The 72,089-nt window shown below is 46.8% G+C and overlaps 1 protein-coding gene across 2 annotated transcripts; it reads right to left on the bottom strand.

Moving 5' to 3' along the window:
- Positions 1 to 29,371: 29,371 nt before the first annotated feature.
- On the bottom strand, positions 29,372 to 40,997 carry LOC147124829 (programmed cell death 1 ligand 1-like). 2 transcript variants are annotated; one of them, XR_015079104.1, is made up of 7 exons: positions 40,499 to 40,995; positions 36,854 to 36,922; positions 34,686 to 35,045; positions 33,651 to 33,929; positions 32,668 to 32,811; positions 31,493 to 31,613; positions 29,372 to 31,037 (listed from the first exon to the last, which is right to left on the bottom strand). XR_015079104.1 is itself a non-coding variant. In XM_085993694.1 (6 exons), the coding sequence occupies exons 2-6, from the start codon at positions 36,906 to 36,908 to the stop codon at positions 31,000 to 31,002; spliced, it is 876 nt and encodes a 291-aa protein (XP_085849820.1). In that variant the 5' UTR covers positions 36,909 to 36,922; positions 40,499 to 40,997; the 3' UTR covers positions 29,372 to 30,999. The 2 variants fall into 2 exon arrangements, 1 of the variants encoding a protein (XP_085849820.1); XM_085993694.1 differs by lacking the exon at positions 31,493 to 31,613 and having other exon boundaries at positions 40,499 to 40,997.
- Positions 40,998 to 72,089: the final 31,092 nt, after the last annotated feature.

Genomic DNA, 72,089 nt, shown 5'->3' with positions numbered 1-72,089 from the left:
GGCTGAGTCCTGAGGATAGCCAGGTTGTGCAGCATGCAGCACACTACAACGAAATGGGAGACTCGCTCAGACGAGTACTGTAGGGCTCCCCCTGAATGATCCAGACAGCGGAACCGTTGCTTGAGCATGCCGATTGTGTGCTCAATGATGTTCCTGGTTGCTTGATGGCTGTCATTGTATCGCTCTTCAGCAGGGGTGCTGGGCGCACGGAGTGGGATCATCAGCCAGGTGCACAAAGGATAGCCTTTGTCCCCGAGAAGCCATCCTCGTGGGTGAGCCTGGGCTTCGAAAATGTCTGCCACAGAAGTCTGGCGCAGGATGAAGGCATCGTGGCTGCTGCCTGGAAAGTGGGCATTGACAGCTAGTATGAGCTGCCTGTGGTCACACACCAACTGCACGTTGAGCGAATGGTAGCCCTTCCAGTTGCGGTAATCCTCGGCATTCTGTAGAGGTGCCCGCAAAGCCACATGCGTGCAGTCAATGGTGCCCTGGACCATGGGGAAGCCCGCTAATACTGCAAATCCCATTGCATGCTCTTGCTGCTTGTCCAGGGTCATGGGGAAGGAGATGAACTGACTTCTCCTTCTGAAAAGGGCATTGGTCACCTGGCGGATGCAGCAATGTACCGTGAACTGGGAGATGTTGGCAATGTCCCCAGTAGCGGATTGGAAGGAGCCGGTGGCATAGAAGTTGAGAGCCACCATCGCCTTCACTGCCACCGACAGAGATGTCCTGCTCCTCAGCTGTGGCTGCAGATCTCTGCGAAGCAGGTGGCAGATCTCAGTGATCACCTCCCTTCTGAATCGCAGCCTCCGAACACACTGCTCCTCAGACATGTTCAGATATGAGAACTGCTGGCGGTATACCCTGGGTGGGTAAGACCTCCTGTGCTGATGCCTGTTGGCCCTTCTCCATCTGGCCATGACTGGCACTCTCTCATGGAATCTCTGAGCCCTTTGAATGCAATGCAGTAAGCCAACGTTTCCACCCATGGCAGCCCCCATTATATGTGGCGACTCAAGGCTATGGCACTGAAAGTTAAATCCAAGTGCAAAGCTCTGGCCTGAAGCCAGAAGTACCTGTGCGAGCGCTGAGTCAAACCAGAAAGCTCTCTCCCTTTGTCTCTCTCCAAATATCCGTCTCTCACACAGAAGGAGTGGAACAAAATGGCTGGCACTTATAATGCAGGAGGAGTCCCCTTTAATTAGCGCCCCCCGCACCCCGCAGTGACTGGGAACCGTTCCCCTTTACCAGTCGCTGGGGGCGCCAGGCGCACAGAAGAGCGGCGCCACTGAAGTTCCGGTTCAGGGCGCACCAAGGGCGTTGCACCATGAAATGACGTCAGGATCTGCGCGCGCAGCTGAGCGGGCGCTGCGGTTTTGTGCCGCCGCTAAATCTTGAGTGAAGTTCGCGAGAGGCGCAGATCGCATCGCGCCCGGGCGCTAGCCGCTTAGCGCCCCACTTCTCCTCCTCCTATGGCGCTAGCGGCTGGCGCTAACAACTGAATTTCTAGGCCTTGGACTCTGACCTGCTCTTGTTGCCACAGTATTTATGTGGCTGGTCCAGTTAAGTTTCTGGTTGATGGTGACCCCCAGGATGTTGATGGTGTGGGAGTCAGTGATGGCAATGCCGTTGAATGTCAAGGGGAGGTGTTTAGACTCTCGCTTGTTGGAGATAGTCATTGCCTGGCACATGTGTGGCGCGAATGCTGCCTGCCATATTTATAGAGATTAAGCTATAAAGCTTTAATGATGCATTTTACTTCCTAGTTGTTTACTGCAACTGCCGTGAATCCTGGGAACTACCATTATTGAATGTGCAGTTCCACCAGCCCAGAGATTGAACAGAGGTGCAAATGGACAGAAGATGGCATTGATTGAGGTTTCATTTTAAACTGCAGGATTTATATGAATCTGGAATTTAAAAGATATATCAATGGCTCATTATTAATTGGTATAGAACTGATCATGTAAAATTTGTTGTTATTAAGCCCTGGTAGGGTTTTGTAAAATATGGACATTGACCCCTTTCCCCCTCCTGTCTGCCACATGCCTTTGCTTGCCTCATGCCTCTGACAAGTTATAGAATTATTTCAGCAACATTAAAGAACCTAGGATAACCCAACCTCTTAGCAGCAAGGGGAGGCAGTGGCATAGTGGTTATGTCACTAAACTAGTAAGCAAGAGGCTCACTCAAATGCTCTGAGAATATGGGTTCAAATCCCACCACGGCAGCTGGTGGAATTTAAATTCAATTCAATTTAATTCTGGAATTAAATGTTAGTCTTAGTAATGGCGACCATGATACCATTGTCGATTGTTGCAAAAACCCATCTGGTTCACTAATGTCATTTAGAGAAGGAAATCTGCTGGTCTGGCCTACATGTGACTCCAAACCCACAGCAATGTGGTTGACTCTTAAAGCCTAGCAAGCCACTCAGTTGTAAACAACCGCTACGGTAAAACAATAAGAATAAAACCGGACGGACCACTCGGCACCGGAAATGACAACGGCAAACCCAGCCCTGTCGACCCTGCAAAGTCCTCCTTACCGACATCTGGGGGCTTGTGCCAAAATTGGGAGAGCTGTCCCACAGCCTGACATAGTCATAATTACCGAATCATACCTTACAAACCAATGTCCCAGACACCACCACCATCACCATCCCTGGGTATGTCCTGTCCCACCAGCAGGGCAGACCCACCAGAGGTGGTGGCACTGTGGTATACAGTCGGGAGGGAGTAGCCCTGGGAGTCCTCAACATTGACTCAGGACCCCATGAGGTCTCGTGACATCAAGTCAAACATGGGCAAGGAAACCTCCTGCTAATTACCACCTACCGTCCTCCCTCAGCTGATGAATCAGTACTCCTTCATGTTGAACACCAATTGGAAGAAGCACTGAGAGTAGCAAGGGCACAAAATGTCCTCTGGGTGGGGGACTTCAATGTCCATCACCAAGAGTGGCTCGGTAGCACCACAACTGGCCGAGTCCTAAAGGACATAGCTGCCAGACTGGGTCTGCGACAGGTGGTGAGGGAACCAACAAGAAGGAAAAACCTACTTGATCTCGTCCTCACCAATCAACCTGTTGCAGATGCATCTGTCCATGACAGCATTGGTGGAAGTGACCACCGCACAGTCCTTGTGGAGAAGAAGTCCCGTCTTCATGTTGAGGATACCCTCCACCATGTTGTGTGGCACTACCACCGTGCTAAATGGGACAGATTTCGAACAGATCTGGCAACTCAAAACTGGGCATCCATGAGGCGCTGTGGGCCATCAGCAGCAGCAGAATTGTATTCAACCACAATCTGTAACCTCATGGCCTGGCATATTCCTCACTCTACCATTACCATCAAGCCAGGAGATCAACCCTGGTTTAACGAAGAGTGCAGGAGAGCATGCCGGGAACAGCACCAGGCATACCGAAAATGAGGTGTCAACCTGGTGAGGCTACAACACAGGACTACTTGCATGCCAAACAATGGAAGCAACATGCGATAGACAGAGCTAAGCGATCTCACAACCATCGGATCAAATCAAAGCTCTGCAGTCCTGCCACATCCAGTCGTGAGTGGTGGTGGACAAGTTAACAGGAGGAGGAGGCTCCAAAAATATCCCCATCCTCAATGATGGTGGAGCCCAGCACGCGAGTGCAAAAGACAAGGCTGAAGCATTTGCAACTATCTTCAGCCAGAAGTGCCGAGTGGATGATCCATCTCGGCCTCCTCCTGAGGTCCCCAGTATCACAGATGCCAGTCTTCAGCCCATTCAATTCACTCCACGTGATGTCAAGAAATGGCTGAAGACACTGGATACTGCAAAGGCTATGGGCCCTGACAACATTCCAGCAATAGTACTGAAGACTTGTGCTCCAGAACTAACTGCACCCCTAGCCAAGCTGTTCCAGTACAGCTGCAACACTGGCATCTACCCGGCAATGTGGAAAATTGCCCAAGTATGTCCTGTCTACAAAAAGCAGGACAAATCCGACCCAGCCAATTACCGTCCCATCAGTCTACTCTCAATCATCAGCAAAGTGATGGAAGGTGTCGTCGACAGTGCTATCAAGCGGCACTTACTCAGCAATAACCTGCTAACTGACGCCCAGTTTGGGTTCCACCAGGGCCACACAGCTCCTGACCTCATTACAGCCTTGGTCCAAACATGGACAAAAGAGCTGAACTCAAGAGGTGAGGTGAGAGTGACTGCCCTTGACATCAAGGCAGCATTTGATCGAGTGTGGCATCAAGGAGCCCTAGCAAAACTGAAGTCAATGGGAATCAAGGGGGAAACTCTCCATTGGTTGGAATCATACCTAGCACAAAGGAAGCTGGCTGTGGTTGTTGGAGGTCATTCATCTCAATCACATGACATCACTGCAGGCGCTCCTCAGGGCAGGGCCCTAGGCCCAACCATCTTTAGCTGTTTCATCAATGACCTTCCCTCCATCATAAGGTCAGAAGTGGGGATGTTCGCTGATGATTGCACACTGTTCAGCACCATTCGAGACTCATCAGATACTGACGCAGTCCGAGTCCATATGCAACAAGACCTGGACAACATTCAGACTTGGGCTGACAAGTGGCAAGTAACATTCGCACCACACAAGTGCCAGGCAATGACTATCTTGTAAGATTCACGAAATTTTCATTAAGTAATCACGTAGAAAAATAGGGTTAATAATACAGCTTTATTGACCAAAAGAAGCTTATACAGAGAAACCTTTGATAAAAGGGCACACAAAATGGCCGCCAGACCTCGTGACCAGCTTCTGAGACCATTTGAATTTCTGTTACTGCAAGCCAGACAGGCTTGTGGATTGAGGACATTAAAAGCCCGCGGAAACCAGTTTCGGGAAGCCGAAACTCATGGAACTGAGTATACATATTGATTAGATTATAAGTACAGGACAGATTTGGGTGGCAGGATGAGACCCATCAAGAAATGGGCGGACAATTGAACGAACACTTTATCCCATTACCCTGTACAAAGAAAAGCCGTTTAACAGCCATCCAGGGCAATCTCCAGACCGATCAATATACAAACCGAGTTACGGTAACAAAGCAAAGACATTATCGGCCCAGGAAGGCCAGTAAAGCTATCACTGACTCCCGTTATGAAGACAAAACACCCCTGCAGAGAGTTCTGCCCGCCAAAATTATTACAAAGACAGGACTATGATTTGGCGGGAGATAAGAATGTTCCAAAAAGTATAACTGTGAACTGAGTAAAGTCCATCGAGACCTTCGCTTCGGTGCTTCAACTTCTTTGGAAAAACGCTTCAAGACCATCAGAGACCTTCACACAGCACTTCGGTTCGAAACGTGTTCGGTGTTCGGGCAGGCAAGGCCCGGCCACGACGAGGAGACGATGAGAAGATTTCGGCTTGGAAGCCAGCTCGGCCAGGCAAGGCCCGGCCATGACGGGAAGACGACGAGGGTGGCCCGGGTACTTTTGTTGGGAGATCATCGACGACCGAGGCCGGAGAAGAAGACACTCAGGGCCCAGGTACTCCAGTGTCTCAACATCACATCGGCGAGCGCTCATCGCAGGAGAACCAAGAGGAAAACAAGCTGCGCCAGAACCTTCCAAACCCACGTGACGACGGAAAGCTGTGTCGAAAGGCTGCAAACCCTTTTTTTTCGCAATTCTTAAAGTGGTGAGCATGATCCCAAGTTCCTCAAATCGAAACTTTGTTAGGCCTAGGGGAGGGGGTTAAGGGTAATTGTAATGTGTTACCCCTTTTACGATGTGCCGTGTGTTCCCCATTTCTATAGAGTTAAGTTTATAGATGTGTGCATGCTTGTAGTTGCTTTAATCTGTGCATATGACATGTATTTTATAATGCTGCAAACTGTTCAATAAAGGCATCCATTTCGTGCTATTCGACCTGGTCTATTGAGTTTTTCTGCACTATAGCTCCCTGCACCTAAGTCCAAGGTCGAGAACCACAGGGGCGAGTGGGTCGAACCACTCACGGGTAATTATTGCAAGAAGCCTGGCAGGAGACCAGAGCAAGCAAGAGAAACCCCCTACAGAGATGGTGACCGCGGCAGGACCTTGGCAGCAGGAATGTAGTATTTTAGATCAAGGTCTGAATAAACGAAATGTGATGGATGAGAGAATAGCGGATTATGTTTTTGGGAAGGTAAACCTTACAAAACAGTGGATATCTGACCTATTAAGAGATAGGCGCCCGCTAGACACAGCCATAAAATGGACAGAAAGCAAAGAGCACAAAAGATCTGTAGAAAAAGCGGTCTGGCTGATGTGCTACAAGAAGCAAGTCCATCTTTTCGACCAGGTCATTGTAGCACAGACGGCCCAGATCAAAGGGTTACTAGCAGAAGTAGAGGAAAAGGTTGCGGGAGGAAAGAGACTGATTGCATCGCTCAACGCGCTGAATCAGGAACGCCACACCGTAACCGATCGCCATGAGGCCAAGATAAATTACTTCGAGTGTCAGGTCACTGAGGCCAAGTCCTGTGAAGGAAGAATAAGAGACAAGTGTGTCCGCCTAGCTCAGCAGGTAAAGGCAGAGGAGGAGAGTATTCTGGGAGCTAGAGCAGTGTACAAGATGGCCATCGAGGATAGGTCTGCGAACACCGACCATAGCGCTTGCCACAGGGAGCTAGAGGACCTGAGAATGGCCCTAGCAAAGGCAAACGGCTTAGTGTGTCTCATAAACCCACCAGCGAGCCATCTACAGTTAGCCAGGGAATCCAAAAGACCGATTCCACGAGAGGCAATTGGGGTACCAACCCCCGAGCCCTCGGCACCTCCCAGCTATACTGAGTCTTGGACTCTGGGGAAGGAAACGGTAGAGTTAGACGAAGAGATTCCTGAGGTAGAGCAACCCCAGGTAGTAGAGTCGAAGCCGGCACCGATGTGTCCCGCTCGACACCGAAGGCTCGGTCCGGAGCAAGCGGATGGCGAGGACGGACCCATCGTGAATCAGATCATAATGCCGCATAGCACACAACAGCTAAGGGGAATGATAAGCCACATCCCAAAACTCTCCGAGTCAGGAGATCCCTCCGTCCATTTTAGGGATGTGGAGCAGACCGCAGCAGTTAATGACTGCAATGGGGTAGAGCAGTCCAGAATGCTGCTGTTCTCCCTGGACAGCTCGATCCTCTAGTGTCTCTCTGACGAGAGCAAGAGAGGGCACAAGGTGTATGAGGAGTTACGGGACGAGGTCCTGGAGATTATGGGGGAGGGTGACGGAAGTCCGTTCCTCCGATTGGAAAGGACGGTACAGCTAGAGGGAGAGCCCCCACGGGTTTTCGCCGGAAGGTTGTGGCCAGTGTATAGGCGCAGCTGCCCGGGCGGGCTGGCCCTGAACGGGCTGGACGATGCTCAAAGGGCTCATTGGCTCCGGTGCCTGGTCACCAATTGCTTGCCACAGGTGAGGGAGCAGGCCAAAGCATGGTTTGACCCCAATAACCCCCGCTCCACGGAGGAGATAGTACTTGATCAGCTCACGATAGGTTACAGGAACAGCAAGAGTAGAGATGTGCCTTCCCCGAAGGGAAAGGTGCATGAGGTGAGGCCTGCAGCTCCTGTTAAAAAAGAGTGGCATCAGGAGGGGAATCGCCCTTCCCCAGCCAAGAATAGTTGTTACGGGTGTGGGAAGGAAGGTCACTGGTGCCGGGACTGTAAAAATCCCTGGAAGGATTTAAAGGGAAAAGCTCCCTCAGCCCCAGCCCAAACGCCCATCCGGGAGAAAGGAGCCGATGTGTCGATCCATCCCGATGCGATCGAGTCAGTTTTAGAGGCAATGCGGTCTCTAATGACCTCGCAGGGGAAGGTGGCAGACGCCAACGGCCCTGTTGCTCCCCCAGCCCCAACCGCAGCACCCCAATGACTAAAGCCCGCGCAGCCCGTCTACCTGTGTCCGCTCCGTAATGATGCGTGGAGAAGACCCCTTGTGGAGATGGAGGTAGGGAAGGAAAAGGGTAGTTACCTTTTGGATACGGGGGCATCATGTACCGTGATCCACACAGCTAAGCCTTTTGCCTCACCTCTGTCTACCCAGGCTCCATTCTCAGTAGCGGGTTTCACAGGCAAAGAACAGGCTGGCGCGTTCTCCATCCCGCTCTCCATTCATTTGGGAGCACTCCACACCACATGGACGTGTATCCTGTTGAAGTGGAACGAGGGGGGTGGTAAAGGCATCCTCGGGTCTGATTTCTTGGTGGAACACGGGATCCTCGTGGACCTTAGAAATCACTGTCTCTGGGCAGCCGAGAATGGGTTAGGCAAGGTGGTCGTGATCCCAGGGAAGGGAGAAAAGGGGACCCTGTGCACCATGAAGCCGTCAGGAGGTTACGACCTCGAGCTTATGGTCGCGGACGTCCCAACAGACTTGCAGGCGTGTGTGTCGGACAACCTGACCGCATTTGCCACCCACAAGCACGACTGTGGGAGGGTCACCGGGTTTCAGTTCAGCGTAGGTGGGGACCCCATGATCCGACCCCAAAAGCAGTATAACTTCCCCAAGGAGGCAGAACCCGACATGGAGATAGCAATATCTTCATTAGTGCAGCAGGGCGTGTTGAGGCCAATAGCCACTCACGTGAACTCCCCATTATGGCCGGTAAGGAAGCCGGGCAATTCATGGAGGGCCACGGTGGACTACAGAGTCCTCAACAGTAACATCCCAGCCTGCGCGCCCACGGTAGCAGCAGTTGCCGATCTAATAGGGAGTATTCCAGCATCCGCGACCACGTTCACGGTGCTGGATCTCTCGAACGGTTTTTGGTCCATTCCGTTGCGGCGGGAGGATCAGTACAAGTTGGCCTTTACTTTTAAAGGGCAACAGTACACTTGGAACTGCTTGCCACAGGGTTTCCACAACAGCCCCAGCATTTTCCATCAGTGCATGGCAGGAAGTTTAAAGGAATTTAGTCAGCCCAATCAGGTAGTGCAGTATGTGGACGACTTGCTCCTGTTCACGGATTCAAGGGAGGAGCACGGCCCACTATTAGCCGAATTATTGGAGCTACTGGAAAGGAAGGGTTTTAAAGTAAACCCAAAGAAAGCACGGATCGGCCAGCAGGAAGTGAAATTCCTGGGTCTGACCATCCACGCTGGGGAAAGAGCCATAGATAAGGCTAGGCGGGAATCGGTGCAAGATTTGCCGATTCCTAACACAGTAACGGGTGTGAGGTCCTTTTTGGGACTGACCGGGTACTGCAGAGACTTCATCGAGGACTATGCAGCCACAGCAGCCCCGCTACTCCGACTCTTACACAAGGGAGTCGAGTGGTCTTGGGACGAGGGCTGTCAGGCAACGTTCGAGAAGTTGAAAAGGGACCTGCAGATCGCGCCAGCCCTAGGGGCCATAGATGGGGGGGAAGAGTTTTTCCTGGAAGTAGCTGCCAGTGGAGACAGCCTGAGTGCCGTGCTGCTCCAGGAGCGACACGGCAAGCTGAGGCCGGTGGTCTACTCTTCCAGGGTGCTTACGGATGTGGAGAGGAGTTTTTCCAATTGTGAACGGCATCTCCTGGCCACGCATTGGGCTGTGAACAGATCAGCGAGCTTCACAGGAACCTCTCCCATCACTCTCCTCACCCATCACACCCCCACAAAGATGCTTCTGGATGGAAGGATTAAGGATGGGACCGTAAGCAGCGCTCGGATTGCGCGCTGGACCCTCCTCCTCTCCCAGATGGATCTCAAAGTTAAAGGTCTTTGCGAGCCGAAGCTCGCGGCCAACTTGGTATATCCCGGAACAGCCCATCGGTGTTCCGTCGAAGGGGTATGGGAGGTCAACATAGGTTTACGGGCCGGGATACACCCCACAGGCCGCGAGATCTATGTAGACAGTTCCAGCACGGTATCTGCTGGCGAACGACTCACAGGGTGTGGAGTTTATGACCCCGCGGCAGACATTGCCCTGGCGATTAGGCTCCCCAGCACTATGAGCGCACAGCAGGCTGAACTGTCCGCGGTGGCGTACGTGGTTACACACCCCGAGATCTTCCCAACCCCATACACGATTTGCTCGGACAGCATGTTCACATGCAATTCGTGTACGGAGTACCTCGCCATCTGGTCCCGCCGTGGGTATACCTCCGCGGACGGACGACCTTTAACAGTTAAGCCCTTGCTGGAAAAGATCCTGGCAGCAGTGGGGGAGGAAGGGGAGGTGTTCATCCACAAGGTGAAGGCTCATTCCACCACAGAACCCCGCAGTCAGGGTAACGAGTAGGCGGATGCGCTAGCCAGGGAGGGTGCCCGCAACGGCATTTTCTGGGACCCCTATGGACCCGGACCCGTGGCAGCGATCCGAGGCAGGGAGGGGACTCCAGGGAACACAGGGGTGACACCGCCCCTAGACCTAAAGACCATCCAGACCCTGGATCCCGCCCTGAAAACAGTCCTCAATGCCATCGCTGAGGGCAAGCAGGTAGAGGGTCCGTACAGTACGGCAGCCCTCTCAGTCAAGGAAGGCATGTTGTTCCGAGAGGAACAGTGGGTTGTGCCGCAGCAGCACCGGAGGGAATTCCTTCAACTGGCCCATGAGGGTCCAGGGGCAGGACACCCCGGGCCTGAGGTTACCTGGCAACGGGTAGAGCAGGCGGGATGGTGGCCGGGACTTCGAGACGATGTCCGCGAGTCCTGTGCAAGCTGTCTTTTGTGCGCTGCAAACAACCCAGACCCCCAGAAAAGGAAGGTGCCCATGGGGCACATCAGGAGGGTAGAGGGACCATGGCAGTCGATACAGGTTGACTACATAGGGCCCCTGCCCACCGCCCAGGGAGGCTATAAGTACTGCCTTGTCCTGGTGGATGTGTTTACCAAGTGGGTAGAAGCCTTTCCGTGTAGAACAGCTACGGCGCTGGGTACTGCCAAGATCTTGGTCCGGGAAGTGTTCTCATGGTGGGGGCTCCCCAGATTTGTTGAGTCCGACCGAGGGAGTCATTTCACCGGCCAAGTGATGCAGAACGCCCTCATGCTCTTGGGCATTGAAGGGAAGTGGCACGTAGCGCACAATCCCCAGTCATCCGGGATTGTTGAACGCATGAACCGGACCCTCAAGGAAAAGCTGAGGAAAGAGGCAATGGGCTCGCCCCAGAAGTGGGCGGAGATCCTGCCTCTAGCCCTCATGGGGATCCGGGCCAGCCAGTCCAAAAGTACGGGGCACTCCCCGCACGAGTTAATGACTGGGAGGATCATGCGAACACCCACCCATGTACTAGCCCCGGTGCTCACTGAGGGCCAGCTCCAGGAGGTGAATCGGGACAAGTTCGTCCAAACCCTTTTGGAGCGCCTGAAACAGGTTTATGAGCAAGCGGCTGGGAACATGGGGAGACAGCATCAGGGCAATCGACTGTTGCTGGAACCCCGTAAGAAGCAAGAGTGGGAAGTCGGAGACCAGGTCATGGTTAGGAACTATGCCCGAGTAGGGAGTCTAGAACCACTGTACATGGGGCCCTACAGCATTGTAGACAAGGCCAGCACCATGGTGTATGCAGTGAAGGTGCCCCGACGTACTAAATGGTTTCACATTAACCAGTGTAAACTGTTTAAGCCGGGTGCACAAGGGCCAACAACAGGGGCCAGGTCTGAGGACAGAAATCCTCAGCCTGAGACAGGGTCACAGACCACACAGGCTGGAAATGTAGCCTGCGTGAGGGGAGGAGTCATCCCATCAGAGTGGGAGGTCTCCCCGTTGGTTTGGGATTCGGACGAGGAAGAGCCCGAACAGCTCGACCCCGCCCCTGAACCGATCACGGAGGAGAAGGAGTCGGAGGACGAAGGTCTCGCCCCCGACTCGAGCTTAGGGAAGGTAGGGATTGGGGGTGGAGACTCACCACCTGTGGGGACAGGTGGAGTGGAGTCAGATGCCACAGGTCCCAGCCCCAGGGGGGCGGAGCCTGAGGGAAGGGAGCCGGAGCCGGCAGCTGTGGTGGGACCACAGGCTGTGACGGTGGAGGTCCCGATCCCCGGTCCGTTAGCCCTGGGAGCCTCGCCCAAGGTGCCCCCTCGTAGGTCGGCTCGGACGCCTCAGCCCAGAAAGTTTTGGCCAGATTCTCCTCACTTCCCCCAACATCGATCCAGGGTAGCCCAGGAAAGACACGATTCCCGTTCAGCAGCGACAGGCTGCGGGGGATCAAAGCCGAAGGTCAGTGCAGCCCCGCCACAGGGAGCGGCACGCTGCAGCCCTCACAGGAATTAGGTAGGCCGCCCGAAGGAGGGCGGCGCTGTACATAAGTTTAGGTAATGATAAATTAAGTTAAGTAATTTTAATGTTAGTTTAAGGCATGTAACGTTTAAGATGATGGGGATGTTTTAAAAGGTAGTTTTTCGAAGTCTGCCCAGTACGTGTGTTTGTTTGGAAGCGGGGTCAGGGGACCCGAGCGTCCGTTTAATTAGGCCAGCGCCTATTGGGAGCCTGGCTACATCATCTTATCGGTTACAGAAACCAGGAATACAATGGAGAGGATTCTCGTGGTGCTCGCGGCGATCGGGTGCGGGCTGGCCTACCGAGGCCGCACCAAGGGTGTCGTCGTGTTCGGATGCTCCGGGGACACAGCCCCCATCGCGACGGATGGGACGGGGAAGCGAGAGGTTGAGGAAACCGCCACCTACTTCCACCAAGGGAGATGGCCAGGATGGCTGGGGTCGAATTCTACAGAATACTCCAGCAAATCCGGGTTTGCCTACCAAGAGACTTCGTTACTGTGCCCTCGGGTGAGGATCATTGCACCCAGAGTCAGCGTTACCGTGGGAAAGAGGATCTGTTTGGTGTGTAATGGGAACGTACCGCTAAGTAGATGGTGGTGGCTTCGAAAGCTGGGAAAGAATATGAAGAACTCTACAATCGAGTGGGAGTGACTGGGTAACAATACCCATCGGACAATTACGGGGACTCACGGACAATTACGTGTGTGTTGGGACAAGAGGTGGGAACCAGATGAAGGGATATATGTCTGCATGTGGGGTTCGAAGTACGTTTGCCCCAAAGGCATATCCATCTTTTTCCAGAGGCAGTGGCAGGATGAAGGGAAAGGGATGAGGTGGGACGTCAGCACTCGGACGTGCAGAGTCCCATTCTCCCCGATTCCGGTAAATGCCACTGAACTCATCACCCACCCACGCAAACCCCTGCCCACGATTCCGGTAGCACTAGCCCAGAAGGAAGGGTGCCCCACCACCACAAAGGGACCCGGGAACGGTTTAGTATTGGTACCCACCGGTCAGATGCTGTACCAAGGGGTACACTATGCGGTGGCCTCAGTGATTTTAAACCTCACTGAGGTACGATTGCCGGAGTGGTGTCCCAAGGAAACGGAGCAATTGTACCAGGTCCTGCTAACCAGGATGTTCAGGCAATTTTATGAGTTTGACTTTGCCGACATTGACAAAGCCAAATTGTACACCACACCACAGGAAGTTTTGGATCGGGTCGGGAGGCAAAGAAGGGGTACTGTAAATGACATCTTCACTGCTTTTAGTACCGGGACATCTGTTGTCAACGCTCTAGACAACATGGAGCTGCAGACACAGGTTAATGGTCTAAAGGCCCAGTTAAGGAACATACTGACATACGAAAATAAGGTAGTGGGTTCTGAGCTACATGAGGACCAGGCCATGACACTACACTTAAAAGAAATAATCGCTGAGCTGGAGAAACACGCTAGAACGGTAAATGCACTCATTAGGGAGGATCGGAATGCGTCCGATCAGGCTGCACAGAACGAGGCTTGTGTGCTATACGGGGCGTGGTTACTGGGCGAGGGCCGCAGTAATCTGGAGGATTTAAAGCAAGGTTTGGTCCCGTCCTGGATCAGCAATAAGCACTTGCAAGCGCTCCACCCTTTTGAGAACGCATTAAGTCCGTGCCAGCTCAGACTAGCTGCAGAGGCGTACCCAGTCCCAGTGGACTGCGGACGCTCGAATCACACTATCATGGGAATAGTGGTGAGGATGCCAGTGTTGGGTCCCGCAGCAAAACCCGCCCCGGTATACAGGGTGGAGAACATTGGAGTCATCCAGGGGGGTGCGCACATTCGTTACGCAGTGGTCCCACCTTATGTCATCAGATGGGAGCGTACGATGACAGGCACCGACCTCTCGGGGTGTCGAAGCCGAGGAGCACACATCATCCTGTGTCCCCAGCACTTGAATGCCTTTTTAAAGCCACAGTGCGGGTTCAGAGCCGCTAACGCGAAGCCGGTAAATTGCACCATGGAGGCAATGGCAAAAGACCATGTGACCCCGCAGGTGGCATATATCGGAGGTGGAACATATTGTGTTACCACTGCAGCGCCTCACTACCACCATGGACAGCACGGGTGGTGTCCGGTCAGTGACAGCAGTTTCTGTTTCAAACCCAGGGCTGAAGTTCAAGTGGCACAACAGCAGATTGTCCCCATTCCTGTACCTTCCACCATTCACCTCACTGTAAAAGAGAATTTCACGGATTTTCAGCGATTCGTTGTGCATTTTGGTTATGTCGTTCCCCCTCTCCCGGAACACCTCACCAAATTTTAAAAGCCGTAATAGTCTCACAGAAACATTTTTACACACTAGAGCAGAAGACATTGGAGATAGGGAAAGACATATTGGACATAGTCACCCCACCATGGTGGGACCTGTTCACTAATATAGAGATCCCGCCCTGGATTAGAATAGCATCCCACATCCTAGTAGTGTGTCAGGTTTTGATTGTAATATTTTTACTGTTCGTGCATTGCAAGAGAGGCAAATGCCTCCAGAGGCACGAGAACACAGGAGAATGGAGAGAACGCTATGTACGAGTGGGTGAAGAGACCCCCGCTTAGGCTGCTATGTATTAAAGGATAAAGCATCCCTCCACTCTTGATTTTGGTTGCTATATGATTTAAGTGTATGAATACTGTTGTGTTATAACCGTTGATCGTTTTTCTATTTTTTTTTTCGATTAGCAAAATGTGTATGCAGATGGTGTAGGGGTATCGGCCCCGTCGCATCTGAAAGATGAATGTGTTATAGTTTAAGGTAGTACTGCCTATGGTTGTCCAACTGTACACAATGTAATTTTTCTGAAATGGGAACTGCATGTGTCGTGGGGGTCATAGATAGTTAATTGCCAGGAATGTTTGGATGTGGGGAATCCGGGAAAATTTGCTCACCAAGGGTTATTGATACTTTAAGCAAGCTATCAGTATCACAGGAGGGACTGTAAGATTCGCGAAATTTTCATTAATTAATCACGTAGAAAAATAGGGTTTATAATACAGCTTTATTGACCAAAAGAAGCTTATACAGAGAAACCTTTGATAAAAGGGCACACAAAATTGCCGCCAGACCTCGTGACCAGCTTCTGGGACCATTTGAATTTCTGTTAGTGCAAGCCAGACAGGCTTGTGGATTGAGGACATTAAAAGCCCGCGGGAACCAGTTTCGGGAAGCCGAAACTCATGGAACTGAGTATACATATTGATTAGATTATAAGTACAGGACAGATTTGGGTGGCAGGATGAGACCCATCAAGAAATGGGCGGACAATTGAACGAACACTTTATCCCATTACCCTGTACAAAGAAAAGCCGTTTAACAGCCATCCAGGGCAATCTCCAGACCAATCAATATACAAACCGAGTTACGGTAACAAAGCAAAGACATTATCGGCCCAGGAAGGCCAGTTAAGCTATCACCGACTCCCATTATGAAGACAAAACACCCCTGCAGAGAGTTCTGCCCGCCAAAATTATTACAAAGACAGGACTATGATTTGGCGGGAGATAAGAATGTTCCAAAAAGTATAACTGTGAACTGAGTAAAGTCCATCGAGACCTTCGCTTCGGTGCTTCAACTTCTTCGGAAAAACGCTTCAAGACCATCAGAGACCTTCACACAGCACTTCGGTTCAAAACGTGTTCGGTGTTCGGGCAGGCAAGGCCCGGCCACGACGAGGAGACGACGAGAAGATTTCGGCTTGGAAGCCAGCTCGGCCAGGCAAGGCCCGGCCACGACGGGAAGATGACGAGGGTGGCCCGGGTACTTTTGTCGGGAGATCATCGACGACCCAGGCCGGAGAAGAAGACACTCAGGGCCCGGCACTCCAGTGTCTCAACATCACATCGGCGAGCGCTCATCGCAGGAGAACCAAGAGGAAAACAAGCTGCGCCAGAACCTTCCAAACCCACGTGACGACGGAAAGCTGTGTCGAAAGGCTGCAAACCCTTTTTTTCCGCAATTCTTAAAGTGGTGAGCATGATCCCAAGTTCCTCAAATCGAAACTTTGTTAGGCCTAGGGGAGGGGGTTAAGGGTAATTGTAATGTGTTACCCCTTTTACGATGTGCCGTGTGTTCCCCATTTCTATAGAGTTAAGTTTATAGATGTGTGCATGCTTGTAGTTGCTTTAATCTGTGCATATGACATGTATTTTATAATGCTGCAAACTGTTCAATAAAGGCATCCATTTCGTGCTATTCGACCTGGTCTATTGAGTTTTTCTGCACTATAGCTCCCTGCACCTAAGTCCAAGGTCGAGAACCGTAGGGGCGAGTGGGTCGAACCACTCACGGGCAATTATTGCAAGAAGCCTGGCAGGAGACCAGAGCAAGCAAGAGAAACCCCCTACAATCTCCAGCAAGCGAGACTCTAACCATCTCCCCTTGACATTCAATGGCATTACCATCGCTGAATCCCCCACTATCAACACCCTGGGGGTTACCATTGATCAGAAACTGAACTGGACCAGCCATATAAATACTGTGGCTACAAGAGCAGGCCAGAGGCTGGGAATTCTGTGACGAGTGTCTCACCTCCTGACTCCCCAAAGCCTTTCCACCATTTACAAGGCACAAGTCAGGAGTGTGATGGAATACTCTCCACTTGCCTGGATGAGTGCAGCTCCAACAACACTGAAGAAGCTCAACACCATTCAGGATAAAACAGCCCGCTCGATTGGCACTCCATCCACCACCTTCAACACTCACTCCCTCCACCACCAGCGCAATGTGGCTGCAGTGTGTACCATCTACAAGCTGCACTGCAGCAACTCGCCAAAGCTCCTTCAATAGCACCTTCCAAACCCGTGACCTCTACCACTTAGAAGGACAAGGGCAGCAGACGCATGGGAACATCACCACCTACAAGCTCCCCCCCAAGCCACACACCATCCTGACTTGGACCTGTATCGCCGTTCCTTCACTGTCGCTGGGCCAAAATCCTGGAACTCCCTTCCTAACAGCATTGTGGGTGTACCTACACCATATGGACTGCAGCGGTTCAAGAAGGCGGCTCACCACCATCTTCTCAAGGGCATTTAGGGATGGGCACTAAATGCAGGCCTAGCCAGCGACGCCCACATCCCATCAATGAATTTTTTTTTTAAATTCAAAAAATTCTGTCACTAAGGAGAGTGAGAAAGGTAGTGCTGCTGATCTGAGGAGAGGTAGAGATAGGCAGGAGCTTGGTGATAGCTGCATGAAGTGGACTGGCGAGGAAAGCAAAGGTTTCACTTGTCTACAAATGAGATCTAGGTACTTCATCAGTACTTACTAATCTCAAACCCTGCTTATAGTCATCAGATGAAGGAAATCTTTATTCCATCAGCTCAGGCTGGTTTTGAAATCAGGCTCTGGATGTGAAAGGACAGAATCTAATCCATTTCAATACATAGGCCCTGAAATAACCAGAGGTTTTTAAAAAAAATTAAAAAACAACTAAATATCTTAACCTAGTGCTTGAAGCACTGGAAGGCTTTGCCACATGTACCTTTTTACCTTTGTTAGGGATCTCAATGTTAGAGGGTGGTTTTATTTATGATTAGATGTTCTAGCTACTCAAATCAGTAAGATTCTTGAACATTGAGGTCAAGTGTCCTAGATTTACTAAGCATACAGTGCATGCAATAATACTGAAATATACACTTAAAAGATCGTACTTGCAACCACACCTGCTGATGGCTTGGATGTGAACTCAAACACATTAGTTCTCATCTCTGTATCTTTGGCCTTAATGATTCCAAATGCTCTTACAAACTGCCACTTTTTATACATTTCTCTCAACCCTGCTACGTGATAAGCCATACGTTTCTGCATTACATGATTGTGCAAAAGTTAAACTGCAACTCCGTATAAGGAGAATTTAATTTAATTTGTCCCTTATCAATTACTTTAGTTAATAAGCTGGTTTCCTTACTGCACAAGCTCTTTTTCTGTTGGGCTAATGAGATTGGTATAATTTCCTTCTTATCAATAGTTTCTCTCTCTTGTTACATATAATTGCTATTCTACCAAGTGAAGCCTTTTCATTTATAAGTCTGTCTTTGATTCTGTATCATTCGGTACTAGTCAATCTTCTGATTCTACAGAAACCTCAATTAAAAAGGATGATGTACACCCAGACATTTTCCTTTTGCAGGACTATTTGTTTTCCCTGAAACTTATTAACAGTGATTATAGAATCTTGAAACTTAGGAACCAGGATGCAATGGCACGCATTGATCATTGCTGTAGAGTTAGCCTCATTTCAACAGTTCACTGGGTCACTACTTTAAATTGACATATACTTCCCTGCTTAACATGCAAAGGATAAAGGTTAATATTACTACAATAGAATGGGAAATTAATAGTGGTATAATATTAGTAGACTTCAGGACAGTCTGATTAACCCTTTCCTTACATCAAGGCCAAGGTCTTCTTTCAGGCCTCCAGGAAGCCTGTCGGGTGTGTGAGAAATACTTCAGATCCATAAACCAATGGCGAGATCTGGAAGGATGTGTACAACAGTTGAATGCAACTGGCATAAATACAAAAAAAAAACTGTTGGAGGTCAGGAAATGCTTTAATAATGTGCAACCAATTACTGAAGCGATGATGGCATTGAACTGTTAATCCAGGAGAGCAATCTGTAAGAAATTGTGAATTGGAAGAAATAACTTGAGACACAAAAGCCTCTTCAGACTGGTATTAGAATAACTGGATAGACGCTTAGAATTTGCTTATGTTCTTGTTACCCTGCGGATGTTCTAACATTCTGCACCGTGACGGTGACCTTGTTTCCCGACTTGCTGTCTGTTGTTTGTGTGCTAGAAAGGTTGTGGACTGTATCTTTGATAATCTACCCTCGGCCCACCCCTAAAAAGAGAGTAAAAGAGATATCTAAAGAGCTTTTAACACAGACGGTGAAGGGAAGGGACGAGCGTTCGCGCACGCCAGCCGTCTGTCCGATCAAGACCGATACCAGCTGCTTGTCATGGCTGTATGTCTACTATGTCTATCTTGATTGCGTGTTGTACTTAATTTAAACTGCCGCTCCTTAATAAAATGCCATACAACTCCTAAGAACCTTTTGGTAATCTGTGTGTGACCTGTGATCCGAACCTTACAAATCAGAAGATAAGAAACTGCAGTTGAAGGAACTATCTGGAGCAAACAAGAACTATCTGATGCTCAGTTCTTCAGTCTTACGCAGATGTGGAAATCCCCAGTATCCACTCTAGTTCAAAATAAACTTCCAATGTATAAAGAATACTGCTCTTTAAACAGCTGTCACTGTAGAGAAAATGACTGTTGGTCTGCTCATAAACCAATAAATTCAATGTAAGCAGTTAGAGATGCAAAACAGCATAGGAAAGAGGCATCATTTAAAATGATAATTATTCTTTATATATATACATTTCAAATTTAAATATTAAATTGCAAAACAATTTCAGAGCCCTTTTCCTGCACATGGTGCAGAGGGACCTGGGGGTACAGATACACAAATCACTAAAAGTAGCCATAAAAAAGCAAGCAAAGCATTGGTGTTCATTTCTATGTGGAAACCCCCCAATATCCACTTTGGTTAAAAAAAACTTACCCTGTATAAATTGCAAAATCAAAATGTTATGATCCCTTAGTAGAAAAGTACTATTGTTGATGTTATACATTGTGCAATACCGTAATACGAATATATACTAACTTTACTATTGAGGCTATGAAGATGATGTGATACATGGCTACTTTTCTTCTCTTCACAGAAGAAGCTGGACCATTTGAAGTCCAAGAACCCACCAGAACCAACCAAGCCCAAATGCAATATTGTAAAAGACACTGGCACAGAAACAGAGGTATTTTCACACATGGTGCTAGGTTAGAATCACATGAACACTCAAACAATATGGCCTCTCCGCAGCTTAAAGGCAAGTTGAAGAGGCCAGATGCAGTCATGGACCTTGCAGAACTAAAAGAATGAAATAACTTGCATTTATATAGCGCCTTTCATGACCTCAGGACATCCCAAAATGCTTTACAGCCAATTAAGTACTTTTTGAAGTGTAGTCACATAGGAAATGAGGCAGCCAATTTGTGCATAACAAGTTCCTACAAACAGTAATGAGATAATGACCAAGTAATCTGTTTTAGTGATGTTGGTTGAGAGATAAATATTGGCCAGGACACCAGGTATAACTTCCCTGCTCTTCTTCGAATAGTGCCGTGGGATCTTTTACTTCCACCTGAAAGGGCAGACAGCTCATCTGAAAGACAGCACCTCCAACAGTGCAGCACTCCCTCAGTACTGAACTGGAGTGTCAGCCTAGATTAGGTACTCATGTCTCTGGAGTGGGACTTGAACTTTCTGACTCCAAGGCCAGGATGGTACCACTGAGCCACGGCTGTTGGTCTGCTTATAAACCAATACATTCAATGTAAGCAATTAGAGATGCAAAACAGAATATTGTGTTCTACAATATAAAAGAGGCATAATTTAAAATTATAATTATTCTTTCTATATATAAATTTCAAATCTAAATAGTTAATTGCAAAAAACAAATCAGAACCCATTTCCTGCACACAGAATGTGGAATATATATGGTTTCATAATGTTCACATCTAAATTCTGTTGTATTTCTTAGGCATTAGATTCTGCTATCTCTTTTTTGTTATTTCATGGCGACTTAGTTTTATGGATAAAAATCTAAAATAACAGACTTATAAAGAGCTGCATTATTAAATATATATATATATTCACATGGAATGACACAGTTCACAGAATAGAGGCCATTTCAGTGAAACTTTCTTGTGAGACTAGACACAGTTATATAACCTGGTTTTGAACCAATGCCTCATAAATATAGAATTGCCTTTAATGTAGATAAGTGTGAGGTGGTACATTTCGGTAGGAAAAATAAGGAGGCCACATACTCCTTGGAAAATAAGTGTCTATTATATTATAAAAAGCAAATAGAGGCACTGGAGAAGGTGTAAAAAAGATTTACTAGGATGATACCAGAATTGAGAGGTTATACCTATCAGGAAACATTGAACAGGCTGGGGCTCCTTTCTCTAGAAAAGAGAAGACTGAGGGGTGACCTGATAGAGGTCTTTAAGATTATGAAAGGGTTTGATAGGGTAGACGTAGAGATGTTTCTACTTGCGGGGGAGACCAGAACTAGGGGCCATAAATATATGAGAGTCAATATAAATCCAATAGAGAATTCAGGAGGAACTTCTTTATCCATTGAGTGGTTTGAATGTGGAACTCGTTACCACAAGGAATAGTTGAGGCGACTTGCATAGATGCATTTAAGGGGAAGCTAGATAAGCACATGAAGGAGAAAGGTGTAGAAGGATATGTTGATGGACTTGGATGAAGAAGGGTTGGAGGAGGCTCGTGTGGAACATAAACACCGGCACAGACCTTATGGGCTGAATGGATTGTTTCAGTGCTAAAATACTATGTAAATACACAATAGGTATGAATGCTGAAGTAGAATATCTACCTATCTCTAGAAAAGCTTTGAAAGTGTCACACTTTGTTACAAATGCAAAAGAAAATTTAAAGAAAGAGGAAAAAAAAGCCAATCATTTTCTGATGCTGCCTGTAATAATAATAAATAACTTCCGGATGAAGTTATGTGCACATCACTTCCTGTGAACTGTGAACTATGAACTCTGTGCATACATCACTTCCTGTGCATACGTCACTTCCTGTGTTTGGACTAGTATAAATACTGAACTGCTCAGTATGGTAAAAGGGCTTCTCTTAGAGGCATGGTGAAGACCGCTCTTGTATATAGTATAATTATAAGTTGCTTAAAGCTTACTTTAAAGTTCCTTGATGTGTGAGACTCCTTTTTTACATCAATTTAAGCAACTTAGTATTTACACTCACAAATACTAGACCTTCGGACAAACTCGGAGTTAAGGATCCTGCGAACCACCCATCATGGAAAACATCCTTAAACCTACTCGTCTGGACTTGGACCCAAATGCACCAGCAGCTGGCAGGGTATGGAAGCATTGGTACCGTACTTTTGAGAATTTTCTTGATGAATGTAAAGCGAATGCTTCTACTAAACTGAGGATACTTATCAACTATGTGACCCCAACAGTGTTTGAATATGTTGATGAATGGGATAATTATGATGAGGTGATCTGGGCACTTAAAAAGCTATATGCCAAGACCGCAAATGAGGTCTATGCTAGACATCTACTGGCCACAGCCCGACAAGGGCCAGGGGAATCGATTAACAAATTCCTTCAAGAACTTCGCAGGTTCAGCATAGATTGTAACTTTCAGGCAGCCTCGGCTGAGCTGTACCGTGAAGAAATGATTCGTGATGCTTTCATCTGCGGGATTGCCTCTCCATTTATACGCCAGCGTCTACTAGAAAGTAAAACACTTGAGCTACAAAAGGCTTTTGACCTGGCTTGTTCTCTGGATTTGGCAAAGAAAAATGCAGACCTCTATCAGCTGCCCAGATCTTGATCTGCTGCTGTAACTGCAACCAGACGATTAAAGTGGCCTCAGGTGAACCTTATCATGGAGGAATCTAATCCTGATGATACTTCTGATGAAGAAGAGGAGGATGACCCCACTTTAGCAGCCTCTTGGCAATCTAGGAAGGAATGCTTCTTTTGTGGAGATTCTTTTCACCCTAGGAAATTCTGCCCTGCTCGCAATGCGATCTGCAGTCATTGCGATAAAAAGGGACACTTTGCAAAAGTTTGCCAATCAAGAGCCTCTACGAGGGCCTATCCAGCTAAGGCCTACCGAACTGCCCCAATTAGGGCCTATCAAGATGCTCTGGCTAGGACCTATCAAGCTTCCTCTCGAGCTCTCTCCCGAAGAAGCACACCTAGAGTTTCAGCCACTCTCTGTGCAACCACACCAATTACAGCTGCTTGCCCACAGAACCTGTTTCTTGCAGCTACAAAAGTTTCAATTAATGGGCATACCTTAGATGCCTTAATTGACACAGGAAGTACTGATAGTTTCATTAGAGAACACATTGTTGCGAAATTGAAACTACACATCTTCCCATCGGACCAGGCAATTGCGATGGCTCAGTCATCACTTAATACCAGAATCTCCGGCTTTTGTATTATTGATATGACACTTAATGGTCGCATGTATCCCTCCACCCAACTTTCGGTGCTCAAGGACTTATGTAGTGATCTCATCTTAGGGCTGGATTTTCAAAAACAGCATAAGAAACTCACCATTGAGTTCGGCGGATCCAAACCTGGACTTACTATTTCTAATATACTGTCTAAATTACCATTTTGTGCATTATCAGCAGCTTCACTTGATGAACCCTCATTATTTGCCAGTATTCCTCCTCGATGCAAACCAATAATAACGAAATCGCGGCGCTTTAGTCAGGAAGACCAATCTTTTATTGAGGCTGAAATCTCTCGACTTTTAGCAGAGGATATCATCGAACCATGTTCGTCGCCCTGGCGGGCTCAAGTCGTCATCGTCAAGAACCCTCTAAAACCTCACAAACAACGACTATGCATTGATTATTCGCAAACCATCAATCAATATACTGACTTGGACGCCTACCCATTGCCACGCATTGATGATATGGTTAATAAACCGGCCGAATACAAAGTGTTCTCAACTTATGATTTAAAAAGTGCCTATCATCGGGTACCCTTGAAGGTCTCAGATAAGCAGTACATGGCCTTTGAGGCTAATGGACGGCTGTACCAATTTCGTCGCCTCCCATTCGGGGTTACTAATGGAGTGGCTGTCTTCCAACGGGCAATGGATGGCCTGGTTAAGCAGGAAAACTTAAGGGACACTTTTCCCTATCTTAATAACATTACTATTGCAGGTCACGATCAACACGAACACGACGCCAACCTCCAAAAATTTCGGGATGCCCTCCATCACCGTAACTTAACTTTGAATGAATCTAAATCTGTTGAGTCGCAACCGACCATCAACATCCTTGGCTACTGCGTAGGCAATGGTATCATTAAGCCAGACCCAGAAAGACTTCGCCCGCTCCAAGAGCTCCCGTCACCTAAGAATCCGGCTTCTTTACGTCGGGCTCTCGGTCTGTTTGCATACTACGCTAAATGGATTCCTCATTTTTCAGACAAAATCCAACCCCTGCTGCATGCTAGATCAATTCCATTGGAAACAGCGGCTGTTGCAGCCTTTAATCTTCTCAAAAAACAGTTGGAGAAAGCGGCTGTTCACTCCATCGATGAGAATCTCCCTTTCATAGTCAAATGTGATGCCTCGGAGGTGGCGATCTCAGCTACTCTAAATCAGGAAGGTCGTCCCGTAGCATTTATGTCCAGGACCTTATAAGGTGCCGAGCTACATTATCCTCTGGTTGAGAAGGAAGCCACAGCCATCATAGAGGCGGTACGGAAGTGGAACCATTTCCTAGCTCGCCAGCACTTTACGTTAATCACGGACCAGCGATCAGTTGCCTTCATGCTCGATAATCGAAAACGAACCAAAATTAAGAATAATAAAATACAGCTTTGGAGGATGGAACTGGCCTCTTTTGGTTACACCATTCACTATCGACCTGGCAAGGGGAATGTGGCCCCGGATACCCTCACACGAGCATTCTGCTCCACTATGTCGTCCTCTACTCTCATAGATGTCCATAATGGATTGTGTCATCCTGGCGTTACGCGCATGCTGCATTTCATACGATCACGGAATCTCCCTTTTTCTACTGGAGATGTAAAGAAAATGTGCCCAGAATGCCGGCTTTGTGCAGAATTAAAACCTCAGTTCTTCCACCCCTCAGATGGTATACTCATACACGCAACCCAACCGATGCAACGACTTAGCATCGATTTTAAGGGCCCAGTGCCCTCTTCAACTCGGAACACATATTTGCTCACCATGATTGATGAATATTCACGTTTTCCGTTTGCCTTCCCCTGCTCCAATATGCTGGCGTCCACAGTAATCTGCTGCCTTGAGCAGGTATTTTCTCTCTGTGGCATGGCGGCTTACATTCACTCGGATCGGGGTCCATCCTTTATGTCAAGGGAACTCAAGGACTACCTCTCAAAACGGGGAATTGCTACAAGCAAAACAACGCCATATCATCCCATCGGAAATGGGCAGGTAGAGAGGTATAACGGTATCATCTGGAATTCCGTACATCTTGCTTTAAGATCTCGGGGCCTACCAAACCAGCAATGGGAAGCAGTGCTTCCGGATGCATTGCACTCTATACAGTCCCTTCTTTCTACAGACACAAATACTACACCTCATGAGCGGTTCTTTGGATTCCAGCGTCGCTCATCTTATGGGACATCCCTCCCATCATGGCTAACTACTCCTGGACCTGTACTACTCCGAAGATACGTTCGGACATCTAAAGATGACCCTCTCGTAGATGAGGTCGAACTAACCGATGCCAACCCCACCTATGCATACATACGATATCCCGACGGCCGAGAATCTACCGTATCATTACGGGATCTGGCTCCCTGCCCACCAGGACCTAGTGGGACATCGAGTGATGGTATTTTACCAGGAGCCTCTTGGAACCTACCGGGTACCCCTCTCCAGGATCCTGATCTGACACCAACTAGCTTGGTGCCGGTAGAACCCCGTACTCAAAGTTGCGACCCTCTCAGTACCGCGCACCAAAGTACTGATCCGCCACAGACCAGCTCTGCACCTCCCTCTGAACAGAGACAGACCAACTCTGCACCTATTGGGGCTCGTACATGAAGCCATGATCTCCCCGACCCTTCACAGGGTAATCCAGGCCACACAGGCTCTGACCAATGGCCAACAGCATGTAAGTGGACCAGAGACCCTCTACGACGGGAGCCCAAACGGGTGCGACTCTTCCTCGTTCAGCGGCTGCGGAATAAAAGGAAGACCACAGCCTTCTAATCTCGCAGGAGGGAAGAATGTAATAATAATAAATAACTTCCGGATGAAGTTATGTGCACATCACTTCCTGCGAACTGTGAACTATGAACTCTGTGCATACATCACTTCCTGTGCATACGTCACTTCCTGTGTTTGGACTAGTATAAATACTGAACTGCTCAGTATGGTAAAAGGGCTTCTCCTAGAGGCATGGTGAAGACCGCTCTTGTATATAGTATAATTATAAGTTGCTTAAAGCTTACTTTAAAGTTCCTTGATGTGTGAGACTCCTTTTTTACATCACTGCCCATCTGCAGATAAACAATCACACTGTAGTTGACCTCAGGCGGAAGACAAATTGGCTTCTAATTAACTTTGGGATACATGAGAAGCAACTTCACACAGCTTAGCAGTATACTAATACATTGCACTTTACAGGCTATAATGTTCTTGAGCTTATGGAACAGGATATCAGCCTTCTGCTGTAGCCTGGCCCATCAAAGTCCTCATCTGAGTCCTCTGCAGCAGAACTAGTGTGCGACCTCACCCTCTGACAAGCTGGCACCTGCGCTATCCTTTCCCCTGCCCTGTCTGCAACGCACTTGTGCCTGGTGTCTCATCACATGCAGATCCTGCCTCTATCCTTTCCTCTAAATTACGCTCGTCATATCTGAGCTGGTGGCTGTGACTGTGAAATTGAGTGATGGTGTGTCTTCATCTTCACTGCCTTCTTGCTCTTCCTCCACTGCCTGGGAATGTTACAGTTCTTGGGCATGTGAAAGGAAGAAGGGAAAAGTGTAGGGTTGTGGTGAGGTGAGAGGCGAAAGTAAGAAGTGCATGCTTACACCATCTCTGTCAGAAGAGATTGTGGAATGAGGGAGAAGTTGGATGAGAGAAGAAGGATTAAGTATGCGGAAATCCTCATCTTCAATGGCTTCAGCCCCGCCCTCAGCAATAGCCCTTCCCATAATGGTCAGCACTGTCTCATCCATGGGGGGTTAGAACATGCAGGCATGCTTCTCCCTCTCCGGTTAGTTCCTGCTGCCTCTGGTTGTGCACCACCTTCTCCTACAAGAGAGAGGGAAGTGTGTCAGTGAGTGTCGGGCATGCTGTTTGGGTGATAGCAGCTGTCATGGTTGAATAGCTGGAAGTGTGTGCAAGCTGTGAGATATGCGTGTGTGGCTTTTGTGTGGGCTATGTTGGATGCAAGTCCTGATTGATAGAGATTGTTGGTAGGTGAGTGATGGGGGTGTGGTGAATTGAGCAGTAGCTAAGGCTAGTGGTGCAGTTGGGTAGGATATAGCATTTGAAAATGCATTCACGGCCCATAACCAATCGTGTGAGGTCATTAAACGTTCCTATGCACTGCATCCCTATTCTTGGAGCTATGTTCCTGGCATTGACCTGCTCCGCTATCTCTTGCCACTGCCTTCTGAGCATGTGTCTGGAGGGCCTCCGGCCCAGTTGAGGGTACAGGACATTTCTCCTCCGTCAAGACCTTCAGTGCAGCATCTGAAAACCTTGGTGCATGCTCTCTCCCATGGTCAGCCATTGTTGATTGTTGCACAGCACTATTCCCAATGATGTCAGCACCTCCAGCAGCCACAGTGCACCTTAACTTTAAGAGGTGCAGGCTAGCTTGATGTAGTGCAGGGAAGTAACCAGATCGGGCCCCCTGCTGATGCATGCCGATGCACACAAATCATTATAATTATCAGGCAACACAAAGTTGGTGTTTTTTTTTAGAAATTTGTTCATGGGATCTGGGCATCACTGGCAAGGCCAGCATTTATTGCCCATCCCTAGTTGTCCTTGAGAAGGTGGTGGTGAGCCACCTTCTTGAACCAGTGTGGTCCGTGTGGTGAAAGTACTCCCACAGTGCTGTTAGGTAGGGAGTTCCAGGATTTTGACCCAGTGATGATGAAGGATCGGTGATACTTCCAAGTCAGGATGGTGTGTGACTTGGAGGAGAACTTGGAGGTGGTGTTCTCATGTGCCTGCTGCCCTTGTCCGTCTAGGTGGAAGAGGTTGCAGCCATGGTACACCGGTGGTGGAGAGAATGAGGCCTAGAAATTGAGTGCCCTTAGCGCCGATTTTGCGGCGCTAGAGGGCCTAGCGCTGCATTTGGCGCCGGCGCCGAAATTGCCTGGGGCCCTTACGCCGCGGTAGACCGGTAGCGCTGCGCCAGCACCGATGACGTCATCGGTGTGCGCAGCGTCCCGGTTGCCATGCCGACGGGCCCCAGCGCCGAAATTCAGTTGCGGCCGCCTCGCCCGTGACAGCCGCAACTAAGACTCTGGCAACAGAGTCTTACGAGTCTTTGCGCCGGCGCATTAAAGGCCCCGCGGCGGCCGGCCGCTTTCCCGCCGGCCGCCTGGCCGCAGCTCCCTCCCCGGACTTCCCCCCACCCCCCGGAACAGAAGCAAGCCCGGCACTTGTCCGAGGTGCCGGGCTCATTTTTTAAAAGATTTTCGCGGGCCGCGATCGGGTGCAGGCAGCTCCTCCTTAAGGGAAGGAGGAGGCCTGCACTTCCCGAGCCTGCCGCACCGCATCGGGTGCCGCAGCGCCGGAATTGCGGCGCGAAACGGCAGTTAGCGCCGATTTACCGCCGCAAAGACCCTTCAGTAGCGCCGGCAGCCGTTTGGGCGCGGCCCTGCTGAATTTTTGGCGCGCGCAGGGGGACTTAGCGCCGGCACTAACTTCCGGCGCTAAAGCCCTGGCTAAGCCAAAACTCAATTTCTAGGCCTGAATGTTTAAGGTGGTGGACGTGGTGCCAATCAAGCAGGCTATCTACATTTCACTGCACAGGTATGAGTTAATGGCGCATCGCGATCTCTGCACGTTTTCAGGGGCAATTCAACTTAGCCCCCAGGGTGTTTATAACACCCTTCTAAATGAGCACTGGATGCTGTTTAATTGAGTTTATATTTATATAAAATGCACATGAAAAGAAAATGTAGTTTCCAAAACACAAGCTTTATAATTGTTTCTTAAAATATTTACAGAATCACACAAAAAATGTATCAGACATAAATACAATCTACTTAAACTAAACACAAGCTTTAGTTTGTGCATCAGTGCAAATTCACAGTTGCTAATCAATTTAGCTTATTAATAGAATTTTAAAAAATCCTTACTATTTTGAAGTTCTGACTTGGTAAAGGAATCTTTACAAAATTCAACTGTTGCAAACTTTAAAAGATAAAATACAGTAAGGACAGGCACATTCAAGTGATACTCTAGGGTTCATTTCCCAATGAGGACCCAACTCTTAATCACAATCCCATCTTTGTTTTTGATCTTCCAGACTTATTCAAATCCCTGCATATAGCCCCACAGTTTTAGGCAACGTTGCTCTGTGGAAGACTTCACTAAACCAGCATAAAAATTATCCCCTTTAAATAAATAAATAGTAAACAAATCAAACTCTGCATTGTTTCACCCTAAACAATTATTGAATCATACAAGAACTCTGGAAGCAAATTTTATCCACCCCCTTGCACGTACAAGTAGTGAAGCACTCAGCACAGACAAAAAAAACACCTCTTAACTCATCTTGGGTATAACAGCAATTTCTATACTCCGTGAAGTCAAGAAGAAATTGGGGTCTGGCAAAAATGTGCCTACACGTGACTGTACATACTTGGCTCTATATGTCAGCATTTTATAAAACATTTTAAACAATGTCTACATAGATATTCCAATACATTAAACTTGGACATTTCTTTTTGTTACTCTAAGCATATCTCTTCAGTGTATCTCTGCCAGAAACACTTCAGCAGACAGTTCTGAAGGTGCCATTGTTGAAGACTCAAACAGTGGCTTCATATCAGATGTTTTTTTTTAAAAAAATTGCTGTGTGTCTTAATTCTCTCCCCTAATTGAATGAGAGTGATTCTGAAGGACCTGCAAACTTTAGGAGTATAGCAGGATATATTTTTTGATATTCACCGAAAGGGGTGGAAAAAAAAGTGAAGTACAGCACCCCTGGGTTTGCACTGTGGCACTGAAGAGAGTGTGCTGGAAGTCTCACAAACCTTGGAAGGCAGAAAGAGTAACACAAATTGGGATGCGGATACAGGAAACACATTCAAATCTAAATTCCAGCGTCAGAGATTTAGAAAATGGAGTGTTAAATCCAAAAATTCAGAACAAGATTTCATCTGCTCCTCTGAGCAATGGGTTTTTAAAAATCCCCTGGCACTGACCAATGCGCCAGTTTAAAATGTCATTAGTATTGGCAGAGATACTCCTCAGATTCTGAACTGGATCACAAAAATAAAACCAATTCACCTGTTGCAGCTGTGACTTCAACAAACGCTTTGCAAGAAATTTCCCTTCCATAAAAAGCTAACTTTCCCATCTGACTAGTTTCAGTAATTTTTGGCTGTTTATACCCAGTGACATTTTTCTAACAGGGAATTTTTTTTTTTTTTGCAAAGAATGTTGCGTCCATAGTGCCAAGTTGAAGAATATTGCAGTAATTTTCCTTTGGTCATCTCTGCCAGGCAAAGCAGCGGCTCCTAGGAAAAAAAGCAGCCCATGTACACAGCCTGGGCGCTTGACAGACAAGCTGCTGGAATTACTCCAAGCAAACATAATACTGAATGGCTGGAGCCAGTTCCTGAGACTAAGTAGCTGATTTAAGTGAATTGTACAACCAATTCTCAAAAAAAACCCAGTATTGTCACACATTTGTGGCTCGGACCCTGTGCTTGGAGAACAGGATGCTGGATATCAAGTGGCTGTTGGTTCATTGTAAAAGTCAGGTTCACTGTACTTCAACAAAAAGAAGTGATTTTGTGCAGCATTGGACAGTCGGCTGGTCTTGAAGTGTACACAATTCTCAGTTTCCAAAACAAACCACATGTTTTAGAATTGAAAGCATTCTTTCCAATTCTGACAGCGAAGGCTTCATATCAGTGAGCTGGTTTCAGAGACCTTTCTCTTGCCTAAACAGATGGACAAAACATGCAAATGTAAGTACAGTTATTTATTGCACATTAATTTGTCATACAACCTGCATACCAGCCAGACAAGGGCCTCCATGGACAATTTTACTTCAATATGTTAAATAGATATAGTATGTTCTCATTTACATATCCTGGTGACTCCAAATGATCAAGATATTATTTTAAGCTACCTCAGCTGCCTCAATCTCTGGTTCACCTCACCTCCTGCAATATATTATCTGTTCCTTGCTAGCCTGCCCTTTGATTAGTGTTTAAATAAAGCCACAGTCCTTTAGATTAGAAATGTAACATCAAGAATGACAATACAATTATCCCAGTACACATATAAATCCCTCAGTGCTGTACTACCAAGTAATCTGTGGTGCCTATTGAGATGGGACAGCTAATTTTTCTGCAAGGATGCTCAACCCTCAGTAAAACAATAGGCCACCTACCTTTGACTTCAATAAGCTGCCATTCTAAAACTTTTCTGCCTCTCTATTTTAGTCCCAGGTTTTGAATGTTAAGGGAGTTCACATTCCATCTCTGCAGGTGTAATCATGGGATCGATGACAACTGCAAGGTCAGAAACAACACAATGCTATTGATAAAGCTATGAGATAGTCTTCTTCTACAAGGGGGTCGGGGGCTGAAATCTAACGTTCACGGGTGTGCAAAATGGGTGGTAACAGATCGGCCACCTGTTATACACTCTACCCGATTTTCCATTCTATTGAGAACCCAATGGAAAGGACAATCAGGCAGATGTAGAACAGGCAGCGATCTGTTACTGCCCACTTTGCTCCTCTGCCAAAGTTGAATCACACCACCACTGTGTCTGAACCATAGGTATTAACACAACAGAAGCTTAAGCAAAGTCGTAACTTTTAGCAAAGTATAATGCTGCCCTCGCCCAACATCCACACAAGTGCACGTTCCTGGAAGCGGGGGGGGGGGGGTGGGTGGTCACTGGAAAGCATTCAGAAGCAGGAACTCTGATTGATTCCCTACCCCGCTCCTCACCCCATGGCCACGAGGCACTGAGGCCAACTTAAACAGCCCCATTTCTACTGTGGTGGAGATCAGTTACCTCAGCACAGACCAGGAATCCAGTGTCTGGGATCTTTGTGCAGGAAGTAGTAACTTTTGACACTCACTTTTCTATTCTGATACAAAATGGGATAAAAATATTTACTGGGAGGGTTGAGTTTCCCTTTAACAAAATGACACAGTTGCATAAAAACCTAACTGTCCACAGGAGTGATGATTTTTCATATTCAAGGTTAAGTTTCTTACAAAGGGATTTGTTGCCCAAAAGAGGAGTGGGAAAATGACCCTGAGCAGCAACAAGTGAGTTTATACATTTGTATGAGCTTTTCTCGCCACCACTTAATTATTTTTAGGATTTGATTGACAGACAAAATGGAAACATGCATACAAATATTTAAGTGAAAAAACATGTTGCAACAGATTAAAATGATTAAAACAAAGAATAATTTCAATATTAGCACATAAATAAAACTTCAAAAATATGTGTAACATTTTAAACTTTTTTGGGTTTTAATTCTCAACTCTATCTACTCCCTTACATGTTAGAGTGACAGTCCTACCATGTACAGCAATGATTTACCTTGCTGATGCCATCTTGATTTTAGTATGCAGGTCAGGATCATAATGACCCCAAGAAGAACAGTCACAGGAACAGTGATTGCCGCAATGAGGTAACTCCTCTTTGTTGAAGGAAACTTAAATGTTTCATCTGTCCCTTTCATTTCTGAAAGTTAAAAGCAGTGATAGTTAAAACGTGTACACGTCGGGCTTGTTCACAAGCCAATATTATAGTACATTAAAATAGAAATCAATATCTGTAGTGAGTAGAAACATACACATGTAGCTGTAAGTGTGTGGTTATGAATTACCTAAATTGTCAAATTTTGTTTGGGAACATTCTTGTGAAGTGTCTTGGGACATTTTACTACATTACAGGTGGTATATAATTCAAGATTCAAGATTCAAGATCATTTTATTGCCATATGTAACTAGTACAATGGAATGCTTACTCCCCACTCACTCCCACAATACAAGCATATAAAATAAAATACAAGTTGTTGTTTAAAATATCTATTTAAAACCATGGGACTAGTGCTTATGTAATTGTCTTTTATCTGTTGGCTCACCCTCCAACATGGAACTTCCTTTCCGACATCCCTGCTGAGATCAGACACTCACTGTGTAGCTGTAGTGTTGGCGTCAATACAGCTCCGTTAATTTATTACTTAAATCATTGTGTTGGAGATTTTCAAAATGGCAGTCAGTCTCCAACGAGAGGTGACAAAGGGCTCACATGATGTAATGGGAAGAAATAAAGTACCCTCTGTACAGCCATATTAAAACTGCATTTGTTATTGTTCAAGCATCACAAGCTGGATTACCATCTTGCATGCTTACATTTAAAAGTTTAGTGTGCAAAGATAAAATACTAACAACTCTTGAGGTCAAAGTGTGCTTGTACAATGCATTGAAATGCCTATCACAACATATTGAAAATGCTAGCTTTACAAATTCCTTAAATACGGTTTGAAATGTCATTAAACAAAAAAAAAAAGGACCTACCTTTAATTTGCAAAACAGCCGAAGTAGTCACGTTAAGTTCTTTATTCCAGAACTTACACAAATACGTATCATTAGTCTCTGCCTTCACTCTAAGTACACTTCGGATGTTGTACAATCCATTGGTGCCAGTGAAGTGGGTGGTATTTGCTGTTGCGTTGAGGTCAGTACCATTTGCATAATACCAGATAACTTCAGCTAAAGGGTATCCTACTGACTGACAAACAAACTCTGTCTCTTTCCTTTCCTTTGTGTTGAGGGTCTCTATGTATTCATAAGAAGCTGTAAAATAGAATGTCATAGTTTTAGATTTAATCTGGCTTTGTTTCTAAGCCCTCTAAAGTCCTGCAGTTGCTGTTTTTCTTTCCAGCAAGATTTAACCAAGGTGATTAGCAGAAGAACCAAAGGCGACATGAGGAAAAACCTTTTTTGATCTGGAATGCGTTGCCTGAAAGGGTGGTGCAGGCAGATTCAATCGTGGCTTTCAAAAGGGAATTGGATAAGTACCTGAAGGAAAAATATTTGCAGGGCTATGGGGAAAGGGTGAGGGATTGTAACTAGTTGAGGTGCTCTTGCAGAGAGCTGGCATGGGCTGGACAGGCCAAATGTATCCTTTTGTACTGTCACCATTCTATGATTCTAACTATGTATAGTCTAAGGTGTTTCTATTTAAAATGGTACACAACTTTCTTCTCTTACTGTTATTGTCTCACTTTCCCACTTGGAGCTTTCACATATTATGCACTAACCCTCCCTGAGAGGACAGACTGGGAACCTGTTCCCGAGCTTCCACGTTACAGCGGAATGTTAGGACACAAATCTTGGCCCAAGGTGATGGACATTCATCCTTCGCTTTGTGGAAGCCTCTGTTCTGTGCCTCCATGTGACAGCACATTTGAGATCAAGAACTCATCGTGCAGCAGGTTACAGATGCAAGCTCACATCCTGTTGGTAATCTCCAATGGGAACAATTCAAATCTAATTAGAAATAATCAACCAGCTGCTGGAGAAGAGAGAAAAAAGGAAAACCTTGCCCACCTGTAACTTCCAGTGCAGTCTCTTTATAATCCACTCCATTGAGATCGATAACACAGCGGTAGGTCCCTGCATCAGTAACTCTGACCTGGTTAATTTCTAGCACCGCACGTCCGCTGTGCAGTTCATCTAGCAACAGGAACACTCTTCCTCGGTATTCCAGGGGCTGGTCCTGAAAGGCTGCTTTCCCATTAAACAATTTATAAACTAATTGATACGATCCATTGCCCAGGATGTAGTGCCAGTACACCTTTAGCTGGTTTGTATTGAAGTTGGATTCAACTGGAAATCTACATTCCATAGTAATGTTATTCCCATAGGAGGCAGTGTAGGACGATCTGGGAGCAGTGACCATAAAAAGAGCTGAAATGACAGAATGTGGTGTTACTCAATTGTTTTAGATAGAGACATCTAGGAGGAGGAGGAGAGGGGTGAATGTCTGTGGTGGTTCTCCTGACTGCTACCGTAACTTCGGTGGACAAGCCCCGGAAAAACACCATTAACACCATTTTCCCAAGGTTTCTGCGGCTCTTCCACAAAGTTACGGTGGACAAATGGGAGAAAACCCATGGAAATTCACCCGGTTAGTTAACTTAAGCTAACAACTCACATTTGACCCAGAGCATGTTGACTGAAATGTGAATACCCAGAGATGTGAAAGCAGAAGCCAGGAATGTAGATTAAATTACAATTAATATCTGCAAGTACTTAATGACCATCTTCAAATCTATATAGTACTGGCTAATGACAATGTCATCAGTAACTGTAATCATACTATCTAATTCTGTTTATAATTTGGCATTTAGAACTAAATCTTAGCATGTTACTTTGTTTCTCGCTAACAATTTCAAAATTTCTTCTAAATGGAACCATTTCTGCAAAAGCTTTAGATCGACACTAGATATGTTTATCTCTGGGCCAAGTGTTCCACCGGGAAACTTCCCTCTGTGCCCTCCAGCTCCAATGTGACAGCCAAGCATCAAGGAGGGAGTCAAACAAATGCACACTACATTTTCACCTTCCTTTTTTTCTTATCAGCTTTCCCACTCCCTGCATCTTGCCCCTGAAGTTTTTTTAAAAAGCCTAGACAGTCTAGAGCCAATAGCCTACATGGCTATGGGTGGGCATGAGGGAAATCAGTTCTATTCTTACCTGACATGTACACATGCACTTCCAGAAAGGGTTGCTGGATAGTCATCAGGAGCCAGAGCACTGTCCATTTTGCCCATCACTCACCCAGGAGGGCTGAAGTTAATTGTGTGCCTTGCCCTGCCCTGATGGCCCTAAATCAAGTAATTCTGCACTAACCACAGAAAGTGCTGGAAACACAGCAGATCAGGCAGCATCGAGGAGAGAAACAGAGTCATCGTTTTGGGTCGAACCCTTCATCAGAACTGGAAAAGGTTAGGGAAGAGAGATTTTTAAGCAGGGGCAGGGAGAAACAAAGGGAAGGTCTGTGATAGGATGGAAGGCAGGATAGGTTGATAGACAAAAGGGATGATAGGGCAAGGCAAAAGGAGAGGTAATGGGACAAGTTAAGAAACAAAAGATGGCTCTAGACGATGTGTGAATGATGATGGCAGCAACATTAACAGCTACCATGTGAGGAAACAAGAGGAAAAAAAGAAGAAATACAGGGGCCAATTTATAGTCTGAAAAAATTCTGCACTCACTAGGAGATCAAACCCAGATATTTTTGGGCTGTCTGGTTCGGCTAGTAGGTGCATGAACCAGCCAAGCCATGAAAGCAAGTGCAATCTGAATGTAGAGGTAAATTCCTCACTCATTTAAAAAAACACAGTCCACTGAACATTAAGTAGTATTCTGCATGTCTCAATAAGAGTGTCTTCTCAGGGCTGTAACATGTGGTCTTTGTTGGCTTCAAGCTGCATGAAAGGATTCAATGACTGCTGGCTGGAAAGTCTGAATCAGCCATCTACTAGTGTTACAACAACAAGGCACTTTAGCAAGTTCTAATGGCTCTTTAACTTGCACCAAGATCTAACTTGCTCCTGTATACGCCAAAATCTAACTTACTCCTGTATACGCCAAGATCTAACATACTCCTGTATATGCCAAGATCTAATGGTTCCATCATATGTTTTGCATTTTACACTGGTTTATTGCTAAAATAGTAAAGTTCTTATTAAGCTCAGTGTCTGATATCATACCTGTTGCCAAGGGTAGGTGAGCTCCCAGTATAAACAGCAATGATATAATCTTCATCTTTCTGAAGTTATCTGAAACACAAACACACATTTTTCAGTTCATCAGTTATATTTTAATAGACAAATGGTTAAAATTATTTGATTGGTTGCTGAAGAAACATTGAGCTCTCTTTAAACTCTGCATTTTTAATAGGCTGGCTGGCTACATGGTTGTTAATGGGATAACAACAGTTATCTAGATACTTTGCTAATGGTTACAATGGAGGAACAGGAAAGATTGTATTCTAGAATAGGGGAACTTGAGTTAATGAAAGCATTCAACTATCACTATGCTTTAATCACACTCCTGTCCATGTACAGTACCCATGTGTTCGGGCACTGCTCTGTATTTATAGGTCATGGGTCTACATTTGTCTTATCAAACTGTTTTGATATCTAAAGTTCAACTCAAAATCACAGCAACTGAAGTTATGCCATTGTAATGAAAACAAAAAAACACAGCAACATGAATGAATCACAATTTTCAGATTGGGCGTATGGTTCTGCAGAATAAGTTGCATTTAAACCACAGCACAACCACATGCGACACATTCAAAGCAGCTCTGTTTACAAGCCACTGGTGAATGCAGAAGGAGAATGAGTCGGAGTTCATTAAAAAAAAGTGTTTGGTAAACATTTTAGTTTGATTTGGGCTGGTGGGGGGGGGGGAGCGAGGAAGAAACTAGAAAAAAAAAAGCAGTGTTTCAGTCAGCAAAATCATATACTTGTGCCACGATGAGATTTTTAAAATGTTATTTAAGCCAATGCCACGTGTTTTTCAACAAATGAGAAAAGGTTTGCCAAACAATTTTTCAATGGAAGCCGGTGCACTTTAAATGAAATGAAGTGTCCAAACAGGAAAAGCTCATCTCAGGAAGACTTGTAAGTGGCATTGTGCCAGATCAAACCGGGGTCTATCTTTTCAGTATACTCTTCTGGTTTTGGGTGGTTAAACAAATAATCTGTAACTAATAAAACTTAACAACTTAAATTAAAATGTGATTGGCCGGGGTGATAATGCACTCCAGTCCCCGCGGCGCCCACCGGTTGTGAAAGGCCTCGAGCGTGCTGGCAGACATTGTGTGCTCCATCTCAGGGCCACCCAGGCGCAAACGAGAGGCAGGCAATCAGGCCGAATGACCCCCTCGACCGCCGCCTGGACCAGTTAATGGCTATTTTGGCCAGGCCCAGGAGCAGTCCTATGAGGAGGTTCTCCAATTTGCCCGCTCCCCTCCGCACTGGGTGACCAAAGATCAGGAGCGTGGGACTGAAGTGCAGCCAAAAATCGAGGAGCAGCCCTTTCAAATAATGGAAGAGGAGCTGCAACCGCTCACATTCCATGTATACTTGGAACACAGACTCCATCAAACTGGGGTCAGGCTTGATTTAGAATTTTAATTTAAAAAACACCTGGGGACTCATTTCTTCCCTGTGTAAAGTGTAAAGATTAAAAGTAGACAGGACTAAAAAAAAGTGGGAAGGCCACTAATAAGTGCAAGCAGACTTTGTAACATGCCTATTTAACTGTTTGATTTTAAAATGCTCATCCTGGTTTTCAAATCCCTCCATGATCTCACCCCTCCCCATCTCTAATCTCCTCCAGGTCCACAACCCTCTGAGATCTCTGCGCTCCTCCCAATTCTGGCCTCTAGAGCATCCCTGATTTTAATCACTCCACCATTGTTGGCTGTGCCTTCAGAGGCCAAGGCCCCAAGCTCTGGAATTCCCTCCCTAAACCTCTCTGCAGCTCTTCCTCTCTTTCGTCCTTTAAGACACTCTCCTTTAAGATGCTCCTTAAAACCTTTCTTTGACCAAGCTTTTCGTCATCTGCTTTAATATCTCCTTCTGTGGTTCAGTGTCAAATTTTGTTTGATAACACTTCTGTGAAGTGCCTTGGGACATTTTACTATGTTAAAGGTGCTATATAAATAGTGGTTGTTGTTTTTGTTGCTGCTGCTGCTTGAGAAGTGTGAAATAAGCATTACTATCCAGTTTTCTGTTGTCCCTGTTCTAAAATTTGTATTGGAATTTGCTGAAGTAAAATCTAGAGCTGCCATTGTTTTAATGAAACAAGTCCAAAAATAGAATAACTATTTTTTGAGCAAGAGAGAGTGAAATATACCCAGTACTTTTTTTCTAAACTGAGAAGTCTAGTTATACTGTTCACTTTGCATATTGAGTTTATGATAGGGGTGGAGTAATTTTATTTTAAATAAAATGATCAAGTTTGATTTTTTGGTTTAATATGGATTATTACAAGTGCAAAAGGATATTTGAAAGCTCATCCATGTGAGCTGCCTCTGTTACTAGAAGTGATAAGCTGTCATTAAGGGTCTTTTCCAACCCACACACTATGACAATAATGAGTTAATCACAGAACTGATGACAATTAATTCCACAGCTCAGTGTAAAGTTTATTGCTAAATTTGTCAGCATCATGTACCATTACTATACACAACCATACCGACAGACTGATTTTATCTTAGTATCAATGATGCATAAGTAAAATATATAACTGCAGTAAAAATATACACAAACTATTATAACATTTGGAAAGAAAACCATTTAAAAAGCACAACACTTGTTGCTTCAGTGCCCTAAACAACCTGACTGATGTTACCCTACAAGTCCCTGAATGATGGTGATTGCTGCGGTCTTGGTCTTCAAGAAGCATGGGTCCACACTGCTTAGTACTGTTCCAGTTCCAGGCTAAGGCTTTCAATCGCATATGATCCACCGGTGCTCAATCCAGTTGCTTTTATCACAGGATCAGACCTTTTCACTAATAGCAGTGTGGTAACCTGCACACCTCAGTCCTTCTTGTTATAGAATCATATAAGTTTACGGCACAGAAGGAGGAGGCCATTCAGCCCATTGTGTCTGTGCTGGCCGAAAGAACTATCCAGCCTAATCCCACTCCAGCCCTTGGTCCGTAGCCCTGCAGGTTACGGCACTCCAAGTGCCTATCCAAGTACTTTAAGTGCGACGAGGGTCTCTGCCTCCACCATCCTTTCAGGTAGTGAGTTCCAGACCCCCTGGGTGAAAAAAGGTTCCTTCTACCAATTACTTTAAATCTATGGTTATTGACCTCTCTGCTAAGCGAAATAGGTCCTTCCTATCCACACGATATATGTCCCTCATAATTGTTGTTAAGTTCCCCCCCTCACCAGCCCCATAACACATCCCTGCAGAGGGAGATGCAAGGGGAGGATCATCCCCATCTGCTTTTGCTAGCACCAGAAAAGTGACCCAACCAATGTCGCCCTCAGAAGAGGTGTAGTAGGCTATACCTCAAGCCACCGTGGTCATCAATCATGACTTGGTAGGCACAATAATTCCTTCAGACTCAACAATACAAGCTCTTGTAATTGTCATGTTAAAAACCGCATAACCACACCAACACATAGACCATCTGACATTTTCCTTTGCATAAAATCATAATTTTGTTTTCGGTAACCGCTTAAGTTTAATTCCACTCGCCTGCTCGCTCCCTTTAACAGTGCTCTTTTTTTCCAAGCAGCTATCTAATTCCGTCTTGAAAGTAAAGAAAAAAATACCAAAGTCAAAATTGAGGACAGCAGCAGGTTAACAAGAAGCAGCCTGCCTTACCTTGGGCTCCTTTACTTTGTGTGGTAGTAAGTGAGTTGTCGTCTTGAGAGTGTGCAATGTAGTGGTGCTGTGGCTGTCACTTTATATAAGTGCAGCCCTGGCAAATAGAAATCCCCAGCCACAAATTCGTCATTAGTTCCGAACACGTGAACATGCTGTACTTCTTCCAGTAACAATCAATTGAGAAAACCCCAGCAGAATCCAGAAACTGGGAAAATCAATCAAATTCCCTCCGCTTATCAATACAAAAAATCGGATCAAAAGCGGGTATGGAAGGTCGATCGCAGTTACGGTATGTGAGCAGCGAGCCTTCGCTTTCCTTATGATGTAAAGCCTATCTGGAAGTTGATTTCCCGGCAGCAAAGGGGACCAACTCTTCCATGGACATGTCGCTGAGTGTAGCTGAATCTCGACATGGGGTTAGTTAATAAAATAGATGTCTTAGCCACTGAGGGACAGACTCGAGGATAAACAAGTCAGTGAAGTCCTTCAGTCACCGACCACCCTCACTAGCAAGTAAAGACTGCCCTTACTGTTTGATCACCTAATGCCTTATTTCCTGGTCCTGTGCAGCTTTCAAATTGGGAATATCAAAGCTGCACAGTACCCTAGTCAGATCACACCTTGAGTATTGTGTCCAGTTGTGGCCATCCAGACAGGGAAAACATTCAAGCACTGGAGGCAGTACAGAGAAGAGCCCTCAAGCTAATTGGGGGGGGGGGGGGGGGTGGGCGTGGGTCAGCGGGTGTGTTTGGTGGCGGGTAGGGAACCCGCTGTCAACCCGCCTCCACGCTAGTCTCCCAGATGTCAGGTCTGTCATCGCTGAACAGACCCGACACCAAGCAGCAGGGGAGGCAATTGATATCATTTGATACAATGTTAAGAGCCAGTTAAGCAGTATTTTATGCCTACCTTTCAATTTTGCGTGTTCCCCCCACGGGTTACACGCTGCTTGGAGATCACTTCAGGTAAGGAGGTCGGGTGTTGGGTCAGCATGTGATGATTTCTTTAATTGACGGCTGCAAATTTTCTATAAAAGCTCCCATTTCATAGGTCTTCACTTTGCAAGGTTAGAAACTGTTGCTTACTGCATTTGGAAGACAGATTGAGCTTTATACAGCTTGCAAGTGTTTGGAGCAAACTCTCTATCCAGCATCACCTAATTGGAACAACTTCTCTCACCATTGACAGATCTCTTATGTCATCTCAAGTTTACCTGCCATCTATTACATCAGCATCGGTGCCCTTGAAACTATCTCACCTTAGTCCTCAGAATCCCACCACGATCAGCCCCAACACCAGCAGCACCAACAACAACACCAACCTTCTCTGCAATCAGTTGGTGCTGCACAGGACACAGGGCATCAGCACCCGACCACATTGCTGCCCGAGATGCCAGGGATGGCCTCACCATGGCCAGATTTACTTCACTTGGCGTTGTACACCCTGGCTGCCACATGATGCACCAGGTTGGCACCACCCCACACCAACACCATAAAGCATCCCTACAATGCCCAAGCCATTCCTTTCACACTCATCACCATTGGGGGCATGGGGGAGGGGTACAGGGGGGGGTACCATTATGTCTCACCATTCACTGCAACTCACTAAGCCATTTCCAAAGGTGCACACAAATCTGTCCAAGAAGGCAAAGTGTTGAAAATAAAGATTTCAATGTTTGACAGCACATTAACAGAAACTTCACATGAACATTGGCTAAAACACCCAAGTGCCCAAGTGCGTTGTAAGTAGGTTTGATTGGACTAGGATGAGGGTGAGTGTGAGGAGTGGCTGGTGAGATGGGGAAGTGATAATGTAGATAGAGAGGGATGGGTGGAGGTGCAAGGTAAATTGGTGTGAGTAAGAATGTGCAGGAGTAGGGTAGAGAAGGCAGAGTGATGGGGATGTGATGAGTGGCACAGCAGGATGAGGTTGAGTGTGGCTTTGCAGTAACATTTTGTGATCTACTGGGATCATTGAAAGGTTTGTGCCACTGCAGCAAGGGACCCCTGATGACATCCCTGCTTGTGTCCTCCTGTGCAATGTGCAACCAGGCTGCGTTGATCTCCTGTGGAGGTCTCTTCCGCCCATTGGAAGGGAAGAGAACCTCCCTGCGTGCTGTGACTCCCTCCACAAGCATACGGAGGGAGCCATGGGCGAGCCTGCGCCTCTGTGCACTGCGTGTCTGTGTTTGCAGCACCTCAATGCTGTAGAACACTGACAGCACAACTGTTAAAATCAATTTGCGCACGGTCCCTTTAAGGAAACCGGCTGATGACATGTCAAGTGATGTCATCAGACCCGCTTCCTTCAGTTGGCTGGGAAAGACGCTGGGCAGGCTTAACAAGTCCAATCAGTGTTAAATACTTTTCACAGAGTGGGTTGGAGCCAGCAGTGGGGTTGCACCCCGCCACCGACCCGGCCGCACCGGACCCGCCTCGGTAGGCAAAATCACGGCCCTAGTGTTGGAGGTCTGAGTTATGAGGGAAGGCTGAAAAAAGTTGGACTTTTGAAAGGAGGCACCTGAGAGGTGATCTTATATAAAAATATATAAGATGGTAAGCGGTATGGAAAGGTAAATCTGGAAAATTATTTCAAACTAAATTGATGATGTAGGATAAGAGAACTAGGGCCAAAGCAGCAAAAGGCAAAAACTTGTTACTGATTTTAGAAAGTTCTTCTTCACACAAAGAGTAGAGTCATAGAATCATAGAAATTTATGTCACAGAAGAAGGCCATTTGGCCCATCGTGTCTGCGCTGGTCGAAAAAGGACTGTCCAGCCTAATCCCACTTTCCAGATCTTGGTCTGTAGTTTTGCAGGTTACAGGACCCCCTTGCAAATTATGTTAAAGCAATTAAGTTTTGTTATTGAACCTCCAAGAGGGTGGCATGCTAATATTGCCTTTTCTGGTGAGTACTTCAAGGAGATATTCATTTAGGATGTTAACTACTTTTAGTTCTTCAGTTTCAACTCCATTGCATCCTAAGGCATCTCAGTTCTTTGCTAACCCTCTGCTGTTGTTACGCTTGAAGAATTTCTCACTGTCACATTTGGTTTCTACAATTGATACATTTCTAGTTCCCTCTTTGCTCCTCTGATCAACTTTATAAAAAACATTTTTTGGAGGCTCCTGTAATCTTCCCAGTAGCATGAGCTTGCTTCACATTTCTCTCTGCAGGCTTTGCACAGTTTCATTATAGACCTGTTAACCTATTTAGGGTCATGATTGTTTAGTCTGCACTTATTAGTCCTAGATCTATACTTAGCTTGCATGCGCAGTAGTATGTGCTTACCAGTATTCCATTTGTCCTCAACTGAAATTTTCTGAAGTATTATATTTAGTGATTTCTTTAAACTTTTCCCTCATTCCTTTGACGTTTTCCCTTTTAAAGTTGCATATTTGAGTATTGATTTATCCTAGATCATGCCAAAGCTAATTATGCTATGTCCACTGTTGCTCAGGGGCAGCAATACCTCTGTACCAGGCCTGTACTGGCATTACCAGATCTAGATGCAAGTTGACTCTTGTGGCATCTCTTATCCGTGAGGTGAGAATGCTTTCACGCATTATATTTACTAGCTTAGATTCTTAACTGCTTGGATATTCTCCATTTAAATTGGGTTAGATCCATTAAAAGCATCCATTTGCACATACCTTGCTTATTTTTTCATAGAGTAACCTGCCCTTTTTGTGATCTATAGCAGACCCTTGGAGTGCGGCATCGGCAGCGGGTGGAGGCGGAGCTGAGCGGCAGAGCGACTACAAGAGGCCCCAGAGGCTCAGGTAGGCCCCAGTGCGGCATCGGCAGCGGGTGGAGGCGGAGCTGAGCGGCAGAGCGACTACATGAGGCCCCAGAGGCTCAGGTAGGCCCCAGTGCGGCATCGGCAGCGGGTGGAGGCGGAGCTGAGCGGCAGAGCGACTACAAGAGGCCCCAGAGGCTCAGGTAGGCCCCAGTGCGGCATCGGCAGCGGGTGGAGGCGGAGCTGAGCGGCAGAGCGACTACAAGAGGCCCCAGAGGCTCAGGTAGGCCCCAGTGCGGCATCGGCAGCGGGTGGAGGCGGAGCTGAGCGGCAGAGCGACTACAAGAGGCCCCAGAGGCTCAGGTAGGCCCCAGTGCGGCATCGGCAGCGGGTGGAGGCGGAGCTGAGCGGCAGAGCGACTACAAGAGGCCCCAGAGGCTCAGGTAGGCCCCAGTGCGGCATCGGCAGCGGGTGGAGGCGGAGCTGAGCGGCAGAGCGACTACAAGAGGCCCCAGAGGCTCAGGTAGGCCCCAGTGGGGCATCGGCAGCGGGTGGAGGCGGAGATGAGCGGCAGAGCGACTACAAGAGGCCCCAGAGGCTCAGGTAGGCCCCAGTGCGGCATCGGCAGCGGGTGGAGGCGGAGCTGAGCGGCAGAGCGACTACAAGAGGCCCCAGAGGCTCAGGTAGGCCCCAGTGCGGCATCGGCAGCGGGTGGAGGCGGAGCTGAGGGGCAGAGCGACTACAAGAGGCCCCAGAGGCCCAGGTAGGCCCCAGTGCGGCATCGGCAGCGGGTGGAGGCGGAGCTGAGCGGCAGAGCGACTACAAGAGGCCCCAGAGGCCCAGGTAGGCCCCAGTGCGGCATCGGCAGCGGGTGGAGGCGGAGCTGAGCGGCAGAGCGACTACAAGAGGCCCCAGAGGCCCAGGTAGGCCCCAGTGCGGCATCGGCAGCGGGTGGAGGCGGAGCTGAGCGGCAGAGCGACTACAAGAGGCCCCAGAGGCCCAGGTAGGCCCCAGTGCGGCATCGGCAGCGGGTGGAGGCGGAGCTGAGCGGCAGAGCGACTACAAGAGGCCCCAGAGGCTCAGGTAGGCCCCAGTGCGGCATCGGCAGCGGGTGGAGGCGGAGCTGAGCGGCAGAGCGACTACAAGAGGCCCCAGAGGCTCAGGTAGGCCCCAGTGTGGCATCGGCAGCGGGTGGAGGCGGAGCTGAGCGGCAGAGCGACTACAAGAGGCCCCAGAGGCTCAGGTAGGCCCCAGTGCGGCATCTGCAGCGGGTGGAGGCGGAGCTGAGCGGCAGAGCGACTACAAGAGGCCCCAGAGGCTCAGGTAGGCCCCAGTGCGGCATCGGCAGCGGGTGGAGGCGGAGCTGAGCGGCAGAGTGACTACAAGAGGCCCCAGAGGCTCAGGTAGGCCCCAGTGCGGCATCGGCAGCGGGTGGAAGCGGAGCTGAGCGGCAGAGCGACTACAAGAGGCTCCAGAGGCTCAGGTAGGCCCCAGTGCGGCATCGGCAGCGGGTGGAGGCGGAGCTGAGCGGCAGAGCGACTACAAGAGGCCCCAGAGGCTCAGGTAGGCCCCAGTGCGGCATCGGCAGCGGGTGGAGGCGGAGCTGAGCGGCAGAGTGACTACAAGAGGCCCCAGAGGCTCAGGTAGGCCCCAGTGCGGCATCGGCAGCGGGTGGAGGCGGAGCTGAGTGGCAGAGCGACTACAAGAGGCCCCAGAGGCTCAGGTAGGCCCCAGTGCGGCATCGGCAGCGGGTGGAGGCGGAGCTGAGCGGCAGAGCGACTACAAGAGGCCCCAGAGGCTCAGGTAGGCCCCAGTGCGGCATCGGCAGCGGGTGGAGGCGGAGCTGAGCGGCAGAGCGACTACAAGAGGCCCCAGAGGCTCAGGTAGGCCCCAGTGCGGCATCGGCAGCGGGTGGAGGCGGAGTCGGGACCAGTGGGAGCAGCGAGGAGGAGCTCGGGAGAAAACCCGGCGACCAGCGAGGCCCGAGACCAGTCGGGAGCAGTGAGTCGGAGCCCGGTATAAAAACCGGAGAGAGGCGAGGCCCGAGACCACAGCTGGGGCAGTCGGGAGAGCAGGAGGCCAGTAACTGGTGAGTTTAAAAGCTCACCTTTCGCGGGCTTTTTCTTTCACAGCTGGTGCAGTCGGGAGAGCAGGAGGCCAGTAACTCTTATATAGGTGGAGCTGTTGCTAAACCCGAAACACTACAGTGTAGTGTCTCCCACCCTTCCACCTCCTCTAACCTTTTAGGGGTTAGGGGAAGTTGAAAAGGTAGGTTCAATTTATTTTATTTCAGGAGCCTAACCTAGGTGGAAAAGGTTCCAGGACAGGAGGCGGCAGTGAAAATACAACACCAGAAAACAGGTAGGTGACTGGTTGGTGAGTACTTTCACAAACTTATTCTAAGTAGAATTCAATAATTAAGCTAAATCGTAGTAAATAAAAGGGTATTGTAAGGGTTAAGTCATGGAAGGGCAGCTCGGACCCGTGTCATGCTTCTCCTGTGCCATGTGGGAAATCAGGGACACTGTCCCTGACAACTATGTGTGCAGGAAGTGTGTCCAGCTGCAGCTCCTAGCAGACCGCATGGCGGCGCTGGAGCTGCGAATGGACTCACTCTGGAGCATACGCGATGCTGAGGATGTTGTGGATAGCACATTCAGTGAGTTGGTCACACCGCAGGTAAAGGCTAGCTCAGACAGTAAATGGGTGACCAAAAGGCAGGGTAAAGGCAGGAAGGTAGTGCAGGAGTCACCTGCGGTCATCTCCCTCCAAAACAGGTTTACCGTTTTGGGTACTGTTGGGGGAGATGACTTATCAGGGGAAGGCACCAGCAGCCACGTTCAGGGCACCATGACTGGCTCTGCTGCACAGAAGGGCGGGAAAAAGAGGGATAGGGCTATAGTGATAGGGGATTCAATTGTAAGGGGGATAGATAGGAGTTTCTGTGGCCGAGACCGAGACTCCAAGATGGTATGTTGCCTCCCTGGTGCAAGGGTCAAGGATGTCTCGGAGCGGGTGCAGAGCATTCTGAAGGGGGAGGGGGATCAACCAGTTGTCGTGGTACATGTAGGTACCAACGATGTAGGTAAAAAGAGGGAGGAGGTCCTACAAGCTGAATTTAGGGAGTTAGGAGCTAAATTGAAAAGTAGGACCTCAAAGGTAGTAATCTCTGGATTGCTACCAGTGCCACGAGCTAATAAGTTTAGAGAGAGTAAGATAGATAAGCTAAATACGTGGCTTGAGCAGTGGTGCAAGGGAGAGGGATTTAAATTCTTGAGGCATTGGAACCAGTTCTTGGGGAGGAGTGACCTGTACCAAGGGGACGGTCTACACCTGAACTGTGAGGGAGCCGATGTCCTCGGGGTAATATTTTCTAGGGCGGTTCGGGAGGAGTTAAACTAATTTGGCAGGGGGATGGGAACCTAGGTAGTGGAAAAGAGGGAAGTCATATGAAGTTAGAAATAGATGGTAGAAAGGTGAGAAGCAATAAGCAAAGGAGAGAAACACAAAGGGCCAAACTAATTCATAATGAGAGTGTGAAAAAAGCAAGCCTGAAGGCTTTGTATCTTAATGCTAGAAGCATTAGGAACAAGGTGGATGAATTAGTTGTGGAAATAGAGGTAAACAAGTATGATTTGATTGGGATTACAGAAACGTGGCTGCAGGGTGGGCAAGGCTGGGAACTTAACATCCAGGGATATACAATATTTAGGAAGGATCGGCAAAAAGGTAGGGGAGGTGGGGTAGCATTGCTGGTAAAGGAGGGGATTAATGCAATGGAAAGGAAGGATATTAACTCGGATGAAACGGAATCTGTATGGGTAGAAATGAGAAATAGCAAGGGGAGGAAAACGTTAGTGGGTGTGATATATAGGCCTCCAAATAGTAATATGGAGGTGAGGGAAGGCATAAAAAGGGAAATTAGAGAAGCGTGCGATAAGAGCACAGCTGTCATCATGGGTGACTTTAATTTACATATTGATTGGACTACCCAAATTAGTAAAAATTCTGAGGAGGAGGAATTCCTGGAATGTTTTCGGGACGGTTATCTGGACCAATATGTCGAGGAGCCGACTCGAGATCAGGCCATTTTAGACTGGGTATTGTGCAATGAGAAGGGACTTATCAGCAATCTTCTTGTACGAGGCCCCTTGGGTCAGAGCGATCATAATATGATCGAGCTCTCAGTCGAGATGGAGAGTGAGGAAATTGAATCAGAGACTAAGGTCCAGAACTTAAATAAAGGGAATTACGAGGGTATGAGACGGGAATTGGGTAAGATTGATTGGGTGGTGTTTCTGGGGGGATTGACAGTGGATAGACAATGGCAAGCATTCAAAGATAGAATGGAAGAATTCCAGAACATGTTTATACCGGTTTGGCATAAAAATAAACCTAAAAAGGTGACTCAACCGTGGATAACGAGGGAAATTAGGGACAGCATAAAATCAAAAAAAAGGGCATATCAACTGGCAAAAAAAAGCACCAGACCGGAAGATTGGGGGCAGTACAGGATACAGCAAAAGAGGACAAAGGGATTAATCAGGAAGGGGAAAATAGAATACGAAAGTAAACTTGCAGCAAACATAAAGACAGACTGCAAAAGCTTTTATCGGTATATCAGGAGGAAAAGACTGGTAAAATCCCAAGTCGGTCCCTTGCAGTCCGATTCGGGAGAATATATAATGGAGAATAAGGAAATGGCAGACCAATTAAACTCATACTTTGGTTCTGTATTCACAAAGGAGGACACAAATCACCTCCCAGGAATATCGACAAACATAGGGACTAATGAGAGGGAGGAGCTGACAGAAATTAGTATCTCTAGGGATATGGTGTTGGGTAAGTTGAGGGGACTGAAGGCCGACAAATCCCCGGGGCCTGATAAACTACATCCTAGGGTACTTAAGGAGGTGGCCCTGGAGATAGCAGATGCTCTAAGGATCATCTTCCGGAACTCCATTGACTCAGGAACAGTACCCGTGGATTGGAGGGTAGCTAATGTTACCCCAATATTTAAAAAGGGGGGTAGAGAGAAAGCAGGGAATTATAGACCAGTAAGCCTTACATCGGTTGTGGGCAAAATGCTAGAGTCCATTATTAAGGATAAAATAGCGGAGCACTTGACAAATGGGGAAAGGATCGGACAGAGTCAACATGGATTTACAAAGGGTAAATCGTGTTTGACTAATCTGCTGGAATTTTTTGAGGAAGTAACTGGTAAAATAGATGGGGGAGAGCCAGTGGATGTGGTGTACCTTGACTTCCAGAAAGCCTTCGATAAGGTTCCACACAAAAGATTATCATGCAAAATTAATGCTCATGGGATTGGGGGCAAAGTATTAACGTGGATAGAGAACTGGCTGGCGGATAGAAAACAGAGAGTTGGAATAAACGGCTCGTTTTCGGAGTGGCAGGCAGTGACCAGCGGGGTGCCACAAGGATCTGTCCTGGGACCCCAGCTGTTCACAATATATATAAATGATCTGGATCAGGGAATTGGATGCAATATTTCCAAATTCGCTGACGACACTAAACTAGGAGGAGGGGTGGGCTCTGATGAGGATGTCAGGAGGCTACAGTGCGATTTGGACAGGTTGGGGGAATGGGCGGATACGTGGCAGATGCACTATAATGTGGATAAATGCGAGGTTATCCACTTTGGGGGTAAAAACAGGAGGGTGGATTATTATCTAAATGGCAATAGATTGGGAGATGGGGAAGTGCAGAGGGACCTGGGTGTTCTTGTGCACCAGTCACTGAAGGAGAGCATGCAGGTGCAACAGGCGATTAAGAAGGCAAATGGTATGTTGGCCTTCATATCAAGGGGGTTCGAGTATAGGAATAGGGATACCTTACTACAGCTGTACAAGGTGCTGCTGAGACCGCATCTGGAGTATTGTGTACAGTTTTGGTCGCCCCATCTGCGGAAGGATGTTCTTGCCATGGAAAGAGTGCAGCGGCGATTCACCAGGCTGATACCTGGAATGGCGGGAATGACCTACGAGGAGAGATTGAATAGTTTGGGCTTGTACTCACTGGAGTTTAGAAGATTGAGAGGGGATCTCATCGAAACATATAAAATTATGGCAGGCCTGGACAGGCTGAATTCAGAGAGAATGTTTCCAATGGCAGGGGAGCACAGAACCAGGGGCCACAGTCTAAAAATAGCGGGCAAATCATTTAAAACAGAGATGAGGAAGAATTTCTTCACTCAAAGAGCGGTGAGCCTGTGGAATTCCCTGCCACAGAGGGCTGTGAAGGCTAATTCAATAAATATTTTCAAGAGAGAATTGGATATATTTCTGAAGGCTAAGGGGATTAAGGGTTACGGAGAAAAGGCGGGGACGGGGTACTGAACTGGTAAGATCAGCTATGATCTCAGACGAAGATCAGCCATGATCTCATTGAATGGCGGAGCAGGCTCGAAGGGCCGAATGGCCTACTCCTGTTCCTATCTCTATGTTTCTATGTTTCTATGTTATCTTCACTCTCTTTGTAGGAAATGCAGAGAGTGAAGATAATCCAAGGGTATGCCATAGACCACAAAAAGGGTAGGTTACTCTATGAAGTAATATTGGAAGGCTTATCCTAGACTAATGAATCTTTGTTTCGCAGATGTCTCATATATATAGGCTGGGAATTTCCTGTGAGTTACTCCTGCTCTGCCACTGTAATTTCACCAGAAACTCTGTTACAGCAGTGGAGCGGGAGCGGCTGCAAGGAAATTCTTGGCCATATACCTCTGCGTTTCCTGACTGCCCTGAACATTCTAAATCCTTATATGTTGTCCTTATTTCCACTAATGGGATCAACTATGTTTCGGACCTCTTACTACATCATCGTTCCCAATTGCCACAACAGTCTATGGTATTCTGATATTCTTCAGTTAGTATTAGAATAACAGAATTACATCTGGTCTCCACTGTAGAGAAACAAGTACACCACGGAGGCAAGAGGTTTTAATTTTATTTGTTCTTAGGATTGGGCGATGCTGTCAGGGTTACATTTATTTCCTATCCCTAGTTTTTCCTGACAACTGGAAGGCTTGCTAGGCCACTTCAGAGGGCATTAAGCATCAACCACATTGGGGGGAATTTTAACCTAAAAAGACTGGTGGGTTGGGGGCGTGGGGGCAGTTAAATTGTAAAAAATGGGATTCCAGACCTGAACCCGCCTCCAACTTGCCCACTTCCGGTTTTAAAGTGGGCGGGAAGGGGGTGGAATGGGGGTGGGTGACCAACCCACCCCCAGGGGGCGGAACATCAATTTAAATATTATAATGAGGCTAGAGGCCTCTCTTTTCCCCCCCATTTTGTTTTTAACTGCATGTGGATGGGTTTCACACAATTTTTAAAACCCGGCAGTTACAGTAGGGTGGGGACTGCTGGATCCAGGAGGTAAGTGCCTTTACACCTACCTCCTGGATCCAGGGTCCTACCTAACCCCACCCCTGCGATCGGAGACCCCCCACCCCCAGGCCTCCGCTCTCCACAAGGCTACCAATCACCCACACTCCCACAGTTCTTCGATGCCTCCATGAGGCCACTCCCCCCCCCCCCCCCGACACTCCTCCGGCCTTCCCCGTGTTCCTTCCGGCCCACAATCGTCTGAAGATCCCCCCCGCCCTGTGCTGCTGCAGCCACTTGCCGGCCCGCGATCGTCCTCGGAACCCCTTCCCCCCCCACCCATCGTGTTTCTCCGGCCGGCCCCCAGACCCCACGCAATCCCTCCCTCCCTCCTCTCTGAGGCCTAGTACCGCAGGCCTACTCACCAGCAGCCAGCCAGCCAGCCTCTCAGTCTGGCTGGCTGCAGACAGGAAACCGGGGCCTCGCATGCAACTCTGTCCCTGCCGTTAAAGTCGGCAGGATACATCCTCGGAGCCCCCACTGCCCACAACCCGCCCTCCTCCTTAAAATCCAGCGTGGGACTGGATACATGTTTAAGGCAGACTGTGTAGGGCTGAACTTTTATTTAATTAAATTTTACAGCTTTATATGGTGGAAGTTCAACTCATGGCCTCTGGGTTGCTAGTCCAGGGTACTACACTATTGTACCCTAAGACTATTCCATCATTTATAATGCTAGTGAAAGACATCTATTGAAACAGCATTTAATATAATTTTGCTATCATCACTACTGAGACAATCCATACACACTGTGGTAGGAATTGGGAATAGCAATCTCACATATGGGAATCTTGCTGGGTACATGAGATTTTGCTGAACTTACACTGCTATTTTCTATTGTTTTATATTACTCAGTAGAAAATACCACAAGTTTATTCCCTATGCAAAGTTACAGTAACTCATGATGCATGTTTACAATTGAATGCAAACAGTTCCAGTTGAAATCTGCTGGGCCATTTGAGGCTACATGAATGAGAAAGAGGGAAAACCCAGCAGGATTGGTTCATTTTTAAAGCAAAGCGAAGTCCTTCTCAGTGGGGTAGATTTTTTGTCTTCACCACTTGGGTGGTAATCTGGCAGAAAATCACACAGGTTCTTTAAAGGTCAGGAGATCCACTCCACCAGATCACCACCTAGGCAGTGAAGACAAAAACCCATCCCAGTGTCTCAGTTGGTAAATGCATTGTGTGATGCAGACCTGAAGGCTCCCAGGTTCAATCGGTGTTGAATTAGCTGATTTCCTCTGGGGCAGTAGTGCTGGGGCAGGGCAAGGGTTAGGAAGAACAGAGATCAGCCAGGCTGCTTCCTTCTCATTGCTATCCAGAGAACACCGCTGCAATTGGATGAAATAGCAAAATACTGCGGATGCTGGAAATCTGAAATAACAACAGAAAATGCTGGAAACACTCAGCAGGCCAGGTAGCATCTGTGGAGAGAGAAACCGAGTTAATGGGCCGTATTTTCTGATCGGAGGCTTCCCGCATGCGGAGGCCTCCAATCTGGAAAAAATCTGTGCCCTTACTTGAGGGCTCCCGGGGCACCTACACTTCCGATCCTGGGCCTCTCCAACTCCAAGTACGCAGGGCCCACATATCCCAGAGGCCCATACGGTTCGCAAGCGTCTCTGGGATCATGTGGGCCATGGGGAGCCAATCAAAGAAGGGAATCTCCCTTCATACACTTGACAGATAGACCATCCCAAAAACACTGTAAAACATTAAATACATTTTTTTTAAATCAAATTTTTAAAATTAGTTGAAATTACAATTAATTAAATATTTTAAACAAAAATTTAATTTTTGAAAAAAAATAATTAAAGTTTTTTACGGGGCTAAAAATAAACGTGCTTTTTTAAAGTATTTTTAATTGATGAGTGAAAAAAATGTTTTTTTTCAACTCTTACGTTGGTAAAAGCAGGCCTTACGCTTGCTTTTACCAGGCGTAAGAATTCTAAGGGTTTTCTGCGGGCGGAGGGTCTCCAGAAAGTGGAACTATCCGCCCGCAGAGGCCCTTCTCCAGGGCAGGCATCCGATCTGTCAAGAGGATTCTTGACAGATTGGAAATGCCGGTTTTCAGCACATGCGCTGTGCATGCCTGAAACTGGCATTTCCAATGTCCCTACACAGCCCGTTCACACCCGTAGGGATCGGAATATCCGGCCCAACGTTTCAGGTCCCAGACCTGAAACGTTAACTCTGTTTCTCTCTCCACGGATGCTGCCTGGCCTACTGAGTGTTTCCAGCATTTTCTATTGTTATTGCAATTGGATGAGGGTGGATTTAGCTGTGATGCTCCCCATAGTTGACACTGGCGGGAATTCACCATCTAGAATCGGGGCAGAGGGTATTTAAGAATAATATTAATAAATTTAATTAATTACATAGAATGGGAGATCAGGTGATGTGTTGCTGCTGCAATATGTGGGAGCTGGTGGACACCATTGATGCTCACGGTGATCACATTTGCAGTAAGTGTTGGCTGCTCGAGGAATTCCGGCTCCATGTTGAAGAGCTGGAGTCCGAGCTTCAAACACTGAGACACATCAGGGAGGGGGAGAGTTACCTGGACTCTGTGTATCACGAGGTATTCACACCAATTAGATTAATTATTTCAGATGTAGTCCGTGGCCAGGGTCAGGATGGTGTGACTAGAAGTGAGGCAGGTACGGGGATCCAGGAGGTAGTGTTGGAGGAGCCGCAGCCCTTGCACTTGTCCAACAGGTTCAAGGCTCTTACTCCCTGTGAGGATGGGAACAGGGACTGCGGGGAGGATGAGCAACCTGGCCACAGCACCGTGGAGCGGGGGGCCATTCAAGTGGGGGGAGTTAAAAGAAATGTTGTAATGGTAGGGGATAGTATCGTTAGGGGGATAGATAGAGTTCTTTGCAGCTGAAAGCGAGAGTCCCGAAGGCTGTGTTGCCTGCCCGGTGCCAGGGTTAAGGAGATCTCCTCTGGACTGGAGAGAAACTTGGAGTGGGAGGGGGAGGATCCAGTTGTCGTGGTCCATGTTGGTACCAACGACATAGATAGGACAAGGAAGGAGGTTCTGCTGAGGGAGTTTGAGCAGCTAGGGGCCAAATTAAAAAGCAGAACCACAAGGGTAGCCACGAGCGAATTTGGCTAGGACAAATAAAATTAGAGAGTTAAATGCGTGGCTCAAAGACTGGTGTGGGAGAAATGGGTTTTGCTTCCTGGGACACTGGCACCAGTACTGGGGCAGGAGGGAGCTGTTCCGTTGGGACGGGCTTCACTTGGCCAGTGCTGGGACTAGAGTCCTGACGGATCATATAACTAGGGCTGTAGAGAGGGCTTTAAACTAACTAGTGGGGGGGAGGTTCCTAGAGTGCAAATAATAAAAATGACAACAGAGAAGGTCATAGACTTAGGTAGCAGTGGGGAAATTAAAAACCAGAGCGTGTCAGGCAGGGGCAGAAGGTATGGAGTAAAAGGTAAAGTAATAAAAAGGGCAAAAGCAGGAACTAAGTGTCGCAAAACATCTTTGAAAGTTCTCTATCTGAATGCACGTAGCATTCGTAACAAAATAGATGAGTTAATGGTGCAAATAACTACATACGGGTATGATCTTGCGGTCATTACAGAAATATGACTGCAGGGTGACAATGCCTGGGAATTAAACATACCAGGTTATTTAACGATCAGGAAGGACAGGCAGGAAGGAAGGGGAGGTGGGGTGGCTATGTTAATAAAGGAAGGAATCACTGTAATACAGAGAAATGATATTGGGTCAAAAGATCAGGATAATGAAACAGTTTGGGTGGAGGTAAGGAATAATAAGGGGAAAAAAACACTAGTGGGTGTAGTCTATAGGCCTCCGAACAGTGGCAACTCTGTTGGACGGAGTATCAATCAGGAAATAGTTGAGGCTTGTAATAAGGGAACATCTATAATTATGGGGGATTTTAACTAACATATTAATTGGACAAATCAAATTGGGCAGGGCTGACTTGAGGATGAGTTCATTGAGTGTATTAGGGATGGGTTTCTTGAGCAGTATGTAACTGAACCGACCAGGAGGCAAGCAACCTTAGATCTGGTCCTGTGTAACGAGACAGGATTAATTAAAAATGTCCTAGTAAAGGATCCCCTTGGAATGAGTGACCATAACATGGTTGAATTCCATATTCAATTAGAGGGTGAGAAGGTTGGATCTCAAACAAGCATGCTAAGCTTGAATAAAGGAGACTATGAAGGTATGAGAGCGGAATTGAGTAGAGTGGATTGGGAAAATAGATTAAAGGGTAAGACGATACATGATCAGTGGTGTACATTTAAGGAGTTATTTTACAACTTCCAAAAAAATATATTCCACTGAGAAGAAAAGGGTGTAAAAGAAAAGTCAGCCATCCGTGACTAAGTAAAGAAATTAAGGATAGTATTCGACTAAAAACAAGGGCATATAAGGTAGCCAAATCTAGTGGGAGGATACAGGATTGGGGAAACTTTAAAAGACAGCAAAAAATAACAAAAAGATTGGTTAAGAAAGGGAAGATAGATTATGAAAGTAAATTAGCAAAAAATATAAAAACAGATAGTAAGAGTTTTTATAGGTATATAAAAAGAAAAAGGGTGGCTAAAGTAAATGTTGGTCCCTTAGAGGATGAGACCGGGAAATTAATGATGGGAAATATGGAGATGGCAAAAACACTGAATGAATATTTTATATCAGTCTTTACAGTAGAAGACACTAAGAATATCCCAACACTGGACAAACAGGGGGCTAAAGGGGGGGAGGAGCTAAACACGATCAAAATCACTAAAGAAGTGGTACTCGGTAAAATAATGGGACTCAAGGCGGATAAATCACCTGGACCTGATGGCTTACATCCTAGGGTCTTGAGGGAAGTGGCGGTAGGGATTGTGGATGCATTGGTAATAATTTTCCAAAACTCCCTGGACTCGGCAATGGTCCCGGCAGACTGGAAATCTGCTAATGTAACACCCTTATTTAAAAAGGGCAGTAGACAGAAGGCTGGAAACTATAGACCGGTTAGCCTAACACCTGTGGTAGGTAAAATTTTGGAGTCCATTATTAAGGAGACAGTAACAGGACATTTGGATAATCATAATTTAATAGGACAAAGTCAGCATGGTTTTATGAAGGGGAAGTCATGTTTGACAAATTTGCTGGAGTTCTTTGAGGAAGTAACATATAGGGTGGATAAAGGGGAACCAGTGGACGTAGTGTATTTAGACTTCCAAAAGGCATTTGACAAGGTGCCACACAAAAGATTATTGCTTAAGATAAAAAAATCACGGGATTGGGGGTAATATTCTGGCATGGATAGAGGATTGGCTATCTAACAGAAGGCAGAGAGTTGGGATAAATGGTTCATTCTCAGACTGGCAATCAGTAACTAGTGGTGTTCCGCAGGGGTCAGTGCTGGGTCCCCAACTCTTTACAATCTATATTAACGATTTGGAGGAGGGGACCGAGTGTAACATATCAAAGTTTGCAGATGATACTAAGATGGGAGGGAAAGTAGTGAGTGAAGAGGACATAAAAAACCTGCAAGGGGACATAGACCGGCTAAGTAAGTGGGCAGAGATTTGGCAGATGGAATACAATACTGGAAAGTGTGAGGTTATGCACTTTGGCAGGAAAAATCGTAGAGCAAGTTATTATCTTAATGGCAAGAAACTGGAAAGTACTGAAGTACAAAGGGATCTGGGGGTCCTGGTGCACAAAACTCAAAAGGTTAGTATGCAGGTGCAGCAAGTGATTAAGAAGGCCAATGGAATGTTGGCTTTCATTGCTAGGGGGATAGAATATAAAAATAGGGAGGTATTGCTTCAGTTGCACAAGGTATTGGTGAGACCGCACCTGGAATACTGCATACAGTTTTGGTGTCCATACTTAAGAAAGGACATACTTGCTCTCGAGTCAGTACAAAGAAGGTTCACTCGGTTAATCCCGGGGATGAGGGGATGGACATATGAGGAGAGGTTGAGTAGATTGGGACTCTACTCATTGGAGTTCAGAAGAATGAGAGGCGATCTTATTGAAACATATAAGATTGTCAAGGGATTGGATCGGGTGGATGCGGGGAGGATGTTCCCGATGATGGGTGAAACTAGAACTAGGGGGCATAGTCTTAGAATAAGGGGCTGCTCTTTCAAAACTGAGATGAGGAGGAACTACTTCACTCAGAGGGTGGTAGGTCCATGGAATGTGCTGCCCCAAAAAGCTGTAGAAGCTACATCATTACATAAATTTAAAACAGAAATAGACAGTTTCCTAGAAGTAAAGGGAATTAAGGGTTACGGGGAGCGGGCAGGAATTTGGACATGAGTCTAGGTTCGGATCGGTCATGGCCCTGTGGGTAGCAGAGCAGGCCCAGGGGCCGTGTAGCCTGATCCTGCTGCTATTTTGTGTGTCTAATTCTGTTAGAATCAGGAGATGGTTCTGTGATAGTGGATTGGCGGTTAGGATCAGATCAGCCATGATCTTATTGAATGGCGGAGCAGGCTCGAGGGGCCGATTGGCCTACTCCTGCTCCTATTTCTTATGTTCTTATGTTCTTATGAATAACTTGCCAACAATTACTATTAAGATTCAGTGATGAAAAATAGCCACTTAGGGGAGCCACGAGAGTACAGTCAGAATTTGTGGGACTGTAGAGAGCTTGAATCAGGGTTGTTAGGAAAGGAAGGGAGAGAAAACAAACAGCTAAAACCCATCAGCCATCAAATTCATTATTTACTAAATTAGATTACCGTGATTTGTGAATAGGAGACCATTGCTATGTGGCCATACATGTGTAACCAGGTTTCAGGTTGGTGATCTGACTCCCTAGCACACTTACGGCTTTGCAATTGAGTATAAAAGCAAGTTGAAAAAGACCTGCAAACTTCTTAGTCAAACTGTCTGATGTTAGGAAAGAATTAGGTTCCCACTAGCTGACTCCTAACACTGGATGGGAGCAATGCAAGCTAGCAATGTAACTCAGGTCTGCTGGCTACAACTTGCACTCTATGGGAGAAAAATTTGGTATCGCCCATTTTGGGCACTAATATCAGCCGAGCGCATAAATTAGCGCCTGCCGCAAATGATCACCGGTGACTGAGAAATTAGTCTCCAGCACCCCTGGAAGTGATTCGAGCACTAAATCAAGTGCTACACACCTCTCTCGGGGCACTAACGTCGGGGAGCGGGGCGCTACCTCAGAACGCTAATCAAGCTCAGGCGCTGTCAATCACCTTGTACTCAGACAGACTGGCGCCTTCCAGTTCTTGAAGGGGAGGGTCAATCATGCTGCACAGCCTCACCCTGATCATTGCTGCTTGTGACCTGGGCCTGCAAGGAGGTGCCAATCTTCACCAAAGGTTATCATGGCTACTCAGAGGCCCAGGGAGAGAGCTCGCCGGTTTAGCGGCCAGGCATTGAGGGCTCTGGTTGTCACACTGGAACACTGACGGGCAGTGGTGTTCCCAGACACTGGCAGGAGGCCATTGCCACGGGAGTTCACAGGGTCTGGATGGAGGTGGTCCAGTACATTCCATCCAGGAGCCTGGTCCAAAGGACTCTCACACAGCACCGCAAGAAGTTCAACAACCTCACTCGGGTGGTCAGGGTGAGTAGATGCATGAAATACCTCTACATCCCAGCAACTCAACCTCAGTCTGTGCACAGACGGTGTAACATTCCAAATCCCCAACACTCACCCAACAACTATTCCCATCTACTGAAAGTCACATCCACATTCCACACCTTGCAGACATTAACAGCTATTCAACTATGGTAGGCACATCTGCCAAACACATGGCTGCACACTCACTCACACGCTGCTCTTTTTCTTGCAGGCCAAGCTTTCACATAACCGGAGGGAGCAACAACGCACGGGAGGAGTGTAAGGGGTGGTGGTGCGGGTTGTTTGTCAGCTTCACTTCTGACTCCTTTGAGCAGTTTGAATCGCTCCCACTCCCTTTTTGTTCTAAACTTTGGACTTATTTGGGGGTTGTAATAAACTTGCAACAGACACCTGGGTTAGTCAAAAGAATTCAGATCTTTATTTTGAGACAGGAAAATATACAATACAATAAAACTTATACTTTAAAAGGGTGGGGAACACACAGAATAAGCGAGGGAGAATTACAATACACAAAATCCCTTACCCTCCCAACCCCACTACACTAGCTAGGCTGGAATCCAGAGGACCAGGAAATGCTCACCAAACGACTTTCTTGACAGTTGTAGAGGTTCGCGATTTCGGGGTTCTCTTTAGTTGTGGCGGTTGGGGCCTGCTGTACCTCGGACATGGTAGAAGACTGCACCTGCGTTTGGTCTTCAGTTTGGGTTGGTCCGCAGATGCGGTTAGTCGCGCTGTTGGATCTATCAGGTAAGTACCCAATTTCCTTTGGTTAGGGCCAGGTTTAGGGTCTTTTGTGTCCAAAACTTACCCAGGGCTAAGTCAGACTAGCCTGTAGAGTGGAAACAAGTCTTTGGTTCGTGAGTTTTTCGGCGGTTGGTTTCTTGTTGGTCGCGGTGGCCCAATATTACCTGGTTGGTGGTAATATTGGCGGTTGTTGATTTCTGTAGGCCTTTGGTTGCCGCGATCTCTGTTTCTTCTTTCTTCCTTCGAGTCTCCGATGATGATCTCTCTCTTGAGCTGGTTGGCTGAACTTGAACTCAAACTGGCTGTCCATTGAACTGTCTCACTGTCTCTGCTGTCTGTACTGTGTGTTGAACTGAAAAGGCAGGCTTTAATTATACTAATTTGGGGCCTGGCTTATCTGACCGCCAAATCTCGGGTTTCTTTGTTAAATTTGGTAGGCTCGTTATTTTTAACGTGTTTTAAAATTTTAACGAGCTTCGGGGATGGCCCATCCAAACTTAACGAGTTTAGGGGATGGCTCATCTAAACTTAATCGGCCTTTAACTGGTTTCGGGATTGCCTTGAAACCAGTTTTAAAATGTAAAACGTTTGTCAATCTCTTTATTTGGTTTTGGACTGTGGTTTGTTTGTGGTAACCTGTAGGGCTAATGTCCCTCCTTTGTATTGCTGGGGACATGTCCTGTTTATTCGATACCTGGCTCTGCGAATTCTCGGCGGGAAAACAGGCTTCATTGTCCTTATGTAAAACTGGAGTAGCCCAGGACATTCCTAAACAGTCCAATATCCAAACTCGGGGGGCCCACTCTCCTCCCCTTTGTCCCAGCCTTTTGCAAGCCTGAACATGTCTTTTTAAACCAGCCAAATCTTCCTGGGATTTTTATTTTAAATCCCGTTGGCCCAATATTCCTTAAAACAGGCCAAAATCTCTTCCTTAATTTAACTCTTTGAAATCCTTCTGTTTGGCCCAAACACACTTTTAAGTTTTTTTTACAAATTTCTTCTGTAATGTTCCAAAATCATTTTAAAATGATGCTTTCCTTCTGTTCTGTGGTTGTGCAGAAATTTTCAAACCTTACAAGAGGTCAAGCGGAGCTGCAACCCCTCACACAGCTGGAGGAGTGAGTTCACAGACTCATCGCAAGTCATGTCATGGGCGCTGTGGCAATCGGAGAGTTCGACCCCATTGGGGACAGCACGGTATGTTCATCATCTCTCCCTCCTCTCTCATACCACTTCCCCTCACAACACCAGCCTTTCCCACTTTCCATCTAACTATACTGTCTCCAGTCCTTGCTCCCTTCCTGCCCCCCTGTAGAAAGTGATGTTCCACAAGGATCAGTGCTGTGTCCACTTGTTCACAATTTATAATAACGATTTAGACTTTGGAATCAAAAACACAATTTCTAAGTTTGCGGATGACACCAAGTTGGAGGGGGGCGAGTGCGGTGAATAGTCAATACTGAGGAGGACTGCAACAAATTACAAGACATTAATAAACTTGCAGAATGGGCATATCATTGGCAAATTAATTTCAACACAGATAAGTGTGAGGTAGTACATTTTGGTAAGAAAAATACGGAGGTCACATATTACTTGGAAAGTAAGAATCTAAACGGGGTAGAGGAGCAAAGGGATCTGGGAGTACTAATACACAATCACTAAAAGTAGCAACGCAGGTTAATAAGGCCATAAAAAAAGCAAACCAAGCACTAGAGTTTATTTCTAGAGGGATAGAATTGAAAAATAGAGAAGTTATGCTAAACTCGTATCGAACCTTGGTTAGACAACACTTGGAGTACTGTGTACAATTCTGGCCACCATATTATGAAAAGGATGTAGAGGCACTGGAGAGGGTGCAAAAAAGAATTACAAGGATGAAACCAGAAATGCGAGGGTACATCTATCAGGAAAGGATGAACAGACTGGGTCTCTTTTGAAAAGTGAAGGCTGAAGGGTGACCTAATAGAGGTCTTTAAAATTATGAAAGGTTTTTGATGGAGTAGACACAGACTGTTTCTACTTGTGAGGAAGAGCAAAACTAGAGGCCATCAATATAAGATAGTCACCAAGAAATCAAATAGGGAATTCAGAAGAAACTTCATTACCAAGAGAGTGGTGAGAATGTGGAACTCGCTACCACAGGGAGTGGTTGAGGTGAATGGTAACGATACATTTAAGGGGAAGCTAGATAAGCATATTAGGGAGAAGGGAATAGAGGGTTATGCTGATAGTGTTAGATGAGGAAAGATGGGAGGAGGCTCGTGTGGAGCATAAATGCCAGCATGGAATGGTTGGGCCGAGTGGCCTGTTTCTGTGCCGTATATTCTTTGTAATTCAAAGTATTAAAGGCAGGGAACATGTTTTTTTTTCCTAGTACACAAGGAGGGAGTTTCCCACAGGTATGGGATTGTGAAAAAATATTTGCCAGTAGTGATCTAGGGAAACCTATATATATACTGCTGAGATGTGTTTTAAACAATACTGGTTTCCACAGGTCACTGCTGGTGAACACCTTTTCTACATTTAAGGGGTGTGAAGGGAATGAATTCTTCTTCATCCCTTGCATCCTGCAACCACCCTCACTCACCCTTAAATGTCTGTACATTTCCCCCCTACTACCATTCCCCCATGCTGAGCTTAAAAGCCTTTCCCCCGCAATCTGCTGCTCTACTGTCCTTGAGAAAGCCCCCCATTACCATGCTTTATCAGCAGAGCCTGGCAGCTCACCTCCCAATGTGCCCACCCACCCAGGACCTCCTTCCAGCACTCCCACATCCACAATCCCCTCTCCCAAATGTCATCACACTTGATCACAGAAATGCCACACACCAAGTCCACCCTCCCATCACTGCAGATTGTGTACCTCCTTCTCGGTGCTCCCAGATCATAGGATTCTCTCCCACTCCTTCCAGACCTCAGGACTCCCCACTATGGTCCCATGGTCTCATACCCTTCCCTTGTACCCTCTTACCAGTGCTCCCAAACACCATGTCCTCTTGTTCCAGCGCCCAGGATTACCCGCCACCCCATGGCCCATGTATTACCCTAGTGCCTCCCTCCCAGTGCTTCCAAACATTGGGTCTGCTCATTCCATTGCCCAGTATCGCTGCACTCCCTCCATGGCAAGAACGTCCTTCCTCAGGTAAGGTGACCAAAACTGCACACAATACTCAAGGTGCGGTCTCACCAAGGCCCTGTACAACTGTAGCAAGACATCCTTGTTCCTGGACTCGAACCCTCTTGCTACGAAGGCCAACATACCATTTGCCTTCTTAACCGCCTGCTGCACCTGCATGCTTACCTTCAGCGACTGGTGCACAAGGACACCCAGGTCTCTTTGTACTTCCCCTTCTCCCAATCTATTGCCATTCAAATAATAATCTGCCTTCCTGTTTTTGCCACCAAAGTGGATAACCTCACATTTATCCACATTATAGTGCATTTGCCATGTTTCTGCCCAATCACCCAGCCTGTACAAATCATACTGGAGTTTCCCCGACATCCTCCTCGCAGCTTACCCTCCCGCCCAGCTTTGTGTCGTCTGCAAATTTGGAGATATTACATCCAATTCCCTCGTCCAGATCATTAATATATATTGTGAACAGCTGGGGTCCGAGGACTGATCCTTGCGGTACCCCACTAGTCACTGCCTGCCACTCGGAAAACGACCCGTTTATTCCAACTCTTTGCTTTCTGTCCGCCAACCAGTTCTCTATCCAAGTCAATACCTTGCCCCCAATCCCATGTGCCTTAATTTTGCACGCTAATTTCTTGTGTGGGACCTTATCGAAAGCCTTCTGAAAGTCCAAATATACCACATCCACTGGTTCTCCCTTATCTATTTTACCAGTTACATCCTCAAAAAATTCCAGTAGATTAGTCAAGCATGATTTACCTTTTGTAAATCCATGTTGACTTTGTCCGATCCTGTCACTGCTTTCCAAGTGCTCTGCTATTACATCTTTTATAATAGACTCTAGCATTTTCCCCACTACCGATGTCAGGCTTACCGGTCTATAATTCCCCGCTTTTTCTCTACCACCTTTTTTGAATAGTGGGGTAACATTAGCTACCCTCCAATCCATGGGTACCGTTCCAGAGTCTATCGAGTTCTGGAAGATGACCAGTAATGCATCTACTATTTCTAGGGCCACTTCCTTAAGTACCCTGGGATGTAGACCATCAGGCCCTGGGGATTTATCGGCCTTCAGTCCCATCAATTTTCCTAACACCATTTTCCTACAAATACTGATTTCTTTCAGTTCCTCTCTTTCATCAGACCCTATGTTCCCCGGCATCAACCAAAGTATGTATTTAGTTGGTCTGCCATTTCCTTGTTTCCCATTATAAATTCCCCTGATTCTGACTGTAAGGGACCTATGCTTGACTTCACTAATCTTTTTCTCTTCACATATCTATAAAAGCTTTTACAGTCAGTTTTTATGTTCCCAGCAAGCTTACTCTCATATTCTATTTTCCCTTTCTTAATTAATCCCTTTGTCCTCCTTTGTTGACTCCAAAACTGCTCCCAATCCTCAGGATTATTGCGTTTTCTAGCCAATTTATATGTCCTCTCCTTGGATCTTATGCTATCCCTAATTTCCCTTGTTAGCCACGGTTGAGTCACCTTTTTTGTTTTATTTTTATGCCAAACTGGGATGAACAAATTCTGTAGCTCATCCATTTGAATGTTTGCCATTGCCTATCCACCGTCAACCCTTTGAGCGCCATTCCCCACTCAATCCTACCCAACCCTACCCAAAATGAAATGTCTGGTTACAGGAACATTTAATCGTTATAATTTACAGTTTCCATGCAACACCATGGGAAATCTGCTGATACGTATAATTTGTAACTTTACAATAACACTTTTATTCACTGTTTTGAATACGCTGTGAATAAACATTCCTTCACCCACTACGTTAATGAATAGGTCAACACATTAGGGTGAAATTCCTCTGTTAGCTATTCCAACAAAGTTGTTAACTTGTTTGTTTTGAACGGCTTACAAACTTTGATCAAATAGCAAACTGGATGTTCAGCCCGAATTATTTATCAGCACTTTGGGTAAAGTATTCAGGTAATACAAGAAAAAAATTATGTTCTTACAGTTTCAGCCAACTGAAAACTGACCTCAACGTAACAGCACTGTAATGTCCTCTTTTGGAAAAACCAAGTCACATTTAAGGAAACTGAGTAATCTGATATGAAACTTGACATATTAGATGCTTGTTTAATTTTCTTTTGGGAGGGGATTTGGACTTATCGAGGTGAGGGAGGTTGGTGTGTGGAATGGAACATTTTGCCACCTTTTAAATCCATTTTCAATGTCAAGCACTCCCAGATTACATATACCAGGGTTGCCTTTATTTTGCTCCAACAGTATGTGCCTTAATCTCTATCTCAGAAGAGCACTCCTATTATACCAGTGGATGTTAAAACCATTTCCATTTCTTATAGCTTTCTTCCAGTTGAAATTCACTGTGTCCTTTCCCTCTTTCTCGTTCATGTAGCCAGGTCCATAATTTGAAGGGCGACAATTTAGAGTTTACCTCAGTTGTGCCAGTCAGGTTTGTTGAGTGCACACGCTGGGTGCTCCAGCGTCCTACAGAACTTGGAAGGCCACAGCACATGTGCAGGAATGTTTGCGCTATGTCATGTATATGCTATATCATGTACATATACGCTAGCACTTTGTATGTCAACCTGAGACTCAAACTCGTACTGGTAGCTATGCATAAATAGTGACATTTATACATGTTATGATGTTATAAAGTGCATTGGCTCATTGGTATTGTCATCTCGTTGTGTTACACTGGAGCCAACAATGAAAATACACTGTAGCACTGCCACCTTTGATTGTTTTCCACAGAAATGACACAGTCATAATGGTTTGGATTGGAGTGATCTATACACAAAATTTTACACTGCATGTAACATTGTCACAGCGTGAAAATACTAGTACAATAAACTAATGAATAAGATTGCCAACTTAGTGGCAATTAATGATTAATTTTGTTCTGTGGACTTGCACCTACTAGGAACTGGATCAAGAATTCCCAAACTCGTTTCATTTCAGATTTTTACAAGGTTCTATTTGACTCCATATTCTCTCCATCACAAAAACGACCTACTTCCACCTCTGTGAAATCGCCCGTCTCTGCACCTGCATCAGCCATCTGCTACTGAAACCATCATCCATGCTTTTGTTTCCTCCAATGCTCTCCTGACTGGACTCCCATCTTCACCTTCCAGAAACGTGAGCTCATCCAAAGCTTGGCTGCCCGTATCCTAACTCACACCAAGTCCCACTCACCCATCACCTCTGTGCTCGCTGACATACCTTTTTTCCCAGTCCATCAATGCGTCAGATTTAAACTCTAATCTTCATGTTCAAATCCCTCCGTGGCCTCACCCCACCCTAACTCTATAACCTCCTTCAGCCCATAATCCTTTGAGAACTCTGCGATTCTCCTACACATCTCCAGTACCCCTCGTCCCACCATTAGCAACCATGCCTTCAGCCGTCTAGGCCCTAATCTTTGGTATTCTTCCCTAAACCTCTCTGTCACTCCATCTCCTTTCTCCTTTAAGACCTTCCTTAAAATGTGCCTCTTTGACCAAGTTTTAATCACCCCTCCTAATATCTCCTCCTTTGGCTCTGTGTCAATTTTTGTCTCATTAGGCTCCTGTGAAGTCTCTTGTGACATTTTACTATATTGAAGGTGCTATATAAATACACATTGTTGTTATCACTTTTCCCAGAAGCAGAGAGTTCAGAAGAGTACAAAAACATAAAAATATAAAGGTTTTAAATCTGGCAATGACTGTGGAACCGTGATGCTCTCTGTTCTAATGGTTACTGTGTAATGCGATTACATTACGTAGGATTACATAGGATATATGGCACAGAAACAGGCCATTCAGTCCAACCAGTCCGTGCCGGTGTTTATATTTATGAGATACTCTGTGGTTGCTCGAAGCTAGTTATATAAATAAAGATAGTTCCTTTGAAATTCAGGAAAAACATAAAATTTCAATTTTTATACTATTTCCATTAACAGTATTCTCAAAATCAATTGCATTGAGAAACTGGAGTCATAGTGAGTGAATTATTTCTTGGTTTTGTTAGATTACACTAATATGACCTTTACTGTTGTGAGATCACATTGTACCAGTAAATCAGATTTTAAATCATCATAGTGAGAGAACCGAGAAGACTTTTATATTAATATACAAAAAAACAGTTCCTCATAAAAAAAACTATCTGATGTCCTTGAAGAATAAGGCATGGGTTTTAAAATAAGTACAGCCAAACCTATCATTTCATGCCCCTTGTCCTCAGCTAAATAGCTCAGTCTGAGCTAAATTTGATTTAAACTGAAGCCAACCACAGAGAATAGGATAAGTCTGTGTTTGTGGCTGTTGCCAGCAGGAACTGTGTGATGTGGGAGATTGCTCCAGCTTGGAATGCATGGCCATTCCCAGCAGACCTTTAGGGTTTGGTGGGAATGGCCATGCATTATAAGGAGCTGAATTCCAGAGGTGAGGTGAGAGTGACTGCCCTTGACAGCAAGGCAGCATTTGACCGAGTGTGGCATCAAGGAGCCCTAGTAAAACTGAAGTCAATGGGAATCGGGGAAAACGCTCTACTGGCTGGAGTCATACCTAGAGATATGAATCTTGTCATTCATGTGGAAATTACTTATGAAGTAATACTGGGCGGCCTGCTGGTGGCACTGTCCAGGGAGAGTATAAATACTCGGGCATGGGCCCAGCTTGCTCAGGACATTCTTTAACAGGATCTAGTGAAGGACACAACTAGATCTCCATGTTGAAAAACAGTTGATTAAAGCTTTGTTTAATGCTTAGACCAAGTGCCTAGTAGTTTTCTTACGTTACCTAGCACAAAGGAAGATGGTTGTAGTGGTTGAAGGTCAATCATCACAGCCCTAGGACATTGCTGCAGGAGTTCCTCAGGGCAGTGCCCTAGGCCCAACCATCTTCAGCTGCTTCATCAATGACCTTCCCTACAACATAAGGTCAGAAATGGGAATGTTCACTGATGACTGCAGTGTTCAGAGCCATTCACAACTCCTCAGATAATGAAGCAGTCCATGCCCACATGCAAAAAGATCTGGACAATGTTCAGGCTTGGGCTGATAAGTGGCAGGTAACATTCACGCCACACAAGTGCCAGGCAATGACTATCTCCAACAAGTGAGAGTCTAACTACCGCCCCATGACGTTCAACGGCATTACCGCCACCAAATTCCCCACCAACAACATCCTGGGTGTCACCATTGACCAGAAACTTAACTGGACCAGCCACATAAATACTGTGGCAACAAGAGCAGGTCAGAGCCTAGGTATTCTGTGGCGAGTGTTTCACCTCCTGACTCCCCAAAGCCTTTCCACCATCTACAAGGCCCAAGAAAGGAGTTTGATGGAGTACTCTCCACTTGCCTGGATGAGTGCAGCTCCAACAACACTCAAGAAGCTCGACACCATCCAGGGCAAAGCAGCCCTCTTGATTGGCACCCCATCCACCACGTTAAACATTCTTCTTCTTCTTCGGCAGTCCCTCAGAACCGAGGATGACTTGCTTACGCACTAAAAATGAGTTCTCAGGTGACTGATGAGTCCAATGCGGGACCAATAGTCTCTGTCACAGGTGGTACAGGCGGTGGTTGAAGGGGCGAGTGGGTGGGGTGCTTGGGTTGACGTGCGCTCCTTGCACTGCTTGCGCTTGGCTTCTGCTTGCTCCCGGCGAAGAGACTCGAGGTGTTTGCTGTCTTCCCGGATGCTTCTCCTCCACTTTGTGCAGTCTTGGGCCAGGGATTCCCAGGTGTCAGTGCGGATGTTGCCCTTTTTCAAGGAGGCCTATGCTCTCATACGCTTCGGTGAAGGTGTTGACGATGGTTTGGAGTTCGACCTCCGAGTGTGCACAGACGCAAGCATCGTCTGCATGCTGTAATTCAATGACAGAGGATGGGATTATGGAGTGCTTAAACATTCACTACCTCCACCACCAGCGTACCGTGGCTGCAGTGTGTACCATCTACAAGATGCACTGCAGCAACTCGCCAAGACTTCTTCAGCAGCACCTCCCAAACCCACAACCTCTTCCACCTAGAAGGACATGGGCAGCAGGCGCATGGGAACACCACCACCTTCAAGTTCCCCTCCAAGTCACACACCATCCTGACTTAGAAGTACATCGCCGATGCTTCATCGTCGCTGGGTCAAAATCCTGGAACTCCCTACCTAACAGCACTGTGGGAGTACCTTCACCACACGGATTGTAGTGGTTCAAGAAGGCGGCTCACCAGCACCTCTCATGGGCAATTAGGGATGGGCAATAAATGCTGGCTTTGCCAGCGACGCTCACATCCCATAAACAAATTTTTAAAAATGAATTGCATATTCTGAGTGAGCTGCTGTCTACATAGTAGACTGCCTGTGGGAAAGCACAAGCAGCTCAGAGGAGCTGCATTGCAGGTCTGGAGCTACTTAAAAAGGCAACAGTGATTAAAAAGGCTGCATTGTAGGTTCATCAAGAAGCCACTGCCAGGTTCGTACTCCTAGGTTCATGGATGTAGCAGTTGAGCTAGGCATAGAAGAATTATGGCAGAGCAGGCCTGCCTGTTTGGTACCCTTGGACACCCTCCCCAGCATTGTAACATACACATTTATCGGCATCAGATAACACCCAGTCAGCCGACCAGGGCATAAAAGAAAGCACCAGCTCAAAGTACCTTGCGGCACTCACACCAACTGTTGCAAGCACCTGCATAGTTGCGTACACGTCAGAGGATTTAGATGATAGGCATGAGGAATTATCATCAGGTGAGTCACAGTGTATATATGAGGAGGAGCATATGGCAATGGAGGAGCAGGAACCTTCTACCTGGAGCATCAGTTCACTACCTTTCTCAGCTACAGAGCCTAGGTATTCAGATCTTCCAAGGCCTGCTTCTAAAAGAAGATTGTCTAATTTTGGTCCAAAGCACTCAGCAACATCTGCTAGTTATGTGGTAGGGTCTACTAGCTGCTTGTGTGCAGTGGTGCGGAAAGGCTTCCCTTTACTTCAGTCTAATCTGAAGGACATGGCAACTCCATGGAGATCTGTAACACAGCACCATGTCTCCCAGGTCCTGAGAACAATAGGAGAATTGCTTTTGGATGTTAATACTGCTGGTATAGAACCCTTGGGCTTCAATGTACAACACATTCTCTTGCTGGCTTTAACATGCTGTATTGAGAAACCTTTGAGACAGGGATTCACAGATCTCATTGCTGCCCACAGGCCTGTTCCCACACAGATTGGTGAACATGCCCAGAAGCATAGCTGGAGTAGGTATGCATGACAATGCTACCTCTTAAGGTGATGCTGCATCTGACCCGTCCATCCTCAACAGCTAAAGTAGCAGTAGACACGCTAAAAAGCGGTTGTACCAATCAGCCATCATAGCAATGGATGTGGTGGGAGCAAGAACAGGGCTATCCAGGAACCAACACAAAGAAGTACAGAGTCACTTGAATCACAAGTGGCTTCAACTGAGTTTCAGTCAGTCTCAGTCAGTCCAGTCACCTCCAGTCCAGATCCAAGGTCGTCCCATCCTCTGTCGTCGAATTACAGTATGCAGACGACGCTTGCGTCTGCGCTCACTCGGAGGTCGAACTCCAAACCATCATCAACACCTTCACCGAAGCATACGAGAGCATGGGCCTTACACTAAACATCCGTAAGACAAAGGTCCTCTACCAAACTTACCCCGCCACACAGTACTGCCTCCCGATTATCAAAATGCATGACAAGGCCTTGGACAACGTGGACCACTTTCCATACCTCGGGAGCCTACTGTCAACAAGGGCAGATGTCGACGACAAAGTCCAACACAGCCTTTAGTGTGCCAGTGCAGCCTTCGGTCACCTGAGGAAAAAAGTGTTTGAAGACCAGGACCTCAAACCCGGCACTAAGCTCATGGTCTACAGAGCAGCAGTGATACCCGTCCTGCTGTATGCCTCAGAGACATGGCCCATGTACAGCAGGCACCTCAATGCACTGGAGAGGTACCACCAACACTGTCTCCGCAAGATCCTGCAAATCCATTGGCAGGATAGGCGCATCAACGTCAGTGTTCTCGCTCTGGCGAACACCCCCAGCATCGAAGCTCTGACCACGCTCAATCAGCTCCGATGGATGGGTCACATTGTCCGCATGCCTGATACGAGACTCCCAAAACAAGTGCTCTACTCGGAGCTCCGGCACGGCAAGAGAGCTCCAGGTGGGCAGAGGAAATACTTCAAGGACACCCTCAAAGCCTCCTTGAAAAAGTGAAAAACCCCCACCAACACCTGGGAATCCCTTGTCCAAGACCGCACAAAGTGGAGGAGAAGCATCCGGGAAGGCGCCAAACACCTCGAGTCTCTTCGCCGGGAGCAAGCGGAAGCCAAGTGCAGGCAGCGCAAGGAACGCACGTCAACCCAAGCACCCCACCCACCTGCCCCTTCAACCACCGTCTGCCTCACCTGTGGCAGAGACTCTAGGTCCCGCATTGGACTCATCAGGCACCTGCGAACTCATTTTTCACGTGGAAGCAAGTCATCCTCGGTTCCGAGGAACTGCCTAAGAAGGAAGAGCAGTCAACTATGCCACTTATTCCTTCTGTTTGGGAATTAGAAGTATTGCACACAATACACTTGAACCAAAGGTAAGCACTGGGAGGAGAAAAAAATCACTAAAGTAACTGGTACATAACACAAAGTAGGATAATACATTTGATGTAAAAAGGAGACTCACACATCAAGGAACTTTAAAGTGAGCTTTAAGCAACTTATAATTATACTATATACAAGAGCGGTCTTCACCATGCCTCTAGGAGAAGCCCTTTTACCATACTGAGCAGTTCAGTATTTATACTAGTCCAAACACAGGAAGTAACGTATGCACAGGAAGTGATATATGCACAGAGTTCACAGTTCACAGTTCACAGGAAGTGATGTGCACATAACCTCATCCGGAAGTTATTTATTATTATTACAACATTCATTGCACTGTATTTGTATTTTGTGTTGCAAAA

Source organism: Somniosus microcephalus, chromosome 1, assembly GCF_052327205.1.
Source record: "Somniosus microcephalus isolate GS21.2 chromosome 1, FLI_Smic_1.0, whole genome shotgun sequence".
Taxonomy (NCBI): domain Eukaryota; kingdom Metazoa; phylum Chordata; class Chondrichthyes; order Squaliformes; family Somniosidae; genus Somniosus; species Somniosus microcephalus.
The sequence above is the reverse complement of the archived record's forward strand: the minus strand, read 5'-3'. Positions and strand labels throughout refer to the sequence as shown.

Coding starts and splice junctions, on each gene's coding strand:
- LOC147124829 (XM_085993694.1), bottom strand. CDS start 36,908: ATGAAGATTATATCATTGCTGTTTATACTGGGAGCTCACCTACCCTTG. Junction 33,930..34,685: donor GACTGCACTGGAAGTTACAG/GTGGGCAAGGTT, acceptor TCTATTTTACAG/CTTCTTATGAATACATAGAG. Junction 31,038..32,667: donor ATCAAGATGGCATCAGCAAG/GTAAATCATTGC, acceptor CCATCTGTTTAG/GCAAGAGAAAGGTCTCTGAA.